The sequence below is a fragment of the Quercus suber genome, unplaced genomic scaffold (genome assembly GCF_002906115.3).
Source record: "Quercus suber isolate HL8 unplaced genomic scaffold, Cork oak 2.0 scaffold_491, whole genome shotgun sequence".
NCBI classification, from domain to species: Eukaryota; Viridiplantae; Streptophyta; class Magnoliopsida; order Fagales; family Fagaceae; genus Quercus; species Quercus suber.
Window position 1 is genome coordinate 162,918 of NW_027069940.1, and position 72,089 is coordinate 235,006.

At 37.6% G+C, this 72,089-nt stretch overlaps 3 protein-coding genes and 1 pseudogene across 3 annotated transcripts in view; 2 read left to right on the top strand and 2 right to left on the bottom strand.

Moving 5' to 3' along the window:
• Positions 1-15,494: 15,494 nt before the first annotated feature.
• On the top strand, positions 15,495-16,100 carry LOC112024730 (disease resistance RPP13-like protein 4). The gene has a single exon (XM_024057364.1). The coding sequence runs from the start codon at positions 15,495-15,497 to the stop codon at positions 16,098-16,100; it is 606 nt and encodes a 201-aa protein (XP_023913132.1).
• Positions 16,101-19,687: 3,587 nt separating this feature from the next.
• LOC112024729 (wall-associated receptor kinase-like 1) lies at positions 19,688-27,616 on the bottom strand (annotated as a pseudogene).
• Positions 27,617-32,852: 5,236 nt separating this feature from the next.
• LOC136063143 (uncharacterized) lies at positions 32,853-35,534 on the top strand. The gene has a single exon (XM_065763080.1). The coding sequence runs from the start codon at positions 32,853-32,855 to the stop codon at positions 35,532-35,534; it is 2,682 nt and encodes an 893-aa protein (XP_065619152.1).
• Positions 35,535-71,555: 36,021 nt separating this feature from the next.
• LOC111994664 (protein neprosin) overlaps positions 71,556-72,089 on the bottom strand; it is a 1,365-nt gene continuing 831 nt past the window's right edge. Inside the window, exon 4 of the mRNA XM_065763081.1 lies at positions 71,556-71,921. Within this exon, the coding sequence (XP_065619153.1) occupies positions 71,556-71,921 (366 nt within the window). The remainder of the gene's footprint in view (positions 71,922-72,089) is intronic.

A 72,089-nucleotide genomic window follows, 5' to 3' on the forward strand; every position in this document is an offset into this window, starting at 1 on the left:
AGGAGTCTGACGCTTTGAATTTCTCAACGGCGTCAGCCCCTGCCGTCTCCAACTGTCCACGAAGGGTCGACAGCTCTCCCTCTAGCTCGTCCTTCTGACGGCTCGCCTCTTCCAACTTCTCCCTTACCTCTTTCAGCTCGAGGTTAAGTGTGCATCGATGAAGGAGTCTGACGCTTTGAATTTCTCAACGGCGTCAGCCCCTGCCGTCTCCAACTGTCCACGAAGGGTCGACAGCTCTCCCTCTAGCTCGTCCTTCTGACGGCTCGCCTCTTCCAACTTCTCCCTTACCTCTTTCAGCTCGAGGTTAAGTGTGCGCACCGCCTCCTTATACTGAGCCTGCTGGTCTCGCATGTTAGCATTATGCTTGCTAACACGAGTGACGACCCCCTCCTTGGCCACGCACCGGTCTTGCAGCGCCTTCACACGAACCAAGGCCTAGAAAAAGATACAACCGTCAGTTATCAAAAAAGAGAGATTAAGCACGTCAGTCAAAAAGGCTGACGGCTTACCTGTGAGAGATCGAACAAAGCGAACGACCCCAGTTCTTCCGTCCTCAGTTGAGCGCAAGGATCTATATCCGTCGATCTTATAAGGGCTTCAATAGTTTCGACGGCAAAATCCTTATGCGTCAGTAGGCTACGGGGTCCCGTCAGGACGGGACTAGAAGAGGTCATAACACCCTTCCCTGCTCCATGGCCCGACTTGGGGGGCAACTTCCCAGTAGTGACGGTTGGCTTTTTCGACGGACGAATGACGCCCCCGTCAGTTTTCCTCTTCTGGGAACCCTTAGTGACAGTTTGGGGGGCGGACGTAGACGACGCCTCCCCCTTTACCTTCCTTTCCTCCTTCTGACGGGCAACGGCAGCCCTGATCCGTTCCTTAGCTATGTCCATTTTTGCAAAAGAAATGCATAAAGGAAGCTGACGACTAAAAGTACAAAGAGTGACGTAACGAATAGGTCAAGAAACTTACGGTGACGGGAAAACTCTTCCAATCTGCGAGCTTCAGGCGTCGGTTCGGGACCTCCGCAGTACGCGTGAAGAGTGTCGAGGGTAATCAAGTCCCGACACGATCGCTCTTCTATGGGTATCTCCAAAACCCGACGAATAAAATCTTCCTGCTCGTCGGTTATTGATGGATGAGTGAAGGCTGAAAAAGAATAAATTGGCTACGTTAATACCTTTTCAAAAATAAATTGTAATACATACCAAACTGACGAGGATAAAAGCTGACGGTTAAAACCTGACTCTCTAACGAACCCCCAAGTATTGTCGAAACAACCAAAGGGTATTGTTTCCCACTCTTCCTGACAGCACACCCAGTTCGTCCCTTCCATAAAAAAGAACCTACTCTTCCAGGCTCTATTAGAATCTGGCATCTCAGACACCAGCCTCAACTCCTTCTCCCTGACGGCAAAATGATACATCCCCTTTGAGGAAGAAAGGTGCCGGGGTCTATAGCAGTAGAAAAATTCATCCAAGGAAAGCTGACGGTGGCCTCCACTTAGGCGACCCTACAGTACCTCAGCACTAATAAAGATTCTCCATGAGTTTGGAGCAATCTGACTGACGGATAATCCAAGGAAATCAGCCAGCTGACGGTGTAAAGCCGTTAGAGGCAGTCTCAACCTAGCAGCAAACATAGCATCGTACATGCCAACATCTGCAGTTCTTCCCGTATAACATCTCTCACCCTTCCTAGGCAGACGGATAGGAATATGGTCGGGGATTTGGAAACGGGTGCGTAATTCCTTAAAAATTTTAAGTGTCATCTTTGGAAGGAACTTGTTCACAGCCCAATCCTTGGGAAGGATGAAGGGACGATTGCCTCCAGGACTTCCAGAAGTCCCTTCACAAGACTCATCATCACCTTTATCCCCGTCACTATTTCTCTCTCCTACTCCAACTTCACCCTCCTCGCCTACTTCTTCCTCCTAGTCGCCGTTTCCCTGACCTCGTACTTCCTCGACAAGAGTATGGGCCGACGTCTCCCTCTCTGACGACCAGGAGAAACTCTCAGACTCACTATCTGAGCCTGAACCAAACACCTCGTCGTAGCTCGCTCCTTCGCGGACCGACGACTGGCCACTCGACGCGTCACTCGACATCTACCTATAAGTGACGGGTGTAAACTAAGCACCAAGGATGACGACCTCACTTTAAAGAAAATAATTGAAATAGTGTGCAAGGAAAGAAAAGAAACTTACAAGTTTTCCAAAAGTAACGGTTGAAGAAGTGACGACAAAAATGTTAGCAGTGCTGACGGAAGAAACCCGACGGATGTGCTCTTCAGAAATCAGTGAAAATGAAATAGGAAAAATGAGGAGAGGTGGACACTATATATACTAAGGAAAACACACGGAAGACGAAGCGACGCCTTCGTCTAGACGCGGAGCCAACCCGAGCACACCACGTGTTCGAGCATTTAATATTGGCTGCTCGAGGTGTCAGCTTTGGAGTATTTTCTCTCTCCTGGCCAAAGTAACAGATAGTGACGAATGAATACTTCATAACCCATCAATTATAACTGATGGAGATATGGAGTAGGGGGCAACTGATAAGGAGAAATCATAGCACACAGCACCATAGGCTTAATCCGTCAGCTTCTACTCAGGCTGAAGGGTTAAGTCATGAAGGATGCTGACTCTAACGCTGACGAACAGGGACAGGCTGACGGGGAAGGGAATCCGCGAAGAGCTTAAGGGGCTGATTTCGTTCAAAGGCTGATGACCCTTCATGGCTGAAGGGAATGAGACAAGCTGACGGGTCAGAGGTCGACGGCTCTAATAAAACCATGACTTGTACTCCGCGCTCAATGATAGAGTCCTATAAGGAAAGGATTCCGCAATCTACGCTCATAAGGATTCCTATATGGAAAAGACTTCTACTCCAAGAAAGAGAGGTCAACCATCTACTACTATAAAAGCCCCAATACTCTCATAAATCGAGGTACGCAGAATTAACCCCTCTCTAGCACTCTAGAGTTGAAAGAAGTTCTAACTTGACCTTCGAAGGGTATTTGGCTGGCTCCACACCGGTGCTCTCTGTTAGGTCCTCTTTTCTTTGTGCAAGTGTCATTTCGAGGGTACGAGCATTGTGTAACTCACTGTTGATATTTTCGACATCATCAGTTCTTACATTTTTCCTTTTGCTTTTATGACTTAATTTGCACATCTGCTAATGCTTCAGGCTTCTGAGACCTTTATGCTTAGGAGGAATTTTTAGTCCTTTCATTTTTTCACTTTAGAAATATTTCTTAGAGATATGGCCTTTGTTTTTTTGGATAAGTAGATATAGGTCCCTTTTTTTTAGTAGGGATGTATGGTCAATTAATGGTACTATTATTATTGTTTGTTACTAGTTTATTTTTTTCTTAAAGACTACCGCACCTACTGGCTGTCCAATATGGAGCCTACAATTTGACCTGGTTTGGCTGAGCTAACACAGTTGCACCTTGCATATGGATCTAAAATCATTGATTTGTTAAGTCAAAAATCGAAAAGAGAAATAACCAATTGAGTTCTACATCAAATTCTTACTCCTATCATTTCATGAGAGAGAGAGAGAGAGAGAGAGAGAGAGAGCTAATTCTTGTTGTTTTCTAACACATTTTTTTCACAACTTCCGAGTTTACAAGTTTTGCTTGGTAAAAGAAAATATAGTGATGAAATTGAAAAATTGGAGGAATGTTTAGTCTTTTTTTTTTTTTTTCATTTTAGAAATATTTCTTAGAGATATGGCCTTTGTTTTTTGGATAAGTAGATACAGGTCCCTTTTTTTTTAGTAGGGATGTATGGTCAATTAATGGTACTACTAGTATTTTTTGTTACTAGTTTATTTTTTGGTGTTAGAACTCTTGTTGGAATTGTGGAAAGAGTTGTCTGATATAACTTGTGGGCTCTTTAGAATATAGAGATGGTGGGCCTTAGTGAAAGAATAAGTTGGCGGCTTATTTGCAATGTGTAGAATGGTATGTTTACCTTGTTTAAGATGGTCAAGTTAAAGTTTGTTGCCGATCAATAGAGAAAAGACTCAGGCATAAATCTATTTCGGAAAAATCCTTTTTGTTTGACTTAAAATGTCAATTATAGTGGAGTGATGATTGGTAGTTGTTTTTTGAGAATATTTCTTAGATTTTTTTTTTTTTTTTCAATCATGTCTATTACGTGCTAATTGCTTATCATTCTTGTGCAGTATGGCTGTTGCAAATGCTGGACGGATTGGCCATACGCAACCTGGCCCTATTGACGCGTTGGTCTTAAAGTTGCAGCCCACCCATCGATTAGAAGCTATTTGGAATGGGCAAGTAAAACATAGCACTAAATATTTAAGGAATGTACACGCATTTAATTCATACAATGTACATGCACTTGTTGTCATATGTTAATACATGGTTCCGTTTTGTGCAGGATTTAGGGTCCTTTACCTGTCGTAGCCGTACTGAAGAGTTCTCCAATCGAGAGCCAATGGTGGATGACTGAGTTGTTGACATCATTAAGCCATTGGGTTTGGAGGGACTCCTGAGGCAACTGGGTAGAGAGATTGACCATGGCCTAATAATGGCCTTAGTAGAGCAATGGTGGCCCAAGACTCACACCTTCCACATGCCACATGGTAAGGTCACCATCACATTGCAGGATGTGGAGGTACTTCATGGGCTTCATGTTGATGGTGATGCTATAACAAGGAGCACGCAGAAAAATTAGGTGAATGTGTGCCAGGAGTTCCTTGGTTTTCAACCTATAAATCAAGAGCAGCATAAGCAACTTACTGGCTAGAGGCTTCTCATCAAATGGCTTTTGGAGCAAGTTGCTAATCCATTGTCGCCTAATGCCGAAGATGATCAGCTACATAAGTATGCATGGTGCTACATCCTAGCGCTACTAGGGGACACAATATTCATGGACAAATCCAGCAATAGGGGAAGTGCTTGCCTTGCATGGTTGTACCGAGAGCTATGCAAGGCAAGCGATAAGGACACCAGTCAGATTGGTGGGTTCTTACTGTTGGTCTAGTATTGGGCATGGGCTAGGTTCCCCTATTTGTGCTCGGCAGTTGAGCATGGCCCACCAGTGGGTGGTTATGGTCCTTTAGCGCGTGGTCCTCTGTACCTGAAGTAAGTCTCTACCTTATAAGGATTTTTTCTTATTCTAGTGATATTATTAATTGAGTAAATATCTATAAGATTATCTTAGTAGTTATATGTGATTACATTATAGTTTTACTCATAACATTATCTTAGTAGGAAAGTTCTAGATATTGAACCCTTGTTCTTGATTGTTGTAGCCTAAACCTTAGGATCGTTTGTGTGTTTTATCCTAGATTTATTGTTTGATTAAGGTTCGTGACTTGCAAGTTGCAACATTATGGGTATTTGATTAAAGTTCGTGGCTATTTTGTGGAAGCATAAAACATCACCTTTAGCAACAATTGTTTCTTTTTCCTTCTTTTCGCGATTCTTTTTAATTATTATTTCGGAAAAAGGCATTGCTTTGTCGAAAACCTCTAGTAGTATTTTTTTTTGGTTAAATAAAAACCTCTATTAGTAATTTATATGCATTGGTTGTCTCAAAAAAAAAAAAATTATAGACGACATTGTTTACATAAACAAACAATTTTATTATTATTATTATTATTTTTTTGTTGAGAAAGTAACAATTTTATGGTCTTGTCGAAATAGCTAGTAGAAATTGGGCTATTGGCTTGAAAGTAACCAGAGTATTAGGAAAATAGAGTAGACCCAAATATCAAACCTAACAATACTCAATGATTTTCATACTCAAGCAAAAAAAAAAAAAAAAAAAAAAAAAAAAAAAAAAAAAAAAAAAAAAAAAAAAAAAAAATACTAAAGACAAATATCAAAACCAAACAACAAAAGTCATGATACAAATATATCTTAACACTATATACACTAACACTAGCAAAATCCACTTACACTATATACACTAAACAATCAATAGACCCTTACCTAACATGAGTGTGCAAATGTGCTGAGATTGTATGAGTGAGAGAGGAGAAGACTACAATGAGTGTTGGGAGTATGACCTATTGAATGTGTGTATGAGACCCAAGAGACCCAGACAAAAAATTAGATCTGATATAGGGACCCAGACATGATTGCCACGTAGAGTAATTTTTCACCACAATTTAAAAATTGAGTTTCTAAGACTCGGTTTCACTTTTAGCAAACAGAGTCTCTAAGACTCAATTTCCATGCGGCGTCTACGTGAAATCTTAGACCACAAAAATCAAGCTTCTAAGAATCGAGTATGAAAATCGAGTCTATAAGGCTCGATTTTCACGTGGAAAAAGAGCCACGTAAGGATGCCTCAGAACATGAAAACCAAGCCTTTGAGGCTCGGTTTATAAGCCCAAAATCGAGCCTTTTAGACTCGAGATGTTAGAAAGTTATATAGTTTGAAAAAGTGGCCTACTAATTATATTGTTTGGAAAAAGAAATTAGTTTCCCATTTTCGCCTGGAGGGAGGTGAGAAACAAGAAGGGAGAAAATACAAAAGAGAAGAAAAGGGGAAGGGAGATAACGCACAATGTAGGCCACTAGCTAGTAGCTAGAAATAACTTAGGGAGTAATTTACAAAATTACCCTTACTTAAATTTTAATGCCAAAACATTTATTTATTTATTTTTGGGGTGTTACAAATAAATATCTTTATTTTTTCCAGACCAACCTTACTCTAGACTCAATTAACCCAAACCAACCTTAATTCAACTCTTTAAATTAGCTTAATCATCCTAATCACGCTAATGGAGGTACGATATATCAACACATAAGGAAAGGTTGTTTAAGTGACGATAAGTCTTGGAATTAAATTAACAATTTTCATATTTTATTATTCTTGATTTCTTTCTTGCAAGCAATTATGGGCGTTGCCTCAAAATATAAAAATTTTTTATTACAAATTTATCCATTAAAATTTTGGGTTCTGAAAAATAAGAGGTAGTTCCCTTAAATCCCCTTCCCCTCAAAAGAGATTTGATGATTTCCATTGACTATAGAGGTAAGCAACCTTTTTTTTTTTTTTTTTTTTAAATATTATTATGGCATTTTTAAAATTTGATAAACACATATGTTGTTGTTTTACTTTGATTCCATTGAAATTTTTTATTTGTTTTTTATAGACAATTTAGTCATCTACAGAGAAAATGACTTGATGGTGTAGTCCATTGACGATAAAGGCAAGGAATTTTTTTTTTTTTTTTTTCATATGTTGAATTTAATTTTCTTTGAAAATTTCATTATTCTATTGAAATTAAATGTTTTATCTGTTTTTGATAAACAATTTGGTCATTTAGAGAGAAAAATAAAAATTTTCAGAAATTTACTATAGAGACAATAATAAAGCAATTTTATTATGAGAAAAATTGTTGTCAAATATAACTGTAGGGACTTGATTTTCGGACTATGCCAAAAAATGAATGGGATCTTGGCCCAGTAGAGCCAGTACAACGAATTTATAGAGAGTGAATTTAAGAACTAGACTTTAGTGAGGGATACAACCACTAAACATGATAGCAAGTTTATTTGAATAACTAGAACACGGGTTGGAAGGTGAAATCTTATCCTCGGCCCTTACCTGAGGAGCTTGCAGTTCTTATTACTTCTTTGGTACTTGGTTACAAGAGTTTCAAAGACCATACAAATGGCTACTGAGTTTTCTCTTTTCTTTTTTCTCTGATCCCCCTTCTTGGAAGATCTCTTCCGTTATATACCCCATTTCAGTTGATCTTGACCCTCCATTTGTTGACAATGCGGGTCATTACTCGAGTGCTTGTCCTATCAGCCGTCTTCCTAAACCTTCTTTGAGTTGCAGCAACCAAGGTAGCACTGTCCAGGGGTCATTTCCTCATTAATGTGGTCATAACGTCAATTGTGGGCATTTAATGCGGATGTGACAGTTTCTTTTTGGAAGGTTCTAGGAGGCTGCATTTGATGGTGTGCCGCTTTTCCCTTCTATGATCTTGGTTAACCGAGGACAGTATTATCCTCAGCTGTGCTCCTCAGCACTTTGGGCTTTCTTTGTTTGTCCTCGGACATTCCTTCCTCCTCGGCGTGGGCCTCGGGCTCATTATGAAATGGGCTGGGGTCGCCAAATTCCCTGACCCCACAATAACATAAATGAAAGATGCTATTTGGATATTTGTTTGTACATGTAAATACTATATAGTAAACTTGTCACTTTGTATACTTCCAAAAATCGGAATACAATTTTTTCTTTAAAACTCATCTTTTATATGCATGAAAAGTTGATAAATTTGGGCCATCTGACTTCTAGTGACTAGTAAAAAAAAGTGTACGAAGAGTTGATGTCTAAAAATTTATATATAAAGTTTTTTTTTATGCCTAAAAATTTATATATAATTTATATATATAAATATAGAGATTGTAAAAAAGTTTTAAAAATTTTGGGAGAGAGAATATTAATATTTTATTAATATTATTATTTTTTTTAATCAAAATCAAGTCCTATAGGGTGGTTTGCTTCCCCTTAGGAATGAAAGTTAATTATTGCAAGGATGACGGCGCACACACAAGTGTCACTTTGACATTTGGTATTGAAGCAAAATCTATAAGAACTACATTTGCTCCTGTGTTCACCGGCAACTCATTCCCTGCACCATGAACACATTTATTAATAATAATATCTATTAATCTATCTAAGACTTCTAAAATATAATTTTTCATATAATTAATCTAAACTTTTATTTATTTATTTTGACATACGAAAATTCTATATAACACCAGTATAAATTTTCAAATTTTCTTTTCTTAAGCGTTTTCTTAATAGAAATTTATTACTCACTAAGGCCAATTACTAAATAATTGAAATATTTCAATATTAGCCAGTAGTAATCAAGAGAAAATTTTAGAAATTAAATATCACATAAAAATGTGTTGATGCCCATTTTTGACAAAGGGCCCAACAATATAGAAAAGGTGGGAAATGGAAAATAGTAAGGGAACAAGGAAGTAAGCCTAGTAGGCTGAAATGACATAATTGAAGGCCAACAAGCCCACAAAAATAAAAAGAGGTAAAGAATGAGTAAATGGGCCAAGGAAGCCCAAGGAATAAAGTAGTAAGCTCTTGGGAATAATAAGAGGTAAATAAGAAGTAAATGAGTCAGGGAAGCCCAGGAAATGAATTAGACAACTCATTGGGTTGGTTTAAAGGCCAATAAGCTCGAAAAATAATAAGAGATAAGGATGTGGTAATTGGGTCGAGAAAACTCAAAGGATCTAGTAAAAAGCCCATAAGAGTAAAAGAGGTAAAAATGAAGTAAACAGACCGAAGAAACCCGAGGGATGAAATAATAAAATGGGCTAGCACAACAAGAATGTTGGCCAATAAAACCCAAAACAGGTAAAGATGTAAAAAGTGGGTCGGGGAAGCCCTGAGCAAAGGATTGGCAAAGAAGTGGGCTGGCACGTTAGCTCACGAGTTCACAGGGTAACACAAAATAAAAGGGAGTGTATAGCTATAGTAGGCAATGAAGTGATGTGGCAAAATCAATGGCCAGAAGGCCAACTGACATAGAAGAGGAAACATGGGCTCAGTAGTAAAATAAGGATCTTTGTCCAAGCAATGCCCAGTCTAGAGAAGGGATAAAAGGTAGAGAACATGAGCCTAAAAGCTCACACATCCTCCACGCCACAAGAGATAAACACCAACTAGAAAGTACGGTAGAATCAAGCAAACACGGAGGTAGTAGAAGTGGTGTGAAGGCCAAAAAGAAACAAATTCAAACGGAGTGGAGCATGCACAAAGGGCCAAGACACCACTTACTTGTACCTAGCCAATACATGAGAGGTGGGCCACGGGTCAAGGTATTTAGAGGGTGTGGTCTGGCGATAAGGAGAAGGAGAGGGTCTATTTTGGGGTTCCTGCTCAAACTTCTTTGGGGAGAAATGTCCTACTGAGATTAGGGATGACAATAGGGTGGGGTAGGTCCGAAGGATGGGGTCTTCGCCCCTGCCCCACATGGTTTTGTCTTACCCCATTTCTGCCTTGCCCCACATGATGGGAGAAATTTTCTTGCCCCATCCCCGTCCTTTGAGGCCCTGCGAAACCCCACCCTACCCGGTAAAACTTTACTTCTTGTTAATTTGCCCACAACTATTACAATTGTTTTTAATAAAACCTGTTTCGTTAATAAAAATATACTTGAAATTACAAATAAATTTATTCTATCAAATCAAACTAATATTTAGCAAAAATTGAATAATATTATTAAAGTGTTTATTAAGACAGTATCACAACAAAAACAAAAATCCCATGATACAAAATCATTTATTCAAATAGTATATAAATTTTTTTATAATTAAAAAAAAAAACATTAAAATTGGTACCTTATTTCTAACCTTGCTAGAGAAAAAAAAAGAAAAAAAAAGAAAAAAAAAAGAAGGCAGAAAACCTTGTTGGGTAAAATAAAATAAGCTGATGATATGTTTATTTAAATAAAAGGGTTTTAGGGTATGAAAAATTTACAATTTAACCCTTATCAATGCGGGGTGGGTCGGGGTTAAAAAGTCTAAACTCATCCCCACCTCGCCCCATGGTGTAGGGCTAAAATCTCGCTACATCCCTACCCACCACCTTTGTGGGGTGGGAAAAACCTATGTGGGGCAAAGCAGGGAAGGGCGGGGTAAAATTGCCATCCTGAGTTGGGATGACATCTCACCCAAAAGAAGTAAATGTGGGTTGGGACCACTTGACGCATGCTATAGAGGTAGGTAATGGATAGACTTGATCCTTATCTAGATGAGAGTAGTGAAAAATAGAGAGAGGTAAGAAATAAGACAAGCAATTTTGTCTAGGAATGGGGAGTGGTGCAACCAGCACATTCAAATTAGGGATTGGTTCCCTTCTTAGATTTCCATCTACTGAGAAGCTAAGCTTACTTTTTTGGCAGACAATTTTTTTTTTTTCTGTTGGGTGATTAGTTTGCTATTCTATTATTGAACTGTCTGCCGTAGCATTGTTTTCACTGTTGTATTATTATGCCATAGCTTTACTAGGCCACTTTCCCTTATTTAGGTATTGATGTTATTTGTTTAGTGTCATAGTTATTTTGTCGTGCTGTATTCCTGCTATAACATTTGTAATAGTTGTTTCTGCTATGGGCATGTCGTACACTCAATACCTCTGTTAGGACGTGTCCATATCAGGATGGCTTGACTTGTGCACAAATTGGCCTAAAGTGAGTTTCATTTAGGCCAGCCCTAACTCTCTAACTTCAGATCTACGGGTCGCAATGCAGCAGGAGAAACCAAAACCCAACAACACAAAAGACCCACCACAAAATTTACAAGTATAAGTGTGTGTGTATGTGTGTATATATGTATACTATTTTATTTTTTATAATTACCCTTCATGTTACATTACCAATTATCAAAAACTTGTACATTGTTTACTAAACAAAGGTTATTGATGATTCAGATATTGGAAATATATATGTATTATGAAGGATAAAAATGATACATTGTGAAAGACATCATACAAAAAAAAAAGTTTATTCTTTGTACTTTCCATACACAAATGTATATATGATAGAGTTTCAACTTATGACAACGTTCATTATGAGAATTACTTATTAGGCTAAGATACAAATCAATTTTGAGCATACAATGTAATTTATGAGTTAACATCATAAAGTGAAAAAGAAACACACACACACACACACACATATATATATATATAACCTGATCATCTAATATAGTCCTAATTTCATAAAATAAAATAAAATAAAAAATCTAATATGGTCCTAATGAATTTAGGCATCTAACTTGGGAAAAATAAAGAAAAAAAAAATACAAGACACATGGAGGATGAAACTCCACACTTCACATGATAGGAGAAAGTGGGAATTTTTGTTTTTTGTTTTTTGTTTTTTGTTTTTTTTTTTTAATAAGAGAAAGTGGGAAATTGAAAAGGCACTTGGAAGGCCAAAATTGGAAATTAATACTATTTGCCAAACAATATAATTAGTAGGCACTATTTTCAAACTATATATATTACTAACATCTTGAGTTTAAAAAACTCGATTTAGGGCCTAAAAATCAAGTCTCAAAGACTCGGTTTCCATGGTCTGATCATGACTGATGTGGCGTTTTTTCTATGTGATGTCCACTTAGAAATCGAGTCTCTAAGACTCAATTTATAAGTCGACCCTTTAAAAAGAACACCATTCTATGTTTAGGAAAAAAAAAAAAATAAAGATAAGATTAAAAACATCTCTCGGCCTCTCTCTCTTCTCTCGTCCCTCTACTTCTCTCACAATAATAACCAATGGTGACCGCAACCACTGCAAAAACACCAACAATCACCGCATCCACACAAAACAAAACAACCATCAATCTCAATGCTACCATAAGCAACCCACAAACTCACTGATCGCAACCCACGAAAACCCATTCACCGCCAAAACATCAACAACCACCATGACAAACGAACCCCAAAATCCAATCCACCATGACCACCGCATATAGCCCAAACACCCATATATACCACCGACCCAAAACACCCAACTCGTAGACGCACAGTCGTGAACCCACGACCGACTAACCAGAAGCCAAAATCAACCACCGCCGCCTCCACAACAACCCCACCACCACCAAACTGGTGAACCAAGTCGACTCAGTGGCTAGGTTTCTGAAGTTCGTAGTTGAAACCACCACCTATCCACATCATCGCCACCACCTAGCAACCCAACATCTTTGGTCTGTGCCCCTGAAAGAAGAGAAAGCAGACATAGTGAAAGAAGGGAGAGAGGACTGAGGTGAGGAGAGATATCTGAATGATTGGGAAAAAAGAGACGTAACTGTGCATTGATTTGTGCTGTACAGCTTGCTAGCACAATTAATGTTTGAATAATATATTTTTTTTTTTGGACAGAAGTGATAGAATTATATTAATATATGAAAAGTACAAAAGGAAGAGACACAAGTGTCAGAGGAGTTTACATCAAACTTGACCTCACCTCCCACTAACTTCGTGGCCCAAGAAAACTCCTTACACACAACAACCAGAAAAGTACTAGTAAAGTGTTTTGTTTTGTTTGCTAGCACATACAAATCAATGCTTAAAGAGTTGCTTATAAATCGAGTCTTAGAGACTTGATTTCTAGGTGGACACCACGTAGAAAAAACACCACATCAGATGTGATCAGACCATGAAAACCGAGTTTTTGAAACTCAATTTATAGGCCTAAATCGAGCCTTTGAGACTCGAGATGTTAGTAATATATATAGTTTGAAAACAGTGCCTACTAATTATATTGTTTAGCAAACAATGTTAATTCTCAATTTTGGCCGCGCTTGGAAGTTAGATGACAATATATATATATATATATATTTTTTTTTTTCTTTTTACCAAAAAAAAAGATCATTTTTATATTAATATATATATATATATATATTTTTTTTTTTCTTTTTACCAAAAAAAAAGATCATTTTTATATTAAAAAAAAAGTCAACAACCGTCTGACTACTAGTGAGTAGTAAAAAAAAAGTGTATGAAGAGGAGGGTCACCAATGGCAACCCGCAACTGAAAGACAATATATGAAGTTTCTTCTTCACAAACTTTGATGCGGACTGAGTCAGAGTGCCAAAATGGCCGAAGAAGAAGATGGGTTTCCTTCCCTTTCTCAGCATAAAGTAAGAATTTCTTGCACTTTAATATTTTGGGCTAAACTTGTGTTTTTTTGTCTGTTGTGATTGATACATATCATTATCAAGCAACGATCAAGCTCTCTGAGTTTTTGTCAAAACATATACTTAGGAAAATATTTGAAGCATACTAACTAGTCCTTACGATTTTTATTTGAAAACAGTTTTGTGATTTTTATCTTACATTACATTGTATTGTCTCCTTTGTTTTCTTATTTGTGGGTTTTGTTTTTTATTGACCAACATCATGGTTTATTAATTTGCATGAAATTTGTTTCTAACAAATGGGTCAATTTTGTTAAATTACTGATTCTTACAAAAGTTTAAGCTATTTTAACCATGTACTTCTAACACCTTTCCATATGTGCATACAGGATGGAAATTAGTACTTCTTGTACTAATACTATGTTACATTATCGATTTTTACAAAAAACTGAAATTTTGTTAGAAAATAATGAATTTAACCATTTAACCATAATTTTAATAGATTTTATTTGCTTTCAATCGAGGTTCATGTTGTCTGATCCATGCGTGCTATGATTGTATACACGTGTGTGTGTGTTAGTGTTTGTGTCTGTGTTGTGAAGTTTGTTTATTAAATGTGCCAGTATATTATTTAGGCATAGTTTTTGCCCTCTCCTTACTTTCTAGTGCATCTTTTCATTTCACTTTGTTCAGTTAGCCATGTCTTCATCTGTGGATCTCTCTCCACAAACTAATTCTAATGAAATCTTGACCATTGAGAACACCATCGCCACCTTATCCACCTTGCTTGCTCGTCTCTCTGAAGCCAAGAACTCTGCCCCTCAATGCAGCAGCAGTAACAATACCACTGGCAAGAGTGGAAGTAGTAATCTCAACAACAACAGTCATTCGCTTAACGATGAATATCTTTTTACGTTAGGCAATTTGATAAGTTACATAAAGATCTCAATCAAATTAAAGAAGATTTCCAAAAACTCAATAAATTTGAACATGATGCTGGTGGACCAATCAAGAAACTTGAATGCAGCCCTGACAACATCTTCAAGGTAGTTCTAGAAGCACCTAATGATTTATATCCACTCAAGCAAGTTCAAGCCAAACTTAGTACACTCAAGAAAGATTCCATGAAGTTGAAGTTGAACTTTCCATCATTGCCACCCAAAATGTCTACTAAAAATTCTGTTGTTCGTCGATTTTCATGGTCAAGGAATGGGTCCCATAGTGTGGTTGATGAATTGCCCAGCTTACACATGAATCATAAGTTTTTATGTAGCTCAATTTTCACTGAATATCAGAAAGTTTTTGAGAACCTTAATACTAGGCTGAAGCTTTGCTTCTTGTCCTTCGCTGTACTTCCGTATGATGTGATTGTAAAGAAGAGGCTTATGATAGATTGGTGGGTCGGAGAGAGTTTAGTGGATCCTCCAACTACTGGAAAAAAGAAATCTGAAGATATTGCTGATGAAATCCTTAAAGAACTTGAGGCAAAGAGCTTTATTGAGCCTTTTAAGGAAAGGCACAAACTGGTTGCAAACAGGTTTAAGATGCAACCTCTGGTGCACTGTGTGGTTATTAATCTTGCCCAGGATGCTGGGTTCTTTGATTACCATTTTAATGGGATTCCAACTGCAAATTCTTCGCGGTGTAACAGGGCATTTTTAATGAAGGATGAGGATGGAACTTTGGAGCAGGTATTAAGAAATAGTCCTAATTTAGATCAGGAGAAAGTGCAAACTATATTCAATGTTAATGAGCCTCTTCCTGATCTCAGATTTGAGTGGTTTGCAAAGATGAAAATGTCAACATTGTGGAGTGGTTTTCAAGGATGAAAAATGTCAATGTTCTATACTTGGGAAGGTGGCAGATCTCAGTTCAGCATCACAATGAAGAGCAAAGCTCAGGTCAGCATCACATTGAAGTACAAAGCACCGAGTTCTTAAAAGGACTGAAGAGTATGAAATGTTTAAGGCTTTTAAGTCTACAAGGAATCTCTAGAATTAATAAGCTTCCTGATTCCATAAGAGAGCTAACAAATTTGAGCATTTTAGATCTCAAAGCCTGCCACAATCTGGAGGCACTCCCAGATGGGATAGCCTCACTAAAGAAGCTGTTACACTTGGATATTTCAGAATGTTACTTGCTAGATGGCATGCCCAAGGGGCTAGCCTCTCTCTCAGAACTGCAAGTCCTTAAGGAGTTTGTAATTGGTAATTTGAAAAGCAGAAGCTCATGCACTCTTGAAGATTTGATAGGATTGAAGAAGCTAAACAAGTTGAACATCAATACAAGCAGCAAGGCTTTCCCTATAGAAAAAGATCTGTATGCTCTAAGAAAATTAGAGGCACTACAGAAGCTAGCAATAGCATGGAGTGTGATAGTACGAAGAAGAAAATGGTGTCCTAAACTCAGTGAACACCATGAACTCAGATGACAGAAGGCAAGACAGTGGAGCAGCAAAACCAACAAGAGCACCAAGCCAACTCAGCAGCAACCTTGTAATCAGGAGAGATCCTGAGACACTGGAGCTTCCTACAAAACTTGAGAAACTTGAGCTTCAATGCTTTCCTCACACAGGAACACCCAGCTGGCTGATACCCGGAAAACTGCGGAGCCTAAAGAAACTCTCCATCTGAGGAGGAAAACTCAATAATTTAAGGCAAATTCAAGAGGGAAATGATACTTCAATAGGTGTCAAAATTATTGAATCCAGCACAAAACTTATAGTCATCTGCGTAACAATTCAATCCAACGTGTCAAACTTATTTTCCACCAAAAAAAGGAAAAAAAAAAAGAAAAAAGAAAAAAAAAACTAGTTTATTGGTAAAAGTTGAATTATGTGAATCCTACCTGCTTTTCATTTAAAAGTAATGTGAATTCTGTTTACATCTTTTTCATTTAAAAGTAATCCTACCTGCTTTCAATTATGTGAATTCTGTTTGATGGTTGACAAAATCTAAAGAATAAAGTAAAGTGCTAATAAATTGTAGGGAAAAATCGAAAGGGAGCAGATGATTAACGTAGTAAAAAGCCTAGGGTTTAGGCTGCTACATCTCTGTTTGTTGAATCTTATAGCTTACAATGAACCCTAAGCAGGTTATATATGGAAGCTTAGTTACAATATACTTAGTATATATAGAAGCATTGGTATATATTACTATCCCTCAATTGACAAAGTGCAACATATGGAGTTTAAGAAAGATCTTAACATGCGAGGAACTCTAAATCAAATGGCACCTTAAACAGCACCTTATACTGTGACAACCAAGCTCCTTTGCAAATTGTTGTTAATCCTGTTTTTCATGAGCACACAGAGTACATTGTTTTATTGCCATATTGTTTGGGAAAAATATTCAGCATGGTCTTTTATGCACTGTATATTCTGCCACCCAACTTGGGCATGTTTTTTACTTTTTACAAAACCATTGGCAAAGTTACTTTCCATGCATTGATTTCCAAGTTGGGCATGAGCAACCTTCACGCTCCACCTTCAGACGGAGTATTGAAATTAGCTTCAGTTCAAGAAAAAGATTACTTCTGTATCAAGTTATTATTTCAAACTGTTAGAAACAATATTATTGTGTAATAGTCCAAGTGGCCCAATTTAGTGTAAATCCCATCTAGGGCTAACCCTAAAATCTACTACTCCTATATAAACCCTACTAGGGTCATTGTAATCTACACTTCATCATACAATAATAATGTAGCCACTAGGTCTAATTCAGTAGCTCATTCTTTAGCTTTTTATGCAAGACATATTTATGATGATGTAATATGGCTTGAACATTCTCCACCTCCTGCTTTGGAGGCCCTGTTTTATGATTCAAGTCATTTATAATAAATGATCTTTGATTCCTACTTCAAAAAATAATAAATAAAAATGTAGCCACTAAGGCTTTATACCATGGACATAGGCCGTCACGCTGAATTATGTAACCCTTGTATGTTCTTGTTCTCTCTCTCTTTTTCTCTCTAGCTTCTTCTCTCTCATCTCTACAATATTTTTCTCTTTCAATTTGTTAAAAGCAAATCAAATAGTTTTATTTTTACCTCATATATTTTGTTTGTTTGTTTGTTTTTATTTTATTTTTTATTTTTTTTTAATTTCTTTTGTTTTAGTTTGATATACTTTAATCTCAGATGATAACTTATAAAAAAATACTTAAAGCTTTTCTACACTTCCAAATTTTATCAAGAGCCGCATCCGAAACGTGTGCTTAGTAAAGAGCCAACTAAAGTTAGGCTGCTTAAGGCCTCCAAGTGAAAGAAGACCCAAGTTTTACTAATAGAGATATCTCTTTACCTGTAGGAATATTAATTAAGTCTCAAAATTAATCAATAGAAGAAAAAATAATTTGTCTATTAAAGAAAAAAAAAAAAGTCTCTTCATGGGTTGGGCTACCTAATTGTTCATTTTTGTGTGTGTGGGAGTTCCGAGTATTAGAACTCATAATCTCCCATTGACAGAAGCTGAAATATCTCCCTTTCTCTCCCCCAACAACTGCAAAAAGAATTAAAATCAAAAGGCCGAAAAATTGAATCTCAAAACCAAATTTTGTGTACTCTTTATTGGAAACTTTGCCTCTCTCTCTCTCTCTCTCCATTTAAAGTAAAAAATTAAGTTATTTTTAAAAAAATCTTTAGTTCCAACTGTGTTACGTTTTTTACCCTTCTTCTCCATTTCCCTTCAGGTTTGGCTCTAAAGATTCTGCTTCAGATTTGTTTCAAGCCTCTGTGATTGTTTTTGTTCGTTTAAGTCTGTAAGCTGTAAAGGGTTTGTTATTTTGTTTTCATTTGTGGAAAAGGGTGTCCTTACTCTACATTACACAGACATATGGACATTATTGCCAATTCTCAATTTAGAGTGGAATGGGTAGTATAGTTTCTATCAAGAAATAAAAACAGTGGTGACGTGATGGTGTTATGGTTCACACTCTATACGGAATATAAACATGAATAATTCCAATTTACATATAGTGCAGCATCTCCTCCTTGGTCCATCTTTCCTGGTTTTGAGGATTGAAGGTTGTGGATGTAGCTTTTTAGCCCCAATCCACACTTGTTTAATTCCTAGCACTTTTATTGCTTTATTTCAATTTTGTAGCATGTCTATTGCTTTATCTACTTCTCTAGCTTTTATTTATTTATTTATTTATTTATTATTATTATTGCTTTGATGATGTTGGCCTAGCTTTTTTGAGCTAGAATATGCCTAAATTTCTTGATTGTGCTTCTTATGTCATAACTACATGTTTGGATGCTATGCTTGAGTGCCTTTAGCTTTAATTAATTTGTCTATGCCTTGTTTTCTTTCTTTGTGTCATAGGTAGGGTGTGAGAAGTTTGAAGAGTTTCTATTTTTAACAAAATACACTCTGATTTTATTCATTCAAGCCAAATAGCTTATATAGAAGCTTAGAACAACCCTCTAAACATAGGAGAACAAAAATAACATCATAAAACATAGTTAACACCCCAAAAGTTTGGACTAATGTCAGCCAAGTCCAAAACATTTTAAAACTAACCAACTTGGTCCCTAATCTCTGTGAGAGAAAGGAGAAAAATGAGTAATGATTTAGGGTCCAAGTTGGATTTACTGATTTAAGGATCAAGTTAGTTAGTTTTGAAAAGTCTTAAACTTGGTTGACATTAGCTCAAACCTCAGCAGTGTTAATTGTATTTTACAAAAAATAACATTTAAGATGTTACATTTTCAAGTCCAAAGTGAGATTATACTAATAGAAATTTAGAAATAAAATAAAACTTTTGTCTGCCTTGATTAACTAATACATAAAAGCCGTAATATTTCCCAAGAAACTCAAATTAAATGTTATTTGACTTCTTGGAAAAAATGACTGAATAATCTCCAAATATCTTCTGAATTTGAGGTAAAATCCATTCAAATAATGGGCCTCATTTGCTGGACTTGAAAACTCATCTTGGCTAGCCTTTTAAGTCAAATTGGTATGGCTGAGACTTTAGTCACTCGTGTGTCAGCGTCGAATGATGAAATTGCACCATTTTAGAAAATTGAAGGTGTTGATGTTGAAACATCATTCCTAGGCTCAATTTCTTCCATTCTAACACTATCAAGTTCCTCATAATTTTCTTGTCCACTAAAAACTTTTCTAACTTCCTCAAGCTCTTTTGTGACGTTGCCCATTGTAGGGCGTCTCCTCCCATTCAAATCTAGACATCTTTTTGCAAGATTAGCAACTACCTTGATATCTTTTTCATCACCATTCTTCTTTACTTGATCATCAAGAATATCAAATAGAGAGTTCTTTTCCATCGAAAGAATGAAATATGTGGCGAGACTCTTACCTTCGCCTGTTCTCTTTGAAGAAATGGGCTTTTCTCTAGTTAAGAGCTCTGCAAGAATTACTCCAAAACTGTAAACATCACTCTTTTTTGTAAGTTGGCTCGTTTGGAAATATTCGGGGTCTAAATACCCAAAAGTGCCATATACGTTAGTTGTCAAATGAGTTTTTTCAATGGCCACAGACCTTGAAGTCCCAAAATCTGCAATTTTTGCTCTGTACTTATCATCAAGGAGTATGTTTGTAGATTTTATATCTCGATGGTAAATAGGTAATGAAGCTGCTAAGTGTAGATAAGAAAGAGCTCCCACAACTTCTGAGGCTATCCTTAATCACTGATCCCATGTTAATGGGAAATCTTCACATTCTTCATGGAGATATTGTAAAAGTGTTCCATTGGAGATGAAGTCATAAACTAACAGAGGAACTTCTGTCTCTAAACAACATCCAAGTAGCTTAACCACATTTCTATGGTTGATTTGGGAAAGAATGATAATTTCATTAATGAATTGTTCAAGATTACCCTGATGCACTTTTTAATTGCAACAATTCTTCCATTAATTAACATTCCTTTGTAGACTGTACCTTGTCCACCTTTGCCAAGTATTCTGCTTTCATTAAATTGGTCTGTTGCCTTTTCCAATTCTTCCGTAGTGAACAATTTTGTAATTTGAAAATTATTTTCACTTGAATGCAATTGTTGTTGTAACAATAAACCACCATTTTTTTTGAAGAATTTATTTTTTAAATTGATTTCATTCCTTTTCTTTATTGCTTTGTATGACCACCACGTGAAAATGAGAAGTGACAGTCCTCCAATGCTTGTACAGATACCTACTCATGTTATGAAAATAAAAACAAAATATCTTAGCAATGAAAATATATGCAATTATTTTTGAGGAAAAAATATATGCTATTTAAATTCATAATAAGTGTTAAACTCAACACACACACAGATATATATATATATATATATATAGACACACATATATTGGGGAAAATGCAATGAATCCAAGCTAAGGAAACAATGCACAACGCGACCATATAAAAGAGTGAAGCTTTTTATTTCTTTATTTTCATTTTTTTTTTTTTTAAGCATACCACCACATTACCGTACATAAATATATGCATAATTTTTATCAGTGATGGAACTACAAAAGGAGCAGAGCCAGATTTTTTTTTTTTTTTTTTTGGGTTTGCTTGATGTTATTGCTGTAATGTTAAATTATTGTAATCCTTGATCAATGGAATTACATTACAACAATATAAGATTAAGGTGTTTGGTTCTTTAATTACATTATCATCATAATCCAAGAATGTAACATTCTTAAACTTGATTTATATACATTCTTAGAAACAATTGAAATTATTATAATAATAGATTGATTGAAAATAGCCTCAACACCTAAAAATTCCATAATTACCCTTGAACCACAAAATACTCTTGGAAAACCCAAAACAACCAAATTACCTCTAAAACTTCAAAAACACAATTGAAACCTCTAAAATGTCAAAATATTCCTGAAATGGCTAGAATGTCCAAAATACCATTTGAGTCTCTAACATGGTCAAAACACCCTTAAAAGCTCAAAATGACCAAAAATACTACAAAACCTCTAAAATGGACAAAATAGTCTCGAGACCTCTAGAATGACTAAAATACCCCCAAAATTCCTAATGTCCAAAATACCATCGAAATCACAAAAATGATCAAAATAACCGTGAAACTTTAAAATGACCAAATATACCCATGAAATCTCTCAAATGAAAAAAAAAAAAATAGTTCCGAAACCTCTAAAATGACCAAAATACACCCTAAAACCTTTGATGTGGCCAAAATATTCATAAAACCTCTAAAACGATAAATAAAAAAAAAAAAAAAAATCCCAAAACCTCAAAATGACCAAAAATACCCCTGAAATCTCTAAAGTAACCCAAACCTCACCAAATCTCCAAAATGACCAAAATATCCCCTAAAACGTTAACAGATGTTTGACTAGTAGATGAAAAAAGTAGAGTTGATGTAGTAAAATTGTATAAAAATACTATTTATTTTTTCAAATGCATGTATCTCTAACAGAATTTAATTAACAATACAGCTTACAATTACTTCTATAGATAAATTTTTTTTTAAACATTGACTATCAAGTTAGGCTTAAAACAATTTGAGGTCTAAGAAGATAATTTAAATAGGATTTTTTTATTTTTANTTGAGCTAAAGTATGAAAATACATATCACTTTCATTTGTATTCTTTTGTAATTTCTAAATATACATATCACTTTTATTTGTATTCTTTTATCATTTCTTACCGGGGAAAAAGTTCTTTTCCCCTTCTATGTTTCGGATAATTCACAATTCCTCATCTTATCTTTGAAATCCACCAATTCTCTCCTCTATAATTGGAAAATGATCAAATACCCCTCAATTTATTACTTTTTTAGTTAAATTCAATGAAATCACAATAACTACAAATAAATTCAATAAAGAAAAATGAAATTCTCAACTTTTCCTCTTTTCCATGGTGTATGACTAATAACTTCTTCAAAAGATTTTGTGTATTTAACTAATAAGAAAATAACATGTTGGTAGTATCATGCTTATTTCCCAAATATAAAAGAGGAAATTGGTTAGTTTCAAATATAAATGGGAAATTGTGAACAACTCCAAACATAAAGGGGAAAGTGTTTTTCCCCTTTCTAATATCTACAAGTTCTTTATCAATTTGGAAACATTCTAAATGATAAATGTTTGCTTGGTATTGACATAGGTAGTATTGCTTTAATTGCTATACTTATGCAATAAGGTGTTTTAAGTTTTAACCGCAAAAAGTTTTAGCGGTTAAAATATTTGAAAGACTACAGTGAATAGTGAATTTTTAATTAAAGCTCTAGATTTATTATATATGAATAAAAAAAATTGAGGATTTTTTATTATCATTTATTAAATTATAGATTTCAACCTCCGAAATTCTTGAAGTTAAAAAATCCTTTCAATTGAAACTATTTATCTCAAGAGCTCTACAACTAAAGTTTTGTAGCTAAAACTCAACTTCTTATAGCAATACCAAACTAATCCGACATGCATACAAATATTTCAAATTTAAAAACAAGATTCTTATTGGAATATTTATGTGAAAATACCAAAATCCAAAATATGTAACACTATTTTTAAGAAAATTATTAGTTTATATCCACTGTTCATGTAAGATTTATATTATAAACTAAACGTACAATATTATATACATTTATGCTAAGTGTGGGTTTGGATTCACGTTGCGTTTACTACATTTTGGACTTTTTTCTTACGCGTTTCAAGGGGGACAATGGCTACTGTTCATGAATAGTAGCCGTATATTTTTACTTTTCAACCATTTTCATCAGTTTGTGGGTCCCGTGTACAGTTGATAAGAGCCACACAATTCACTTTTCAACAACTTTTTCATTAAAAATGAGTCACACAGTACTATTCACATATTATAAAAATTATTTTGCTACAGTGTTTTTAGTTTTCAGTTTCAGCAAAATAAGTTCTATCCAAACGGACCTTATCAGTAAATATTGTCCAAACAAATATTTGTCTTTGTTTTTAATTGACTTAATTTTGTGATATGGCAAGCAACCCTTGATAATCCATGAACTAAAACTAACTAGCTTATAACAACTCTTGCAAATGAAATTAATAAAGAATAACCATATACATATATTGAACCAAAATAAAAATAAGGTAAGGGCATGTAATTAATAAATGAAGCTTTACAAGTAATAAAAATTTACCTTCACATCCCGTGGAAAGATAAGATTTCCTTCGTATCCCCGTAGGCAGACACAGGAAAAGCTCAAAAAGTCATCTGGTATGAAATGGTCGCAGCCAGAAATCATGTAAGGGAGCCTGAACTTCTCAGTAGGGTAAATTTTACATTCGTAATCCGATATATTGTTGAAGCTGTCAAGCATCTCCTTCGAATTGTTGGTCCAGTTATATATCCTCCAAGCCAACACCACAGGCACGAAATCCGTAGGAAAGGGACCAGTACTTTTAATTGAAAGGACTCACCTATTGTCTTCTAAGAGGGCATACCGGCATCTCTCTTGGATTTCTTTATTGTCCATAGTTACTTGTATAGTACACATATTTACTTGTACTGCACACATATGTCTTCTATATAAAAGCACATATGTACATTTTTTTATTATGAAATACAATATAATTACATTCAATATTTCTAACATACGCGTTAAATAGTTGAAGCCCTGACATAGGGAGTTTGGTGTTGCAGCAATCGAAGCCTGAGCAGAAACCATCTTCTTCGTTCATCAAGCTTCTGTCACAATGCAATTTGCACCCAACCACGTCATAACTATTCAGATAGCAACACACCACATAATGAATCGACTTGTAAGGTTCCGAAGATGAAAAGTCATATTTAATCGCAAGACGCAAGCCATATGGTGAGAGAGTGATGAATTGTTTATATGATGATAAATAAAACTCCTAAGGAGGGGTTTTACAAAGCCGACCCAGGTTTGAAAAGTAATATCCAACCTTTGAATCTTGCATAGCCTGTGAGAGATATGAATTGCTCATACGGTGATAAAACTCTTAAGGAGGGGTTTGATAAAGCTGACCCAGATTGGAAAAGTAATAGCCCAACCTTTGAATCTTGCATACCATGCATGAGAGAAATATGAATTGTTCATATGATGATAAAACTCTTAAGGAGGGGTTTATCAAAGCCGACCAAGTTTGAAAAGTAATAGCCCAACCTTTGAATCTTGCATAGCCTGAGAGAGATGAACTATTCATATAGAGATAAAACTCGTGAAGGAGGGATTTGTCAAAGCCGACCCAGATTTGAAAAGTAATAGCCCAACCTTTGATTCTTGCATAACCTAAATGGTTTAGGATATTTTTAGACGAATAGGTGGTTTAGCTTGCATTTACTCTTTAACACATTAAAAATGTGTCAATTTATAGATGTCAAAACTTGAACAGTATCTTAAATCGATTTTTTATTTTAATATATCGTGTATCATAAGATGCATAAATACTTAATAAAATTTATAAAAAAAATTATAAATATACATGTATAAATGGCATATCTAATCTAATACTATATATAATAGTAGAAGCCTTTAAGGAGGTGCTGCAACGTTAGGAAAAAATGCTATCTAAAAATTAGACATGTATATAACTTAAAAAGCGATACATTATAACATTTCAGCGCATTTAAACACCTTTTGAGAGCCTCTCTGTGTGTATATATATATATATATATATATATAAAGCTAACCGCTTAATAAATTAGAACATTACATTCAAAAGGCTTGTCCCTATGCGGAGAAAGAGAAAAGAGAAGTGCCAATTTTTTTTTCTCTAACCCGATAATACATAAAACCCTAGAATACAACAAACTAAATTCTGATTTTCTATTTCGGATTTTTTTTTAAATGACTATAAAATCCAAACTATATTATTAGTTAGGCAACGTTTCAAACATATTTGGTTTCTAACAATTCGAGTCTAGAAGACTCGATTTTCGGGTTATTAGTTTCCTAATTTGCCAGCAGTTGAGGTGGACAAAGTGTCCACATAAGACCAAAAATTGAGTTCATTGGACTCGGTTTTTGTACATAGAAATCGAGTCCTCTGGACTCGATTTTTGTTCATAGAAGTCTACTGGACTCGATTTTTGTTCATAGAAATTGAGTCTACTGGACTCTATTTACTAGTCTTATCGCACAGCATCTGGTCACGTGGTATTGAGCTGGAAATCGAGCCTACTGGACTCGATTTCTATGAATGGTCCCCAGCTCTCCATGTGTTGCCATGGGTCCCAGCTGGGACCTATTTTCCTCCTTACCCATCTCTTCAGTTTTCACACCTTCAGCTCTCAGTATATTCTCCCCTTCAGTCACAACTTTCCTGTCTCACACAACACTCATCTCAGGTAATGTTTGTACAATATTGTGATTATTTGCTAGTTTTTTTTTTTTAGAAAAATTTAGAACATATTAGGAAAAGTTATGTTTTTTTTTTGGTTAGTGTAAATATTGTGATTAATTTATTTTTTGTAGTGATTAATTTATTTGTTAGTATATTGTGATTATTTGCTATTTTTTTTTTTTTTAAGAAAAATTTAGAACATATTAGGAAAAGTTTTTTTTTTTTTAATTATTAGTGTAAATATTGTGATTAATTTATTTGTTGTAGTGATTAATTTATTTGCTAGTACATTGTGATTAGTTTATTTGTTAGTATATTGTGATTATTTGCTTTTTTTTTTTTTTTTTGAAATTAATATGATGAATTGATGATGCCTCTACCTGTATGCATAGTCAAAATTAAGAGGGTTCTAAATATTGCATAGTTAATTGTTTTGATCAACTTGTTTATAATTATATATAGTGATCTAGTTGCTATGAACATTTTTTATTGTTATTGAAAGGTCCAAATGCTAGAGAAAGCTTTCTGATGGAAATAGTATAGGTACTGACTAAGTATAAGGCAAGTTCATCATCATTCTTTGCTGGCATATCGTTTTTGGGGTTCATTAAGAGTGATAAGATAAATATTTTTATTAGTGCATAGTAACTATAAGCTAGTCCTCCACAACCATTGACGCTTTGCATACACATAATACAATCGATTTTTTTTCATTCCCAAGGAAGTACTATACTAGGTTATACCAAAATTCAATGGGTGGGCATTGCTCAAAACCATAAATATTGAACTTTTTACTTTATATGTAAAAATTTTGTTCCAGGAAATTTTTTTGAGTTATCTGTACATCTTTGTTCAGTGATTGGCTTGTAGCTTATATAGAGTTTAGATCAATATGCAGGTGATTACACTTTTTATAATTAACCATCTACTTCAAGAATATCCTAAGTGTTAGACAGAACCAAGGCCTTCCATGGTCCTCGGACTCAAGCCTATAGGGAAACTAGCTACTTCAAGAATATCCTAAGTGTTAGACAGATCCAAGGCCTTGCATGGCCCTCGGACTCAAGCCTACGGGGAAACTAACCACTGCAAAAAAGAAGGGGGTCCCAAGTGTCAGATATAACCGAGACCTTTCATGGGGCTCGGACCAAAGCCCACGGAATAACAACTACCCTGCGGGGGACCTATGTTAGGAAGGACCAAAACCCTGCCTAGCCCTTGAGACATAAAAGGACTGCCCGAGCATACATTCCCTCCCATTATCGTTGTTACTGACGTGATTGGCCAAGATACAATTTAAGTTAAAATTATGCAAGTAAAAAGAAAAAAGAGGAAACGAGTAGCATACAAGCAAATAAATAGCCAGAACAGATAAAAAGGGAAATTAAACTCGTATTACAATAATAAGTCCAATAGAAATTGCTTGGCAAGAGCCACATTACATAAAAAGAAAAAAAAAAAAAAAACCAACAGCAAACGAGAAAAAAAAAAAAAAAAAAAAAAAAAAAAAAAAAACAAATGGTAAAGGCAGATTGGACCGAGACGCCAAAGGATCTATTCCTTCTGCTCAGTCTCACCCCTAGTAGATGGCTGGACAGAAGCAACCTCAGGGTCCTCTGAGCTCTGGCCTAAGGGGATAGCCTGCAGATGTATGGCAAATATGGCTGCTTCCTCGATGGCGGGCATCTGGGCATCAGAAGGGACGTTCTCTACCCCTTGGCACCTCCTAGCTCAGGTCTTCCCTTGGTTCAGCAGCCGAAGCCTCCTCACTTGGAGTAGCCCCTAGCTCCTCAACAACCTCCCCAACCTCAGCGCCATCAAGGGCGGCCTCGCAGATGGTAGGGGGGTAGTATACGCTCTTTGCCTTCCACAGGTCGGACGAGGCCTCCCCCCCGGCTTGTTTGAGGGCCTCAGCCCAGACCTGGGAGCAATAGCGCCTACATACTCCCGGAACTTGAGCTTTATAAGCAGCCTCTATCTCGGCCACCCCCTCAGCATAGGCTGCAGCCTCGGCTTCCTCCTTGGCAACCAGGGCCTCCTCCCTGCCAAAATCCGCCTCGGCCTTAGCTCACAGGGCCTCGTCTTTGGCCCACTCCGCCTCCCTCTCGACCCCCTCGGCAGCAGCCACCTTAACTTGTAGATCTGCGATCAGCTCTTTCGCGATCCTTAGTTGCTCTTCCGCCTCGCCCAGACGCCTCGTCTGCTCCCTGGCCTGGTTCTGGGCACCAGTAAGACCTGACTCCGCGTTGTCCCAAACGTGGGGAGCACAGAGTTGCCTGAATTTAATGAAGGGCACGTTACGCGCTCTGAAACGTCAGTAATACGCCTTGGGCAAATGAATAGACCCTAGTACTGACGGGGGATAAGGCTCGACTGGACACGGAGCAGGCCTGAGGATGTCAAAATCCTTCTCCCCACCCGAGGATGCGTGCAGCAAGATTTTGAGGGGCTATTGTGGGGCCAGAAAATCAAGCAACCTCAGCCCGCCTCAAACCAGGCCCAGAGGCCCATGCCGAGGATGCATATGGGGTCCAAGGATAAAAGTATGGCGTCCGGCCCCCAACGAACATATTCGAGGGCGACCCCGTCCTCGGACATCCGAGACCATAGAAGTACACGAGCACCACTCCACTAAAGAGGGGCCTTCTTGTATATCTGAGGAGGAAAGGGCAAGCGCCACGCGTCGGCGACGGAAGCACGGTGAAGGAGCAAGTCTAAGGCGAGCTGTCACCTTCACATTAAATGCCCTCAACTAACGTCCTGGCCGTATTAATGAGGATGGAACTCCTGAACAGAGCTGTCTCGGGTGCCGCAACCCACAGGAGAAATGGGAATGCAGCTGATAGGACAGGCTCTCAAGTGGTGGCCTGGCTGATCAACGAATGTAGGGTTAGGATCACTTGAGAGAGGTGTATATAATGTAAGGAGTATCTCTTGAAAGAGGACAGAAAATCTGAATAAAGAAGTACAGTAGCAACTTGTATTCTCTCAATCCTTGTAATCAACCTTCAAGGAAATAATAAGAACTCTAAGCTTCGGAAGGCAAGTCCGAGGAGCATTATTGTGCATCCCATATTCGTGTTTAGGTCGTTAAACCCACACGCAACCATGCATGGCAGTTGCATTCCTTACTAGGGCCTAGTTCTTGAGCCCGCTCTCTATAAATTCATTGAAGGGCAAGCTGGGCTTGGGTCCACTCTATCAACCATGCGGATTTTCCCACCCATAAATGCGAGGCAACCCTCCACCGTTAGATTGGTAATGCCTCATTGAACGTGGGGAGCACAGAGCCACCTGAATTTAATGAAGGGCACGTTACGCGCTCCGAAACATCAGTAACGCGCCTTGGGTAGATGAATAGACCCTAGTACTGACGGGGGATAAGGCTCGACTGGACACGGAACAGGCCCGAGGATGCGTGCAACAAGAATTTGAGGGGCTATTGTGGGGCCAGAAAATCAGGCAACCTCGGTCCGCCTCAAACCAGGCCCAGAGGCCCATGCTGAGGATGCATATGGGGTCCGAGGATAAAAGTACGGCGTCCGGCCCCCAACGAACATATCCAAGGACGACCTCGTCCTCGGACATCCGAGACCTTAGAAGTACACGAGCACCACTCCACCAAAGAGGGGTCTTCTTGTATATCCGAGGAGGAAAGGGCAAGCGCCACGCATCGGCGACGGGAGCACGATGAAGGAGCAAGTCTAAGGCGAGCTGTCACCTCCACATTAAATGCCCTCAACTAATGTCCTGGCTGCATTAATGAAGATAGGACTCCTGAATAGAGCAGTCTCGGGTGTCGCAACCCACAGGAGGAATGAGAATGCGGCTGATAGGACAGGCTCTCAAGTGGTGGCCTGACTGGTCAACGAATGTAGGGTTAGGATCACTTAAGAGAGGTGTATATAATGTAAGGAGTATCTCTTGAAAGAGGACGGAAAATCTGAATAAAGAAGTACAGTAGCAACTTGTATTCTCTCAATCCTTGTAATCAGCCTTCAAGGAAATAATAAGAACTCCAAACTCCGGAAGGCAAGTCCGAGGAGCATTATTGTGCATCCCAAATTCGTGTTTAGGTCGTTAAACCCACACGCAACCATGCATGGCAGTTGCATTCCTTACTAGGGCCTAGTTCTTGAGCCCGCTCTCTATAAATTCATTGAAGGGCAAGCTGGGCTTGGGTCCATTCTCTCAACCCGTAGAAGTGCTCAAACCTGGTCCCTACAAGTAACATTAAAAATCAAGGTTATAATTCAAAATCAAGGTTTTACAAGTCATAGCATTAAAAATTATATAAAATTCACAAGCATAATAAACGAATGTCATAAGATTGCAACAAATTTTTTGCTAAGTAAAATTTATTACTTGTCTTTAAATTCAGCATATTAAAAAAAAAAAAAAAGACAAATCTCAAAATACATAAAAAATAAAATAAAATAAAATAAAATAAAAGAAGAAGAAGAGAAAAAAAAATGTCAAAGACTTAAACTTAAAGCATTAAAAGAAAAAAACAAACGTAAACAAAAGAAGAAGAAATATGGTTTAGGCAATCAACTATATAACATATACTGATATACTCATTATTATATGCTAACTAATTACGTGAAACTAAAAAGTGATAAGTTCTGATAAGGAAGAATCATAGCAAGTAACAGGGGCTTAACTCGTCAGCTTTCTCCTCAGGCTGACGGTCCAGCCACGACGGACGTTAAGGACTAATACGCTAACGGAAAAAGACACGCTGACAGCAAGGAAAATTCTAGAAAGGCTTAAGGGCTAATTATGTTCAGAAATACTGACGTCCCTTTATCAACGTAGGGAACGAGACAAGCCGACGGGTAGGAGGCCGACGGTTCGAATAAAACCTTTACTTGGCCACCACGCTCAATGATAGATTCCTATAAGGAAATGACTCCGCAATCTACGCTCATAAGGATTCCTATATGGAAAAGACTTCTGCTCCAAGAAAGAAAGGTCAACCCCCTACTACTATAAAAGCCCCAATACCCTTACAAATCGAGGTACGCATAATTAACCCCTCTCTAGCACTCTAGAGTTGAAAGAAGTTCTAACTTGACCTTCGGAGGGTATTTGGCCGACACCACACCGGTGCTCTCTGTTAGGTCCTCTTTTCTTTATGCAGGTGTCGCTTCAAGGGTACGAGCATTGTGCAACTCACTATTGATATTTTCGGCATCATCAGTTGGCGCCGTCTGTGGGAAAAAGAGCGAAGCAATTAAGCCATACTATCGTTTCCCGGACTAAAGGGTTGCATGGTACTCACCCGCTCAATGGCGACTACTAATGACGCGCAAGGAGAGGAACCGCCCACGACTACCCTCGAGAGACAAGTTCGGACCCTCAGTGCCGCCATGGAGCGTTTCACCAAACAGAACCTCGACTTGGAGGAACAGCTACGCTAGAAGAATGCGACACTAAATGACCAACCAGAAGATCAGGAAGGGACTAGCGCTCCAGACAGGAATCAGGAGAGACCTGAGGGCAGCCATGCCCCAAGCAGGCCGGAGAGGCAGCACGTGAACATGCCATCCCTCACCGATGCGACTCCACCACATATTGCCGCCGAGATGCAGGCAATGAGGGAACAGATGGAGGTCATGATGAACGCCCTCAAGGGGCGAGTCTCTAGTGATCTTGACGATCTGGTCAATCGTACCGACTCACCCTTCATTGTGGCCGTGAACTCCTTCCCCCTACCCCACAAGTTTCGCATGCCGAATATAGATAGCTATGACGGGGTGAAGGATCCTCTGGATCACCTGGAAACTTTCAAAACCCTGATGCACCTTCAGGGGGTAGCCGATGAGATTATGTGCAGGGCCTTCCCCACAACACTCAAAGGCCCCGCAAGGGTATGGTTCAGCCGGCTGACGCCCAACTCTATCGGCACCTTCAAGGAATTAAGCGCCCAATTCACAACACACTTCATTGGGGGACATAGGTATAAGAAGTCCACGGCATGCCTGATGAGTATCAAGCAAAGAGAAGATGAGACGTTACGATCTTACATAACACGCTAGGAAGCGCTATCGGTTGACGAAGCCGACGACAAAATACTTGTAGCGGCCTTCACAAATGGGTTGCGGAAGGGCAAGTTTTTGTTCTCCCTATACAAAAACGACCCAAAGACCATGTCGGAAGTACTCTACAGGGCTACTAAGTATATGAATGCTGAGGACACGTTGCAGGCCCGAGAAGAGAAGCCGAGAAAAAGGGAGAGGCAGGAAGATGCACGACCAAACCAAGGGAGAAAGAGGCCCAGAACGGGAGACCGAAGAGACGAAAGGCATTCTAAACCTCCGGGAGGGAGATTCACAAGCTTCACCCGCTGACCGCCCCAATAGATCAAGTCCTAATGCAAATTAAGGACGAAGGGGCTCTGACCTTCCCCGGAAAGCTGAAAGGGGATCCTAACAGGCGTTCCAGAGACAAGTACTACCGCTTTCATTGAGATCACGGCCATGACACAGCCGACTGTTACGACTTGAAGCAGCAAATCGAGGCCCTTATAAGGCAAGGGAAATTGCAGAAATTTGTAAGCAAGGAAAGAGCAGATCCAGCACCTCTAGAGCACCCTCCCCGACGAGACAATGACCGTCCAAGACCTCCCGTTGGTGACATACGAATGATTGTAGGAGGGATTGCTGCCAGGCCGTCCAAAAGGGCTCGAAAGACGTACCTCCGGATGGTCCAAAACGTCCAGTTGACGGGTCCAGGGCAAAATGTAGCCCGAAGGGAAAGCCCCGTTATCGAGTTCTCGGAAGAAGACGCGTAACGCCTTCACCACCCGCACAACGACGCGCTTGTCGTCAGCCTACAGGTTGCGGACTACAACTTGCATCGGGTGTTGGTCGACAATGGCAGCTCGGCAGACATCTTGTACTACCCGGCATACCAGCAAATGAAAATCAGCAGGGAACAACTGGTTCCAACGGACGCCCCATTTGTCGGTTTTGGAGGGGCAAAGGTGTTTCCACTGGGCGCGGTCACGTTGGCTGTGACAGCAGGCGACTACCCCCAGCAAATCACAAAGGATGTAACGTTCCTCGTGGTTGACCATTCGTCCGCCTATAATGCTATCCTAGGGCGACCCACCCTCAATGCGTGGAGGGCGGCAACTTCAACTTATCATTTAATGATCAAGTTCCCAACAGAATACGGAGTCGGAGAACTACATGGGAATCAGATTGCCGCACGCGAATGCTACGTAGCCATGATGGAAATGGATGACCACCTCCAAACCACGAGCATAGAAGAGCACCGGAGCGCGACGGAGCCAGTCGAGAAGCTTGAAGAGATACCCCTGGACGACTCCATGCCTAATCAGACAACAAGGATTGGAACCCTTGCAAGTCCTGCAATCCGGCAAACACTTACAACATTCCTCAAAGAAAATCAGGACGTATTCGCCTGGAGTCACGAGGACATGCCAGGAATAGACCCTTCCGTCATGGTGCATAGGCTGAATGTATCACCATCCTTTCCGCCCATCCGGCAGAAGAAGCGGGTCTTCGCCCCAGAACGGGATCAAGCCATAGCCGAAGAAGTCCGCAAGCTACGAGAGGCAAATTTCATTAGAGAAGTCTACTACCCCGACTGGCTAGCAAACGTAGTGATGGTCAAGAAAGCTTCCGGGAAATGGAGGATGTGTGTAGACTTCACCGATCTAAACAAGGCATGCCCCAAAGACAGCTACCCTCTCCCGAGAGTCGACACTCTAATAGACTCTACGGCTCAACACCAGCTGTTAAGCTTCATGGACGCTTTCTCTGGCTACAACCAAATCAAGATGCACGATGATGATCAAGAAAAAACTTCCTTCGTAACCAGCCAAGGCCTATTCTGCTACAAGGTAATGCCGTTCGGTCTAAAAAATGCGGGCGCAACATATCAAAGGCTTATGAACAAGATGTTCGCACGGCAGATCGGGAGAAACGTCCAGGTGTATGTAGATGATATGCTGGTTAAAAGTCGAAGGGAAGAAGATCATTTAGAAGACCTCAGGGAAACGTTCAACACCCTTCGCTCTTACAACATGAAGCTTAATCCAGGGAAGTGTGCCTTTGGGGTGACGGCAGGAAAATTCTTAGGATTCATGGTTTCCCAGAGAGGCATCGAGGCCAATCCAGACAAGATCCGGGCTATAATGGAGATGGCACCACCAAAGAATGTGAAGGAAGTACAAAGCCTCAACGGCAAGATAGCAGCGCTAAACAGGTTCGTCTCCAGGGCAACAGACAAATGCTTACCCTTCTTTCGCACGCTAAAAAGGTCTTTCGAGTGGACCACTGAATGCCAACAAGCGTTTGAGGAGTTGAAAGCTTACCTCTCTTCCCCACCACTGCTGAGTCCCTCGCAACCAGGAGAAGAACTCTTTCTCTATCTCGCTGTCTCCCCAGCCGCCGTCAGTGCCGCCTTGATCAGAGAAGAAGAGAAAGTACAGAAACCTGTGTATTACACTAGCCGGGCATTACGCGGAGCTGAAGAAAGATATCCACCCATGGAAAAACTTGCTTTCGCGCTGGTTACGGCAGCACGCAAACTGAAGCCGTACTTTCAAGCCCACACGATGATTGTCTTAACTGATAAGCCTTTGCGACGGGCAATGAGCAACCCAGAAGCTGCTGGGCGCTTGGCACTTTGGGCCATAGAATTAAGCGAGTTTGACATCCAATATCGCCCGCGGACCGCTGTTAAGGGGCAGGTCGTTGCAGATTTCATAGCAGAATTCACGAATGGTGAGGACAGGGGGGCAGAAGAATCCCCGCAATGGAGCATACATGTAGATGGATCCTCCAACAGGCAGGCCGGCGGAGCCGGCGTCGTACTACAGTCACCCGAAGGAGATACGGTAGAGTGTATGGTCCGCCTTGAATTCCCTACCACCAATAACGAGGCGGAGTACGAAGCTCTGATAGCAGGGCTTGACCTCGTAAAAGCAGCGGGAGCCGAAAAAGTGATCGTTTACTGTGACTCCCAAGTCATAGTCAACCAGATAAGTGGGGAGTATGAATGCAAAGGCGAAAGAATGAAGAAGTATCTGGACCAAGCAAGAAGGAGGATGAACGAGCTGAAGGTCAAAATTATACAGATCCCCCGGGGAGAAAACGAACAAGCCGACCGCTTGGCCAAAGCCGCCTCAGCCGAACACATGGCCACCATTAGTAATATACTCTCCTTCACACAGCTCTCTCCACTCATAAATGCTGTCGACGTACAGGAGCTCGGTCCCCAAAACGATTGGACCACGCCGTTAACCTCTTTCTTGAAGAACGGCATATTGCCGAATGAGAAGGAGGCGGCAAGAAAACTGAAGGTTCAAGCAGCAAGGTTCGTGCTGATAAGAGATGTTTTGTATAAGAGAGGTTTCTCCCGCCCCTACCTACGATGCTTAGGTCCTGAAGAAGCAGATTACGTCATGAGAGAAGTGCACGAAGGAATCTGCGGAAACCACTCAGGATCAAGATCGCTAGTACACAAGCTAGTACGAACTGGGTACTTTTGGCCAACAATGCAGAAGGATGCCGAGGCTTATGTGAAGGCCTGCGACAAATGCCAAAGGTTCAGCAACGTCATCAGATAACCACCCGAAGAACTCACCCCGATGACGGCACCGTGGCCGTTCGCTCAGTGGGGGTTGGACATCATGGGGCCGTTCCCTACGGCAATACGACAACTGAAGTTTCTAATTGTCGGCATTGACTACTTTACGAAGTGGGTGGAAGCTGAAGCCTTGGCCACCATTACAGAAAAAAACGTACGGAGCTTCGTTTGGCGATGCATCATATGCAGGTTTGGCATTCCAAGAATCTTAGTCTCGGACAACGGGAAGCAATTCGACAATGACTCCTTCAGGGACTTCTGCTCGCAGTTGGGGGTACGGAACCACTACTCCTCCCCCGCCCACCCCCAAGCCAATGGACAGGTCGAAGTCACAAACCGGTCCTTGCTAAAAATTATCAAGACCCGGCTCGAGGGGGCAAAGGGCATATGGGCTGAAGAGTTGCCGAGCATACTATGGGCCTACAGGACAACAGCAAGGACACCAACAGGAGAGACACCATTCCGACTAACGTACGGGAACGAAGCAGTCATCCCAGCCGAAGTCGGCCTTACAAGCTACAGGGTGCACAACCATGACGAAAAGAGGAATGACGAGGCCATACGTCTGCAACTTGATCTGGTGGACGAAGTTAGGATGGCAGCAGAACAAAGGCTTGCACGGTACCAGGACCGCATGGCCAAGCATTACAACTCCCGGGTCAGACACAGAGACTTCCAGGTGGGAGACCTCGTTCTAAGAAAGGTTATGGGCGCAGCAAGGGACCCCACCCAAGGAAAGCTCGGCCCAAATTGGGAAGGACCCTACCGAGTTACGGCATGGCAAAGGAAGGGCACCTACCATCTAGAGACACTGGACGGACGGAAGCTACCACATCCATGGAATGCTGAACACTTACGGAAGTACTACCAGTAGGGGCGGCGACACGAAAAGCAACAACACCTTTTTTGGGTACACTAAGACTTATCGATTACCTTTTTAAGTATTTGCTACAATAAGCCCAAAGGGCAGTTTTTCTTTTCCTACTTAAGTATTTGCTACAATAAGCCCAACGGGCAGTTTCCTCTACTCATGTTTTTGCTACAATAAGCCCAAAATGGGCTGATTTTGTTTTCGAATTACTTTTTATATAGATGCATGGCAATAAGAGGAATTTACTTAGAACTACTGAAGTTTCTACTTACAAATATGAGGTCATTAAAGATTGACAAATTGACCATCCACAAAGTGGACAGGCTCAAAAAGCTGACGGTCCAAACAATGGCCTGATCCGCAAAGCGGAAGAGCCAAAAAGCCGACGGTCTAAAAGATGACCGAGTCCGCAAAGCGGACGAGCCAAATAACTGGCAGTCTGAGAAATGAGTCCATAAAATGGACGAGACAAACAAACTGACGGTCTAAAATGGACTTCAAATTAAAAAAGTGGTTGTCCACAATCGTCTCGGCTCTCAAGCTGACGGTTTAACCAAAAGACCGAAAAAAGGGGTTAAGTCCACAGTTGTTTCAGCTCTCAAGCTGACGGTCTAAAAGACTGGTCCAAGTCCACAATCATTTCAGCTCTCAAGCTGACGGTCTAAAAGACTAAATATGGTAAAGACCACAATCATCTCAGCACTCAAACTTACAATCAAAATTAAAGGACTGAGAAAGAAGTGATTAAACCGACGGTATAAAAATAATCAAGATGGACAAAACGACGAAATTGACGGTCTAAGTAAAGACTGACGGAGTCCGTAAACCAATAACGTCAGCCATTAGACTGATGGTCCAAAAAAAGGCTGAATCTATCAGTCCACAAATGGACAAGTCTATAAGGCAGACGACCTTGTCACGAGGTAACAGGATTTTGCCAAAAATTTCTACAATCACTAAAAGCGAAACGATCAAAAAACTGACGGATTTATTAAGCAGACGAGAAAAGTTTAAAACCGACGGTTTAGAGAAACTGACGGTACACTAAAAGGCCCACAATCCTGATTTCATGCTTTCAAATCGAGACACACGAGTTAAACAAGCCAAGCAAAAGTAACTACATACCAATAATCAGAAGTGACGGCGTTATAAATAAATCGAAGCCCAAAAAGGCATTTAAAAAGCTGTCAAAATATTACATATTGGGGCCCAAGGGGCATTTAATAAAACTTTTTGCTACATAAATTAAAAAAAAAATGAAAATGAAGCTACAAAAATGAAAAACCGTCACTTAAAAAATTTATTACACAGCAGAAGGGTCCTCTCCGTCAAGTAGCACCACAGGAGGAGTCGCGGCAGCTGTTGGAGGGTTCGCAGCAGGTTGGGCCAGGACAACTCCACTACCTCCATGGGGGGGAGAATCAACCAAGTCCTCAGCGCCAGCAGTGACGGCATCAGTAGCAGGCGTCATGGGCTGAGCGTCGTCTAGGGTAATCCCAGATAGGTCCAGTTCAGGGAAAGCTGACGCAACCTATTTGAGACAATCATCGAATCCCGTGCCATAATAGGCACCACAAGAATCGATGAAGGAGTCTAACGCTTTAAATTTCTCAACGGCGTCAACCCCTGCCGTCTCCAACTGACCACGAAGGGTCGTCAGCTCTCCCTCTAGCTCGCCACTTCCAGTTTCTCCTTTACCTCTTTCAGCTTGAGGTTAAGTGTGTGCACCGCCTCCTTATATTGAGCCTGCTGGTCTCGCATGTTGGCGTTATGCTTGTTAACGCGAGTGACGACCCCCTCCTTGGTCACACACCGGTCTTGCAGCACTTTCACACGAACCAAGGCCTAGAAAAAGATACAACCGTCAGTTATCAAGAAAGGAAAAGATTAAGCACGTCAGTCCAAAAAAAAAAAAAAAGAGAAGAAGCTGACGGTTTACCCGCGAGAGATCGAACAAAGCTGAAGACCCTAGTTCCTCCGTCCCCAGCTGAGCACAAGGATCTATGTCCGTCGGCCTTATGAGGGCTTCAATGGTCTCGACGGCAAAATCCTTATGCGTCAGCAGGCTGTGGGGTCCCTGCAGGACAGGACTAGAAGAGGTCATAACACCTTTCCCTGCTCCAAAACTCGACTTGGGAGGCGACTTCCCAGGAGTGACGTTTGGCTTTTTTGACGGACGAATGACTACCTCGTCAGTTTTTCTCTTTTGAGAACCCTTAGCGACGGTTTTGGGGGCAGACGTAGACGTCGCCTCCCCCTTTGCCTTCCTTTCCTCCTTCTGGCGAGCAGCGGCAGCCCTGATCCGTTCCTTAGCTATGTCCATTTCTGCAAAAAATGCATAAGGGAAGTTGACGACTAGAAATACAAAGAGTGATGTAACGAATAGGTCAAGGAACTTACGATGACGGGAAAACTATTCCAATCTGCGGGCTTCAGGCGTCGGTTCGGGACCCCCGCAGTACGTATGAAGAGTGTCGAGGGTAATCAAGTCCCGGCACGATCGCTCTTCTATAGGTATCGCCAAAAGCTGACGGATAAAATCTTCCTGCTCGTCGGTTATTGATGGACGAGTGAAAGCTGAAAAAGAATAAATTGGCTACGTTAGTACCTTTTCAAAAATAAACTGAAATAAGTAGCAAACTGACGAGGAAAACAGCTGACGGTTAAAACCTGACTCCCTAGTGAACCCCCAAGTGTTGTCAAAACAACCAAAGGGTATCGTTTCCCATTCTTCCTGACGGCACACCCAGTCCGTCCCTTCCACAAAAAAGAACCTACTCTTCCAGGCTCTATTGGAATCTGGCATCTCAGACACCAGCCTCAACTTCTTTTCCCTGACGGCAAAATGATACATCCCCTTTGAAGAAGAAAGGTGCCGGGGTCTATAGCAGTAGAAAAATTCATCCAAGGAAAGCTGACGGTGGCCTCCACTTAGACGACCCTACGGTACCTCAGCACTAATAAAGATTCTCCACGAGTTTGGAGCAATCTAACTGACGGATATACCAAGGAAATCAGCCAACTGACGGTGTAAAGTCGTCAGAGGCAGTCTCAACCCGGCGGCAAACATGGCATCATACATACCAACATCTATAGTTCTTCCCGTATAACACTTCTCACCCTCCCTAGGTAGACAGATAGGAATATGGTCGGGGATTTGGAAACGGACGCGTAATTCGTTAAAAATTTTAAGTGTCATCTTTGGAAGGAACTTATTCACAGCCCAGTCCTTGGGAAGGATGAAGGGACGACTGCCTCCAGGACTTCCAGAAGCCCCTTCATAAGACTCCTCGTCACCTTCATCCCCGTCACTATTTCCCTCTCCTACCCCAACTTCACCCTCCTCGCCTACTCCTTCCTCCTGGCCGCCGTTTCCCTGACTTCCTACTTCCTCGACGGGGGTATAGGCTGACATCTCCCTCTCTGACGACCAAGAGGAACTCTCAGACTCACTACCTAAGCCTGAACCAAACACCTCGTCGTAGCCCGCTCCTTCGCGGACCGACGACTGGTCACTCGACGCGTCACTCGACATCTACCTACAAGTGACGGGTGTAAACTAAGCACCTAGGATGACGACCTCACTTTAAAGAAAATAATTGAAGTAGTGCAAGGAAAGGAAACTTACAAGTTTTCCAAGAGTGACGGTTGGAGAAGTGACGACAGAAATATTGGCAGTGCTGACGGAATGTAGGCGACGGATGTGCTCTCCAGGAATCAGTGAAAGTGAAATAGTGAAAATGGGGAGAGGTGGGCCATACATATATATAAGGAAAATGCACGGAAGACGAAGCGACGCCCTCATCCAGACGCGGAGCCAACCCGAGGACGCCACGTGTCCTAGCATTTAACACTGGCGTGTCAGCTTTTAATTATTCTCTCCCCTGGCCAAAGCAGCAGGTAATGATGAGTGAAAACTCCATAACCCGTCAGTTAGAGCTGACGGAGATATGGAGTAGGGGGCAACTGATAAAGATGAATCATAGTAAGTACCAGGGGCTTAACCCGTCAGCTTTCTCCTCAGGCTGACCGTCCAGCCACGACGGACGTTAAGGACTAATACGCTGACGGAAAAAGACACGCTGACAGCAAGGAAAATTCTAGAAAGGCTTAAGGGCTAATTATGTTCAGAAATACTGACGTCCCTTTATCAACGTAGGGAACGAGACAAGCCGATGGGTAGGAGGCCGACGGCTCGAATAAAACCTTTACTTGGCCACCACGCTCAATGATAGATTCCTATAAGGAAATGACTCCGCAATCCACGCTCATAAGGATTCCTATATGGAAAAGACTTCTGCTCCAAGAAAGAAAGGTCAACCCCCTACTACTATAAAAACCCCAATACCCTTACAAATCGAGGTACGCATAATTAACCCCTCTCTAGCACTCTAGAGTTGAAAGAAGTTCTAACTTGACCTTCGGAGGGTATTTGGCCGGCACCACACCGGTGCTCTCTGTTAGGTCCTCTTTGCTTTGTGCAGGTGTCGCTTCAAGGGTACGAGCATTGTGCAACTCACTGTTGATATTTTCGGTATCATCAAGTTCATAGTAGAAAATTGATGCACAAGTGCAAGTTTGGAGAACTGAAAACTGAAAATTGATACTATGGTGAAAAGTGATTGGTAGAATAGTGTGAATCAGTAGAGAAGTGAGAGAACGGTGCATTTTTTTATATTTCTTTAGGTTTTTTCTTATTTAAATTACCATATTATCCCATTAAATAATTAAAAGGTCAATGGGATGGACCTATTAATGTAATTTTGCACAATTTACAAACTTAGCCGGGTCATTAAAACCCAGCTGGGTTACACGGTTTGCTTAAAACCCGTCGGGTTTTACCAGTTTTGACTGGGTCTTGTGCACATTCAATCTAATTGATGACCTAGACCGATCTATGTGTTGGGTCACTAGGTTATTGGTTCGACCGGCCGAACTAGGTTTAATAGCCTATTTAATAGGCATCTTTTCAATCAATAGACATTTTTTCATTCAACAAGTACCTTTTCGATCAATAAGCACATTTTCATTCAATTGACACTTTTTGGTATATTAATTTGAATGGTTATGACCTTTCAATAAATATTTTTTGGTATTTATGTTACAACCTATCTTGTATATACCTACATATATATTACAAACTAAACTAAAGATGCAATATTATGTCTTTTATTCTTTTCCACAAAAAACTAATAAATAAAATAACATTGCTTTTCCCATTAAAAAAAATAATATTGCTTTTGTTTTTTTCTTGAAACTCATCTAATGACTATTCTGTACATCGCATGGGTTAGCGACTAGTATATATATAATACCGAAGCCTTTGAGTTAAGAAAACTGATGCGTCAAACATAACAATAAAAAATTATTTTTCATGCCACATCAACTATTATCTACACTGCCATATCAGCATAACTTCTAAAAAAAAAAATTGTGACTATCCTCACGTCCAAAATATAATGATAATTAAAATTTTATTTAAAATTTTAATATGTCACATCAGTATTTAAATGAAAAAATTCAAATAACCAAAACTTTTCTTCTTCTTTATACTTTCGTTTAATTTTTCCTGCACTTTCCCTCTAATCAAACATACCTACGCTAAAAAAAAAAAAAATCCGAAAAGAAAAACTATAATTTTTTCTTTGATGATATGTAGAACCTTTAATGAATCGGAGAACTTAAAAAAAAAAAAATACTATTCTTCAAAGATCGCCTAGCGACATATGAGGAGATTTATTAACTTCCTATACAAATCCAAATGAAAATACATACACCGAAAGCCTCTGCTAGATTACAAACTATATAGCTCCAGCTTGAACTCCTCAATGGACAACTTTAACTCAGCCCCTGTGTAGCCTCTGTGCAAGCTTTAGAATCACTTTCAATATTTTTTTTTTTTTAAGAATTACTTTCAACAATTACTTTCTCTAAGTTTTGGGCTAGATCTTTGATCAAATCAACCCAAACCCAAATCACTCTTTTTCTCTCTGACTCTCATATCAACCTAAACCCAGATTGGTTCCCACCGCCTTCTGAGAAGCTTTTAGATCTTCCATGGTGGACTCATGGGAGACCGGCATATATGGAATGCTTGATTTCGGCTTGGACTATGATTGAGTTGTAACTTGCTTTTTTTGGATTTAAAAAAAAAAAAAAAAAAAAAAAAGAATCTGAAGCTTCCTTGAGACTTGCTGGGTTTTGGGGTTTCAACTTTCAACCACCGTATATGGTACACTGGTGCTCCAAAGTGGGATGTAGTTGGCTTGAGGAGACTGGGTTGGCTATATGGATTTGATTGGGTTTCAACCACTTAAATTGGTGTTTTCATTTCAAATGAAACTAAGATCTTTGGTTTTTCTTTTTTCTTTTAGGGTTGTGGGTTTGATTATGAATGTGAATGTTTGAATATGTTTTTATTTTATTATGTGAAGGTTACATTTACATCAACTCAATCCAAATTTGAAAGGGTTTATTTTTGTAGGATTTGATTTCGAAGTGTGTTTGGATGCCAAGAAATTGAAAGGAAAAAAATGTAGATTAAGAATTTATTTTAATTCTTTTTTTTTTCTTTAAAAATTGAGGAAGGAAGATTAATATTTAATTTAATTATGATGCTGATATGGCAATCCAAATGGAAGTCTATGTGGCAAAAAATTATTTTTATTTTGGCGGTTAGCCATGTCATTATTTTCCATCAATCGCTTAAGGGTAGAGACTATTTTTACGTAGTACCAAAAGGTTAGGGACCAAATTAATATAATTGAAAGATTAATGACCAAATTGAAATATAGTGTAAAGAATAAGGACCAATTTTGTAATTTAACCTTAAATATATACCTAACCTGTTGGGACTCATTTTTTACGATTGCTCATCTCTCTCAAACGCGATTCTTTGCCCCTCTTCACTATAAGTTCTCTCCACAACCTAAACCCACCATCAGTCCTTATCTCCTGCAACTCTAAAGAGAAGACCTCATGACATATTGGATAGAAGAGAAGACCCTAACCACATCTCTAAAAACACCCAAAACTAAAACCCACACACTTTTCGTTCTTCCTTCTCTTTCCTTTCGATCAACTTGATGGAATTGGCTTTTCTTCAATCAAATACAGATTGGGACAGTGGAGTCAATCCCTCCAACTAGCAAATCCTAAGTTTTAGTTGTCATTGTTGGCCTCACCAGGTCTATCTCTATCTCTCTTGTTCTAATTTTTAGATTCTCTCTATTTTGTAATTTTTTTTTTCTCCTTTACAAGATATGTTTTTTATGGTAGAATCCTTGAAACCCTTAGGTGGCGTTTGGTACAAGGGAATCCATATTACTCATAGCATCCATATTTTTGGGAATGTGATGCCTTACAATCTGGATGCCTAGGAATGTAACTATTCTTATATTTGGTTTAATTGGGAATCTAATAAGATTCCTAGGAATGTGAGATTATTATGTTTGATTTATTCTTAAGAATCTTAACTGAATTATTTATGGGTAAATTACAAAGTTAATCCCTATCCTTTACATCATATCTCAATTTGATCCCTAACCTTTCAATTGTGTCAATTTGGTCCCTAACCTTTTAGTGCTATGCCAATTTGGTTCCTGTTGTTGAGTGTTGAATAGAAATTGCTGATATGTCTAACAGACTTGATTAAATTATTATTTCCATGCCATGTAGGTAGACACCTGGAATGCCACATAATATTACATAAAAAAAGGGGGCTGATTCACTAACTCACGTTTGCACGTGAGTGTGTCTATTTGGGATTAAAATCCCTAAAATCTGAGGAGCAGCTAGCACTTGGTCTTGAAAGAAAAGGTTGAGGCTGTGAGGTTTCGGCGGCGAGGTCCAGCTCTGTTCCAGTCAGTTTTTGCTCTCTCTATCTCGTGATTTCTCTCTTGCAATCTCTCTCTGTCTCAGCTGAACTAAAATGGATCAGAGACTTTAATTTCATGGTTTAATTTCCTGGATTTTTCTTGCTTTGGATGTTGGGATTTGTTGTGGGATTACTCGTTCAAGTGCTTATTTTGTGTTTTGCATATTTCAGGAATGGGACTGACAGAGAAAACATAGAAAATACATTTGCGGTGGAAACTGGAAAGTAACAAAGTTCTCAAAGATCCAGTTTTTTCTTAATCTATTATTCTAGTCCTACCAACTTTCTTCATCCTAGGACCATGTATAAGCACCAAATCTCCCAAAAGAACATGTCAATACAAAATCAAACTTCAGTTTAATTTTATTAAAATAGCAATGTTACATCGTCAGAAAGCCACAAAAATAAATTTGTATGAATTAATACACCAAAATAAGCAAAACCCATGAAATTAAAATCATGATTTATTTGGAAATCTGGAATTTGATCCCAAATAGACACTGACATGCAAGAACTAAATCAGCCACTCACATTTAAAAAAAAAAAAAAAAGTAATATGACATGGCATTCCAGGTGTCCATCGACATGGCATGGAAATAATAGTTTATATAATTTATTAGACACATCAACAATTTCCGTTCAACATTTAACAGCAAGAATCAAATTGACATAGCACTGAAAGGTCAGGGACCAAATTGACACAATTGAAAGGTTAAAGACCAAATTGAGATATGATGTAAATGATAGGGACTAACTTTGTAATTTACCCATTATTTATTTTTCCCATTCTATCCTTAGATTTTTAAATCTAATATAAGTATTTAAAAAATAATAATCTTCCTATTAATAAATAATGAAAAACAAAATATAAACTATAAGTTATGAAAATTTCATTAAAACTATAGTCTAAAAGAAGAAAAGATAAATATATCAACAGAGTTGTCTATCCTATTTATATTGTTTTGGCGGGAGGAGATAAAGACAAAGGGAAAAATAGTGATGATTTGTTTTATATTTTATCTCAATTGATTAAATGATAAGGAAAAGAGTTAAAATTGTCAATTTATAAAAAATACAATTTTCATTAAGTTTGGGAATCTGGACACCCACTTGTTTTAAAGAGAATCCACATTCCTATTGAAAGGGGGTTAAAGAGAATCCACATTCCTAAGGAAAATTGATACTACGGCTTGAAGGAAAAATGGCTTTCTATGATATCAAAAGCGGAGCTATTGATGCTGGTGAAGAAGTGGGTGCTCTTGATCTGAGCACCCATGATGTTCATCTCATGCTTATTGCTTTTGAAGATAGCTTGACCCTTATATGTAGAAGCTAATCCGCAATGGGTATGAATCATATTCTCAAGTGGAAACACTAAACTGTTTTTTCTGTTTAGTTATATCTAAACCAGGTCGAATGTTCAATTTCGAGAATTCAAATTCATTAATGGAGAAGTGATAACATATTTTGATTTTTTTTTTTTTTTTTTTTAATGAGACATGTTTCTGATTTTGATTCTCAAATATACGAGTTTCTTGCTTATTGTCTTACATAATTGTGTAATTCTATTAACCTTGTATGATGCCTTGGATTGATTTTATTTGATATTAAAGCAATATTTGTAGTTTGTGGACAAGGAGAAAGATTGAAATTTCATCAACACATTTTTAATTCCCTATTTCTCTATTACTGATTTTTTTTTTTTTTAAGCTCAGTTTCTCTGTTACTTTCTTTACGGCTTGATTTAATTTTTGTTTGATTTAAAGTTTGGTTGGGTGGGATGTGGAGATTTGAGTTGCATTACATCATAATCCATACCAATTTAAACTCTGCTCTTGCAATATGCCTTAATGGCTCTCTTCATGAATCTCATTCAAAGTAATTTGCTGACTGATTGACATTTAACCAAAATTGTAGCTATGGTGTTTCAGTGAGGCCTTCACTCTTAACCACAAGTTTCTGTTTGAGAGGTTCTTAGAAGTAGAAGTTCTCAAATCAATGATCCCATAAGAAGTTCATTCTCTTGGGGTAAGTTTCTGTGTCTAAGCCTTTTTAAAGTGGTAGTATATTGTTCTATCCCCGTACACATCCTTGACTTAGATTTGCCACCAGAAGAAGAAAAATGTTTTAAGTGGATAAGCATAGGATGAGTGAAGAAAAAAATTATTTGTTATTGTTTAAGACAATAATAACATGAAGAAGTCTATTTAGTATTTCTTTTTGCCAGTACAATTTTCATTTTTATTACAATAGTTGGTTTCTTAATTCTAAGAAACTCCTTTTTTTTTCCCCCTTTGGTTTCCCAACTCCGCTGAAAGTGTTTGAAGAAATACTTGAACAGAACTTTCCATCACCATATTTGATTTGATTGGCGTTGATTGCTTGCTATCTATTTTTTTGGGGTGCATGTACTTTAAATTTGTAGAATTTTAGTGGTTTGACTGTTTTTAGTTTACCTAAACTGAGGATGTTGTAATTAGATTATAATATATAATTTAGCAAATATTCATTAGGTTAGTTGTAATTAGATATAATATATAATTAAGCAACTAAGAGATAAGTTTTGTCCAGCATTAAAAGATTAAACGCAAATCATATTTATTTTAAAGCATAATGTCATAGTGGCAATATTACTCATGCATTACAAGGGTTGTCACATTTTACACTTAGAAAAAGTAATGAAGCAAATGGTTCAAATCATGATCAATCTAGTCAGATTTCAAATTTATTAAGATGTTAGTAAGGACTCTACAAATATTCACAAATTCAATGGCCCACCACTACAACCAACGGATGAAATAGATAAATCAATTGCTAGGTATGATATTGATGCTACATCTTGTGTTGCACTATCTATAGAGGTTTGCTTTGGTATTTCAGGTTTTGCAGCCGAATTGAGGCATTTACAGTCATTCGTTTACAGGTTTTCAAAAATAATGATTAGTATGTGCAAGTACGGGTATGGTGGAAGATATGAAGCATTTATTTTTGACAATTTTTTTCCTAATTCTTCTTTATGATTTTCTTGAATAAAAGGCAATAGAACAACTTATTTTTATTGTGGTGCCAGAAAATTAGGCAGCCTCGGCCCACTTCAAACCAGGCCCAGAGGCTCATGCCAAGGATGCATGTTGGGTTCGAGGATAAAAGTACGATGTTCAGCCCCCAAGGAACAGGTCCGAGGACGACCCTGTCCTCGGACGTTCGAGACCTCAGAAATGCACGAGCACCCCACCACCAAAGAGGAGTCTTCTTAACTATCCGAGGAAGAAAGGGCAAGTGCCATGCGTCGACGACGGGAGCACGGTGAAGGAGCAAGTCTAAAGCGAGCTGTCACCTCCATATTAAATGCCCCCAACTAATGTCCTGGCCGCATTAATGAGGAGGGGATTACAGAACAATGTTGCCTTGGTTACTGCAACCCACTGGAAGAACGAGAAGGTGGCTGATGGGACAGGTACTCAAGTGGTGGCTTGATTACTCAACAAGTGTAGGGCCGTGATCAATGGGGAAAGGAGTATATAATGTAAGGGATCCCTCTTAAGGGAGGGAGGTTCTTTTCTTTTGGAAGAAAGGAAAAAAGGGAGGAAGTCATAAGAACAGGAAGCTCGCCGGAGAAAGGTCGAGGAGCATCATTATTCACATCCACCTGAGAACTACCACGCGTGGTCGTTGCACCCCTTATTAGGGCCTAGTTCTTGACCCGACTCTCTACAAATTAATTGCAGGGCTAGCTGGGCTTAGGTCCATTCCCGTAATACACAGGGAGGCCTGAACCTGGTCCCTACATTTATATACACAATCTGTTTAAGAAAATTTCTAAGTAATCTTTTTTGTTTTTTATTTTTATTCTTGAATCCTTATACATGAAGATCTTTCAGGTGGAAGGGAAATAAGGTGGGTGGTAATGGTAGTGGTAAAGTCTTGGTCCCTGTTGCGATGGAGTTTGAGGCCTTTCTTGAATCTCAGGTAACAAGTATGAAGCTTTGATTGGTTACAGAAGAAATATATTTCTTTTAGAAGCACATAAACTCTTTAGGTATTTTTTTTGAACAATTATTTGAGATTTGTTTCTGTATTGATTTTGTTATTTTTTTGAGAATGCTTCAGATCTTCCTTATTTGGATTGGTTTCAAAATTTGAAAATACAAGTTGTCTCAAGTAAAATTTTGACCAATCACTCCATATTTTGATTGATTTATAGAAAATATGCTATCAGATAGAGCAATCTGCTCTAATGAATTTAATTATCTATATATATATATATATATATTTGATAGGTAAGAAAGTAATATTATTAAAAAATAAGTAGAAGAAAGAATACATGGAAAAAAAAAAAAAAAAAAAAAAAAAAAAAGGAAGAAGAGAAACAAAGGACTCAAAATGCTATGCTAAAAGACAATAGAAAATCATTAAGAGAAGATTGCCTGGTTATTATTAGGATGGACCACGGCTTGGTTGTTATTTGGAGACTTTTCAACATCATTAGATATCCTTGTGAGAGGCTTGGTTGTGACTCTTTCAGCCCAACCATGTTTGCTATTTTGGCTTTTATAAAGAATAATTTCCTAGTGGATTTAACATTAGATAGGGCTTCTTTCACTTGGTTTAGGAATTCTAAACCGAAGTCTATGTCCCGTATTGACAGGACCTTGGTCTTTGCAGATTGGGAGGACCATTTTGGAAATGTTTTCTCAAAGGGTGCTTCCTTGTGTTATTTCTGATCATTGTCCGGCTTTGGTGGAAGCTGGTGGTGTTGGTAGGGGCGCTGTGCTTTTAAGTTTGAGAATATGTGGCTAAAAGTTGAGGGTTTTGTTGAGAAGATTCGACAATGGTGGAATGGTTATTGCTTATGGGCTCTCCAAGTTTTGTTTTGGCTTAAAAATTACAAGCTCTTAAAGAAGACCTAAAGAAGTGGAATAAGGAGGTCTTTGGAGATTTGGCTTTTAAGAAGAAGAGGTTGTTGTCTGAATTATTAAGTTTGGATGCTAAAGATGAAGTATTGGGCCTTTCGCATGAGGAACAATCTCACAGAACACGGGTTAAAGGTGATATTGAAGTTTTATCTTCTTTGGAAGAGACTTTCTGGAGATAGAAGTCCCGTGCTTTATATGTGAAGGAGGGAGATAACAACACACGTTTCTTTCATAAATTAACGAATTCTCAAAGAAGAGCTGATATATTAGCAGTGCAGAGGTAGATGGTGTTTTATATGAGGATGAATTTGTTGTATGTTTTTAGGTGGTCCAATTTTATTAGGAGCTTTATTCAGAGACTGATATTTGGCGTCCAACTGTGTATGGGTTGGATTTTGCTTGTATTGGGGATGTTGTCCCTTAAGAGGGAATTCTCAAAAGAAGAAGTTACCCAGGTTCTGACAGAGATGGTGAGGGATAAAGCCCTTGGTCCAGATGGTTTCATCATGGCATTTTTTTCACAAATGTTGGAGGGTTATGGAGGATGATGTTATGGTTGTATTTAAGCATTTTCACAGGTACTCAGTATTTGAACAGTCTCTAAATGCTTCTTTTCTCTCTTTAATTCCCAAGAAAACTAATGTTGTCAATATTAAAGATTTTCAACCTATTAACTTGGTGGGAAGTGTTTACAAGTTGCTATCTAAGGTGTTGGTGAATAGGTTGAGGGTGGTGTTAGACAGTCTGATCTCAAAGTCTCAAAATTCCTTGGTTGGTGGGACAAAGTTTGGACTCAATGCTTATTGTAAATGAGTGCCTAGACAGCAGATTGAAGTGTCGTTCACTGGGTGTAGTTTATAAGTTGGACATAGAAAAATCCTACGATCATGTAAATTGGGATGCCTTACTCTATTTGTTGAATAAGATAGGCTTTAGGTTGAAGTGGAGGGGGTGGATTAAGGCTTGCATATCTATTGTTCGCTTTTGTGTTCTTGTGAATGGATCTCTGGCAAGTTTTTTTTGGAAGTTCTCGTGGTTTGAGACAAGGTCATCCTTTGTCCCCTCTTCTTTTCCTTTTGATTATGGAAGTATTAAGTCAGATTTTGAAGAAAACTGAGGATAGAGGTCTACTTCGTGGTTTTCATGTGGGACCAGTTAACTCTATTGGGGTATGCATATCACATTTGTTGTTTACAGATGATACCATTTTGTTTTGTGATGCTTCTAGAGAATAGTTTTTGTCCATTAGGTTGGCTTTGTCTTGCTTCCAAGCTCTTACTGGTTTGAAAGTAAATGTGGGGGAGAGTGAGATTGTCCTGGTCGGGGAGGTTCATAATATAGGTGCTTTGGCTAACATTCTTTGTTGTAGGGTGGGTAGCCTGCCTATGAAATATTTGGGAATGCCGTTGGGTACTCCATATAAGATTGCATCCATTTGGAATCCTATTTTGGAGAAGATGGAGAAGAAACTATTTGGTTGGAAGCATTTGTATTTGTCTAAGGGTGGTAGACTTACTTTTTTGAAGGGTACCCTTTCTAGCCTTCCTACATTCTACCTATGGGTGTGGTCTTTGGCGTGGTATTAATGACAGTTGAGAGAGGTTCTCTAAAAATTAGGCCCTTCTCGCATTCTTTTTTGGCATGATAGGTGGACTAGGGATACCTCACTTAAAATGCTCTATTCTCAGTTATATGCATGTTCAAATTATAAGGAAGCTTGCATTTCTAATGTATTGTGTCATCAGGAGGGTGGAAGTGATAGATTTTGGAACTTGAGATTTTATAGGGATTTTCATGAGAGGGAATTAGAAGTTGCCTTCTCTTTCCTTGATTTCATTCAGTCTCAGATTCCAAGAGGCATTAGGTGTGATAGTCCCCATTGGTGTCTTAATAGGAATGGTAAGTTCGCTATTCGGTCCTTTTACAATAAGATCAGGGTACTTCTATCCCTAGCTTCCCTTGGAAGGGTATTTGGAAAGTCAAGTTTCCTAAAAGAGTGCCTTTCTTCATGAGGACTGTAGCTTATGATTGGATACTTACCTTGGATAATTTGATGCTCCAAGGTCTCCTTTGGCGAATCAGTGCTGTATGTACTACTGTATTGAGGAATTTGTGGATCATATTCTCTTACTCTATCCTGTAGCTCACTCTTTGTGGGTGCAAATGTTACAAGTTTTCAGGATCCAATGGATCATGCCAGGTTCAATGAAGAGTTTGGTGTTTTGTTGGAGTAATTGGCTGAGGAAATTTTCTTTGGATATATGGAATATGGTTCCTGGCTATTTGGTGTAGGTTGTTTGGAAATCAACGATTTTTTGAGGATAAAGAGAAATCGCTTGTTCAGTTACAAGCTCTATGCCAGAGTACTCTTTTTGATTGGGCTAGGTGCTGGGGTTCTTCAAATTGTTCTTGAATGTTCAAATAGCATGTAAAACACTATGAACGTTTAGACCCCCAAATACAAATTACTAATTCAAGCTTATTATCAAACAATAAATGTGCAGAACATGAACATAAGCTAATAACAGAATTGATAAACAATCTAAACCAATTAAAATCACATCCACAGTAGAAATAAAATGGCAAAGATTATGTGAAGAGAGATGCAAACACAAAGACAACATAGCGATATGTTATCGAAGAGGAAATTGAAGCTTTCGGTGTAAAACCTCTCCACCGCCTTCCAAGCGGTCAATAATCCACTAAAGAATGAAGTTGGGATACATGAACAGCAGAAGACCCTCCAAGCCTAATCTACCTAGTGTATCTAAGCCCTCTAAGCTTCTTGCTCTAACGAGGTTGCGCCGAACCTTTGTCTTCTTTAGCTTACCAGATTCCGTTATAGCCCATACCATTAACTAATAACCATTGGTCCCTTCCTAACTACTTCCCTAGGGCCAATAGTCTTCTCACAGATGTAGGTATGGTGAGAAAAGGATTTGGGTAAGAACCTCTCAAGAATGTAACAATGGAGAGGGTGTGAGTAGAGAAATTTGAAGAGTATTTATGAAAAGATTGTGGATGAGTCAATCTTGTTTTTCTCTAAGGTTTCTCTCTCAAAATTCTCTCTGGAAGCTCTTTACATTTCGTGGGTATAAGGGTCTATATATAGTGGTGTGTGTTTGGAATGTAAAGAGTCATTTTTCCAAAACAGAGTTGGCTGGTGACTTGGCCTCACGACTTGACTGAGTCGCGAGTTCAAGCCACGAGCTAATTGAATGGCTAGTCTGGACTTTTTGTCCTATAGTGTTACAGCTGGCATGACAGTTCAACTTCTTTGCATACTTCACTCATGTACATCTTCTGGCGGCTTGCCAGTCGCGAGTCACCCGCAAGTCCCTACTTCATTGCACAATCTTGAGCAATTCTTCACTCTCTCACACACAACCCTTACATGATTCCCACATAAATACAGGGTTTCTAAATGCTGAATTACAAGCAAATTTGGCATGAAATAAAGCCAATAGAATGGTTGATTAAATTCAACCTTAAAATCTCCCCCTTTGGCTATTTCGTGACAAAACCCTATAACAAACTCTAGACTTAACGTGTGAATTGGGAACAGTTGAACAAAACTCACTCACACCTAACTCTAGAATCTGTGAAGCTCTTGAACCATAAGAACAAGTATATCTTGAAACACAACAACACAATATGATCATTGTATGCAGAAAACTCGTAATGCATATGAAGCAAGCACAATGCGATCAAGTAAAATGGAAATAAGTAATAGACCATGGCTTGACCAAAAACGAACAATCACTATAAATAATGATCACAATGCTCATTCACACATGGAATGAACATTCGAACATGCAAGCTAATAAGTTCAATTGCAAAGTATCATTTGCATGTCCAACACTTAACCAATGCATAAACACTAGGTAAATGCATCAAGGATATAAAATCTAACAAAATGCACAAGAGTGATGTACTTAAAGAAAATGCATGACATTTAACAGCAAGTACAAAAGCTACAAAGTATGGGTACAAAAACCTTAAAAGCTTACAAAAGCAAAAGGTACAAGCGAAACTTAAACTGAATATATCATCATATATATAAAACCAATGTACCAAGACTTTTAACCAAAGTATTAGCCATATCCACACAAGAGTAGAGTTTATAAAAAAAACAAGCAAATAGCTATAAACAAGACAACTCCCCCTTTCAGTATTCACACTTCTCTTTCTTGTGTTGCTCTCCCCTTTACCATGCTATCTCTCTCTCCCTATTTGTCATGAATAGCTAAAGACTATCTTCTAGCTTTTGCTGAATAGCATCTAACTGTGTCTCAATGGTTGTGAGACGCATTTGAACTTAGTTGTTGGTGGAGGTGAAGAGTCGTTCTAAACCAGAAATCCTCTAAGATACACTCTCAATCAAAGTGCTTAACCGGTCAGCTTGAGAGCTAGATGCAGATGGAGTGCCAGTTGTTTGCACTTCAGAAGGAATGGGAGAAACAGTCTCAATATGCATAGGTGTAGCTGAATCATGACCAGATGGAGTGGCATGAGTGAATGGTTCACTTTTAGGTGCTTTAGAGGAGTGACTCTTGCTTGCTTGGAGAGTTGTCATGGATATTGGTCGATGACATGTCACAATTTTTCCATTTGTTGGTGAACGGACACCTTCACGAAGCATGATCTTCATGATGAGACTACAAAAAGGAATACATGTTCAGGCTGCCGATCGAGTCGCTTCTTTCCCAATTGTCTGAAAGATGTGGACACATATGTCAATCGGAACGCTGATAATGAGATCACATAGAAATTGTGCTCTTCCTAGATTGATGAAAGCTGTGTTAGACAATTGGTAGAGATTGGAGAACATGATCAATTTTAGAGTCGTCAGTTCAAGTGAAAATTGTGCAATGCCTATGGATGAGCCCTTGCTTTTAACTTCATGATCAAGCCTAAGAACTTGAAGAATGTCTTATGCCTGAAGTAGTTTGTCATCATACGGAGTGAGGTCCACATTTGCTGGTCTAGTGATGTGAAGAACCTTTACGATGTAGTCTAGATCGATTGAGAATTCTGTTCCTCTTACCCAACATTTTAATTCTACTCCGGTGTATCTGGCATTAGAGTAGAATTCCTTAACCAATTCTTCAATCGGGTCTTCAAATTTTCGGAACAGATCAGCCCAATCTCTTGATTAAAAAATCCTAGGGATAAATGTTGTTCCCAAGGTATCAAATCGAACTACATGTTCCACAATAGTAGGAGCATCTACAAAAATGCTTGAGTAAGTCTATGAATCAAGAGGAGTCCTAAATCTCTCACTGTTAGAGTCTTTAGATGACTGAGATTAGAGTCGAGTCCGTTTAGCAATAGGGGATGATGGAACATCAGTTTCAATTTCTTTTCCTTTCGAGGATCGGTGAGACATCTGCAAAAGAACAGACACACAACAAAGAACCAAGTGCAACACCACAAGACACAAACATCAACTTGATTAGATTCGAAAAAAAATGAAATTCAGAGGGAGATCTCACTCAATCAAGTAACATGAACCAAGTCAATACCAATTAATCAAAAGCAATCCTGATGCATTGTATATTCAAGAATGAAACAGGTGATAAAAAATGATGATTGTTCAGATACAACTCAGTACAAAGTAATCATTGAATATCACACAGTCACAAATAACTGTCATTGTGACACTCTACCATGAACATGATATGCACACAGCAACACAGTTATGAAACACAATATAGAATAGAAACACCAACAGGAATAAACATTGAGATAAGCAACTAACAAACAATATCACCAATACTTAAACAAACTCATCTAATCAAAATAAACCAAACCCATGTTCGAGCACTATAAATATCACAAATCAGAACCACAACTCACAAAATCAAGAAAATAAAGCTCAAAACATGAAATATGTAGTGAGAAAGAGAAAGCCCATACCTTTTCCTTGAAGATTTGTGGTTGAAATGATGCAAAAATGGAGGTTTTTCGAGAGTGACACGGTGAGTTTGAGAGAGAGTTGAAATGGGAAAGACACTGAATAGTCATAAAAGTTTGAGGGAAAACTGAAAAGTTTTAAAAACTGTCCTTAAAACACAAAACACGCGATTTTCGCGACTGAGTCAAGCCGCCAGAAAACTTTAAAAAAATTTGAAAAATTTTCTAAGTATTTTTTGCGACTGGAAAGTCTACCCGCAAGAAAGTTGCGAGGTAAGCCGTGAAAATCTCTGTGTACCCCTCGCGACTGGACCTTCCACCCGCGAACAAGTCGCCACAGTGAGCTGCGAGAAACATAAAAACCCAAATTTTGAAAAATATTCTAAGTATTTTTCACGACTAGGACATTGACCCGCTAGTGAGTCGTGAATACCTTCTGAGTAATGTTCGCAACTGTGAGCATCTCTGTGTACCCCTCGCGACTGGACCTTCCACCCGTGAACAAGTCGCCACAGTGAGCTGCGAGAAACATAAAAACCCAAATTTTGAAAAATATTCTAAGTATTTTTCACGACTGGGACATTGACCTGCCAGTGAGTCGTGAATACCTTCTGAGTAATGTTCACGACTATGAGCATGCGACTGGCCAACCCGTGACTAAGTCGCCAGAATAGGGCAATAATGTTTTTGAAATTTTGATAATTTTTTGTAAAACAAAATACTTTCCAAAAACAACTAAAACACTCAAAAATCTTTTTGTGTATAATCAACAAAGATTGAACATGTGAAAACACATTTAATCAAGTATAATCACATAAATGAATATGGCATTTGTTGAACATAGACATATGTGATGTGTGTGGATATCAGAAATGAGATAGTCCTTAGTCTAATGTGAAGGTTCAATGATCAATTCAACCAAGACATACACAATAAGCACTAGATAATGTGACCCATCTCAATTATAGAAATATGCATATATGACCTCCCACATACAACTTGATAATCATAACTTTGAAGCTTTTCATTTGGCTTCATATACATCACATCATTTGATCTTTTTGAAACAATACATCTCATTGAGAGATCGATACCTGAAATTTTTGATATTTCAATTTGATGAGTTAGCCTTTGGCTTTTTGGGCATCATACATTTTATTTTTGGTCGCTTTCCCTTTTTTCTAGTCAAATACTAGTATGTGCAACAGACTTTTGCAGCTCAATATCTCTTTTCATTTGGTGAGCTCTTTAGGTAAAAGCAATAAAATAAAATAGTGGGAAGATATATAGGCATAAGTATATGCATGTCTCAGGATCAACAAAACCATTCACTAATCATTCATAACAAGGTTGAAGATCTATTTACAATAGTCACATAAATTTCAAGATTTCTTCCACAATGATATGAGTGCATAGGGAACAAGCTAAACTCGTAGATGCACAAAGCCATTAGTATAAAGGTACAAGGCAAAAAATATTTTGAGACAAAAACTCAACAAAGTCGATCAAATTTTTTTGGATTTTTGACACAAAAGCAAGAAAAGATTGATAAAAAACACTAATGTAAAAACATTTAAAAAGAAATAAATAAACAAACAAACAATTTTCAACTCAAACTAGTAAACTGCATACAACCAAGCATAGTCACAAAGCATAGGAAGAATTAATGCATGGACATGTTGTAATTCTTATGCATGAGTACCCCTCTTCTTCCACACGTCATGTACGTTTAGGGTGATATCCCTATAGGATTGGGTACGAGAGTTAGGACTTTCAAACCTTCTAGTGAATCTTTCCAAGCAAATGGTGAATGCACCGATCATCTTCATCACATCCATCACACCAGGATCACCATTTCGACCTCTTGATGACTCAACAACCCAAGTCCTCTTGTCATTTCTTGGTCCTCTTGACCTTTGATCAGTTGCATTCTTTAATGCTCAAGCTTATGACAATTTGGTTTGGTGTGTCCTTGAAGTCCACAATGATGGAAAAAATGGTTCGTTCTCAGACCTCTTTGTGATCTTGGAAGAGATTTCCCTCTAGCTTCAAGTTTGATCACTAATTAGTTACAGGGCTTGTTCAACACCCTTTGGTTAGCCAGGTTCTTCTTCTTTTCATCCCCTACTTTCTTAGGTGTAGAGACAGCTACTACAAGTTCTTTGGCTTACACAAACTTCACTTCTTTAGTGATTTTGACAACTGAACTGCTTTCTCTGGTATATCCCAACCCGGATTTGTCTGAGAATTGTTTTTGAGAGAAAATGACATCATCTAGTTTCTTGGTGGAGACCCTCTTTACCTTGGCATTTGCTTGAACTAACTCAAACTCAAGAAATTTTATCTTTGAGTAGGTTTTGGTTAGCTTTCCATTCAGCGTCTCTATCTCACACTTGGCCTCCTTATGTCACACTAGAAGACTTCTATAGTCCTCCTCTGCCTTCTTCATCTTTTTCACGACTGCCTTGGCCACACGTGCATATTCTCCTGATTTCTCTAGGAGTGAATTGAAGTTTTCTTGAAGGCCCTTTGTACTCTCATCTACTTCAACATCCGATTCTTTTACAATTCCCATTGATTCCTCATCACTATGCTCCCCAAGCTCTTGTACAAGCAAATTCAAGTCCTCCTAAGACTCAATATAAGCAATAGTCATAAAAGTGGAGTAATTCCCTTCTCCGTCACAGCTTTCCTCAGAATCAAAATTGGATGAATCCAAGTCACTAAGAGTTGTGGCATATGCCTTGCCCTTCGATTTCAAATAATTGGGACACTCTTTCTTGAAATGTCCGTGTCCGTTACACTCGAAGCAAGTGATTCCTTGTGTAGATTGGGATTCCTTTCCATCTTTCCTTTTGAATTCCTTTTTCTCCTTTCTGGAACTTTAGAATTTCTCTTTACCAGCAAATTTTCCATTTTTCTTGAATTTCAAGAACTTTCGAAAATTCTTCACCAAATATGGCACATCTTTATCGACAACATCCTCATCCGATGAGTTATGAACTTCAACCCTTTCATCAACCGTCTTGAGAGTAAGAGATTTGCTCTTCCTTTATGTGGGCAATGACAATTCATAAGTCTGAAGTGAGCCAATCAGTTCTTGGACTTTGATATCATCAAGGTCCTTACTCTTTTCAATCACTATCACCTTGGCATGGAAGCTCTCTGATAACGAACAAAGGATTTTTCTCATAACTTTGGAGTGCTCTGTTTTCTCCCCCAAGTTGAACTTGCTGACGACTACTTCATTTAACTTGCTATGGAAAGAGTCAAAAGACTCATCCTCACTCATTTTCAGCCCTTCGAAATGAGTGATCAGCATCTGCAGCTTAGTATCCTTCACTTTCTTCATTCCTTCATACGTGGTCTCCAATATTTGTCATGCCTCCTTAGCAATAGAAATGTGAGATATCCTGTGGAACTTTTTTGGAGACACACTGCAAAAAATAGCATTAAGTGTTTTGCCATTTGCATTAGACACTGCAAGGGTTGCTTTATCCCACGTGGATTTGGTAGCCTCTGGCTCAGTCCATCTAATATCCACAACATCCCAAACGGTTTCATCCATTGAACACAAAAATGCCCTCATCTTGACTTTCCAAAAGGCATAGTTGCTACCATCAAAATATGGTGGTGCATTTAAAGATTGAGACCGGTCCATCTCAATACGGGGTCAAGGATTGCACTAAGGTGTTTAAACCACAAAGAGTGCACCTACTTTGATACCAAATGAATGTTCAAATAGCGTGTAAAACACAATGAACTTTTAGACCCCCAAATACAAATTACCAATTCAAGCTTATTATCAAACAATAAATGTGCGGAACATGAACATAAGCTAATAACAGAATTGATAAACAATCTAAACCAATTAAAATCACATCCACAGCAAAAACTAAATGGTAAAGATTAAGGGAAGAGAGATGCAAGCACAAAGACAACACAATGATGTGTTATCGAAGATGAAACCGAAGCCTTTGGCGTAAAACCTCTCTGCCGCTCTCCAAGCGGTCAATAATCCACTAAAGAATGAAGTTGGGATACATGAATAGCAGAAGACCCTCCAAGCCTAATCTACTCAATGTACTTAAGCCTTCCAAGCTTCTGGCTCCAACGAGGTTGTGCCAAACTTTTTCTTCTTTAGCTTACCGGATTTCGCTATAGCCCATTGCATTAACTAATAACCATTGGTCCCTTCCTAACTGCTTCCCAAAGCACCAAATAGCCTTCTCATAGATGTGAGTATGGTGAGAAAAAGATTTGGGTAAGACCCTCTCAAGGATGTAATAATGGAGAGGGTGAAAGTAGAGGAATTTGAAGAGTCTCTATGAAAAGATTGTGAATAAGTCAATCTTGTTTTTCTCTAGGGTTTCTTTCTCAAAATTCTCTCTGGAAGCTTTTTACATTTTGTGAGAATAAAGGTCTATATATAGTGGTGGGTGTTTGGAATGCGAAAAGTCATTTTTCCAAAACAGAGCTAGCTGGTAACTTGGCCTTATGACTTGACTGAGTCGCGAGTTCAAGCTGCGAGCTAACTAAATGGCCAGTCTGGACTTTTTGTGCTGTAGTGCTATAGCTGGCATGACGGTTCAGCTTCTCTGCATGCTTCACTCGTGTGCATCTTTTGGCAACTTGCTAGTTGCGAGCCACCCACAAGTTCTAGTTGCGAGTCCCTGCTTCACTGCACAATCTTAAGCAATTCTTCACACTCTCTCACACACTACCCTTACATGATTCCCACCTAAATACAAGGTTTCTAAATGTTGAATTACAAGCAAATTTTGCACAAAATAAAGCCAACAAAATGGTTGATTAAATTCAACCTTACAGTTCTTCTATTTTGGAGTTTCTTACTTTCCTTAGAATTGTCCCTTAAGTTGTTTTTTTATATCTTTGTTGTTTTTTGTTTCTGTTTCTTGTGTTCACCATCATGAACACCTTGTATTTGTTGTTTTCGCTTTTTCTTCATAATTAATATGATTCTTATTACTTATTAAAAAAAAAAAATCATTATGAGAAGAATAGTCTAAGAGACCCCAATATTGAGACCAATCTAAGAGAGTCCGCAAGCACAAATCTATTAACTGAGCCAAATATTTCTCAGCATCCTTGAAAGAATGCCAATTACGTTCTGTCCAAATAATCCACATCAAACAACCTAAAACCAAATTCCAAATATTTGAATGATCTATATACTCTCAGAGTGCTAAAGCTAAAACTTAATGAACAATAAGAGGATTGTGGAATTCCAAGTTGTTTGTTATTATTACAATATTTATGAAAATTCATTAATTACTTGTCATTGTGTGTTTGTTGTTAAAGACTTAAAGCTATTAGATGAAATTATATATTTATGGTCAGGATAGTTTTTATTTATAAGACATTACAATTCTCTAGCTAATATACACCAAATTAGGTTCCAAACTATGACTAATGCGCATATGCAAAAATAGGTATAATGTACAAAAGTCTCCTTTTTATTATTAATTTATTAGAACTCAAAGTTGGTTGCTAATATTGATTTTTTATTTTTTTATTTTCCTTCTAACAAGCACTTGAAATAATGTTAACTGTGTTGATGTCTCGGTAGTTGAGGACATTGAATACTCTGATATAGCTGATATTATTATTGAAAGGTCTTGTGTATTTCTAGCAACTCAAATATGTAAATGATTTTAACACTTTCAACACTATCAAATTTGCAACTTAGTGGTTCACTAAGTAATATTTCTACAATAATTAGATGCCTATTAAGATTTAAATTTTAAAAGATACAACTGAAAAAATCTTCTAAAAATATCATAACTTTTTCATCTCTGTTGGTTCTCTTCTTTATTTTTAAGGACTGTGGAAACCAAAACTAGATTAGTATTTTAACTTTGTGCCTCCTTTAAGACTTTCGCAAATATAGATTGAATGTTATTGCTTTATAATCAATCTTTTGGTCTCTTTTGTGGTAAAACCATGATGTCTTCTTGGAATCAATTTCGTTAATTAGTAGATAATATTCCTAGAGCTTAAATTACCACTTAAAGATCCAACTTTTTAAATATACTTTTAGGTTATGAAATGATGGATGCATAATGGCTTGATGTCCATGCTTCCTACATGGAGTTAATGTAAAATTACTGTTAGAGCCTTAAGTTGCAAATTGCTATGTTCCTGATATGTTAGCTACTGTTGGCTTGCCTGTTGCGTTAAGGATGCATCAATTAAGTGCTGCTGTATTTAGTGATACAATACTCATTGAACTATTGTAATAGTTAGTCAGTAGTTGTTAGTAAATATTAAGGTAATTAGCATTGTAATAAGATTATTGTTTTTCCTGGATGAAAGTTTTTGTTTTAGCTGAGTGAATGTATTTTTGTAATGCTGATTTTTATTTTCCTTAAAATCGTAATATTGCTACAATAATTTGATGATTTTATGGCTATTAATACAAAGAACTGATGTGATTTATATTTTGTTTTGTTGAACTAAGGTTTGCATGGATTGGTAGATAAAGGGCTATAAACGAGCCAAGCTTTGCCGAGTAGTGTGTGTTTGAGCTTGGCTCGTCAATAAAAATCAAATGCTCAAGTTTGGCTTGAGCTTGAGATAAGCCTAAAAACAATGTTTGAACTTGAACTTGTGAGAATGCCAAAAAGTTTGAGCTCAGCTTGGCTTGGCTTGATTAATTACTCAAGCCAAGCTCGAGCTTAATATCAAGCTCAAACTCGAGCTCAAGTCAAGTTTTTTAGCTCGGGATCCAAAAAAATTGCATCATCAAATGTTTATATCACCAAAAATCAAGTAAACAAATACACACACACACACACACACACACACACACACACATATATATAATATACTCATTTTATCATGCTTCTAACACCCATGATTAGAATTTGTTCACATTACAACTTTACATAATTAAATCCATCCATCATCATTTATTGTCTATATCTTAAGTAACTGTTCAAAATACAATTTTTACATCCACATTTGTCATTTGTACAACTATAATCTTCACAAATCTAAATAAATTAACATTCCAAAACATATATGAATAAACAAGCTATAAATTAATATTCCAAAACATATGTGTAATGCAGTGGAGTCAATTACATACCGTATCGGCCGGTACGGCTGAAATTTATGGTACTAGCAGGTGAACCGGTACAAAAACACCCATGACTCGTACCGTTTAAAATACCTGTCCTTACTGGACTATATCGAACATACTGCCGAATATCGAACATCTCGGCCGAAAAATGGAAACCGGGCGGTACTAAAAACTTGAAGAAAATGGAAAAAGTTTGTAGCAGATGCCATCCTCACTAGTTGTTCCCATGTTGTTGGCCATTCCCTCAGCCTTCCTCCTTCTGTTTTATCTAGCCGCTTCTCTTTCTTCTTCTTCTTCTGCTTTTTCTTCTTCTTCTTCTTCTTCAGTTTTGACCGAGACTGAACCTCCCTTCTTGTGCCTTCTGTTTTAGTTGTTTGTGTGTGGCTCTTGTTTAGTTGTTTTGTGTGAGTTTTAGTTGTGTGTGTGGCTCTTGTTTAATTGTTTTGTATGAGTTCTGAGTCTTCTGACACCCCACGTGAACTCTAATGAGTTCAAATTTCAAATATACTTGACTTATAGGCTGGCTGCCACTCAAATATCATTTCTCTTCTTCTTCCTTCTTCTTCTTCTTCTTCTTCTTCTTCTTTTTTTTTTTTTTTAATTCTTCTTCTTCTTCTTCTTTTTTTTTTTTTTTTAAATTAATAGCATCTTTTTAGCTTTTTATTATTATTACAATCTAGTATGTCAGGTTATATTAATGGGTTGGTATTTAAGCAAGAAATAATCATATTAAAATAAGCAATTAATTTAGAGAAATATGCTATTATAAATTTAAGGATTCTTATATAGATTTATAAATAATTCTAAATAAATAATAAGTATGTCTATATATATATATATATAAAATAAAAGCGATAAACTCGAAACGGTACACCGGTATTGACCGGTATCTGAAATATATCGTATCGCTGGCCAAACCGGTACAGCCTCCGGTATGGTATTGGCTCCCTTGGTGTAATGGCATAATAATAAGTTTATTTAGTAAGCATATATCAATACCTATAAACAAGGTTAAGCTCGGCATGTTTTGTATTGAGCCCTATTGTTCACGAGCTTGTTCATGAACAATTTTTTTTCCTTAAGCTCGACTTGTTTATCAAACAAGCCTAAAACTAAGGCTTAAGCTTGGCTTATTTGTAAACAAACGAACATGAACTCGCTTTTTGTCGAGCCAAGCCCGAGTTGTTCATGAACGGCTTGGTTCGTTTACAGTTTTTAGATTGGTGGAGTCATGCATTCCATTTTTGAATAAAAAAAAAAATTGAGATCTCAAAATTTCATCATGCCTTTCTTTTCACTTCTTTTAGAGAATGGTATATTACTCGGCTCTTTTCTTTGTTTGGTTAATGGAAAATTGTGAGAAAAGAAAAAGAGAATATTGGATTTTGGGGATTTTAATGTTATTCAAAATTTGAGTCAATTATTTTTGAAATTTGCACTTAATTTGGCTAGATGATCCATACTCCTAAATTTCAAGTGCCTCTCTCTCTCTCTCTCTCTCTCTCTCTCTCTCTTTTCTTTTGCTTGGTTAGTGTGGAAGTTCAAGAAGGTAAAGGAATTAAGGAATATGATTTTGGCAATATTCTTTTGTTCAGTAATCAGTATTTGACAAATAGATGTTAAAGTTGAATTTGGCAAAATTATTTTTATTTTGGGTTAGCTATCATACTCATTTGATTGGAATAGTCTTTGACTTATAGCAACATCTTAAATGGCAAATGGAAAAGACATTTAACAAAAGAAGTAAAAGAAATCGAGATTATTGTGCATATATTATATATGTTTCACATTTATGATAAGTATTTTTGCGATATTGTCAAATTTACATCTTGAGAATTTTGAAATCTGTGTGAACATGTAATTTTTTTGTTCTGCCTTCCTATACATGGCTGTGGCTTGTTCTTTTAGATTTTAGGGTAAGGATTCTACATATTTCTTAGAGCAATGTATGTTGCACCATATTTGTCACAGATAAAAGATATATGTTTCAACTAAGAATGGCAAAATAGCTGACTGATGTGCAAACATTAAAATGTTGAATTTTGGTTAAAAGGTTGATATCAACATAATTACTAGCGTCTTTCACAATTTTAAGTGAATACATGAAAATTTGTTCAAATGTTAATTTTTTTGCTCTACAGGGCTGCGAGGAGTACATGAATTTGATTCTAGATGATGTTGAAGAAGTCAACATCAAGAAGAAGAGCAAGAAATCTTTAGGTGGGCTCATTTTCTCATTTTTCTTTACCTTTAATCTCCCAAATGTGCATACTCTGAAAAGTGGTACATTTATTTTGTTCTGGGCTAATTACTTATCAAAAGGAAAAATGTACAGGGCAAAACCATCTTAAGAGATGCAACACAACAACCACTTCTCTCTCTTAGTGGAAAGTGATGATTACAACAATTATGTAAACTGGCATTGTGTTGCCTTTTCAATCCCATTGTGGAGTAGCATTTTTTTTTTTGGCAATGTTAGAATTTAGATACATCTTGGACATCAAGAATGATTAATGTAATGTATGAATTATAGTTGAATCAGTATGGAATGATGGGGCTAAGGGAGGGAGGGAGGGAGATTACATTAAAATTTTATTGTGTAGGTATATAATTTATACCTTGATATTGAATTTTAATTTTCATATTAGGAAAGTTATGTGTCAATTGATTGACCTAACAGCTTTCTCGTGCATTGCATAGGATAGTAACTAGTTTTTCTAATATCCAAGCCTCTTGGCTTACTATAACTATGGACATTTTTCCAACCATATTAAAAAACATGAATTCAAAGTTGTTGAAAGTACAAAATCATGATTGTTCAATAGATGTATAGATAGTTTGGATTTGTGGAAAAATTTGAATTCGTTGAATGTATGAAATCATAAAAATTCAATGGAAAATTATATGCATTTGATGAACAAATAGTCTGGATACATAGAAAAATTTGAATTTGTTGAATGTACGAAATCATAAAAATTCAATGGAAAGTTGTGCACAACATTATATGTACAATCCTTCCAAATTTGTGGAAAATTTTGAATTCGTTGAATGTAGGTAATCATGACTATTCAATGGAAAATTTTGTACATTAGCTATACAGAAAATCCAAATTTGTGAAAAAATATAAATTCGTTGAATGTAAGAAATAGTGAAAATTCAATAGAAAATTGTGTACAATAGATGTACCGATAGATAGGACTCGAGGAAAAATTCAAATTCGTAGAATGTACTAAATTGTGAAAATTCAATGAAAAATTGTGTACATTAGGTGTACAGAGAGTCCAAATTTGTGGAAAAATTATGTACATATAGTCCCGATTTGTGGAAAAATTTGAATTCGTTGAATTTCCTAAATCGTGAAATTTCAATTGGAAATTTGTGTACAATAGATATACAAATAGTTCAATTCATGGAAAAATTCAAATTCGTTGAGTGTACAAAATAATGAAAATTCAATGGAAAATATAGTACATTAGGTGGATAGATAGTTGTTGTGAAATTTTAAAGTACTCGCAAGTGTACGAACCGTACCGAAGTATAGTTTGACAAGAACGAGGTCGAACCCACAGGAACTTGAATGAACGTAGGAAAATTAATTAAATCTTAACCAAATTAATCCTAATCTAGTTTAATAAAAATTGGTTGTTTTGAAATTAAATAAACTAAGCAAATAATAAAATTAAGCAAATAGATAAACTAAGCAAAATATATAAAGCAATAAAAAGATGTAAACAATCAAGGGAAAGGAATTAAGGTTTTGGAATCTGCCTTGTAAATCATACCAGCATATATTTATGATCATTAATTTTTCCCAACTCACTACATGATAATCTAGAAATCAATCTTACTATCATGGAAAATATCCTCATTAAAATCAAATCATCAAATTGTATCCATAGCCAAACAAATCACAAGATATATCCAATTCTAAAAATCAAATCATAAATTGTATCCATTGACAGACAAATCAAAAATCACAAGATATATCCAATTCTAAAAATCAAATCATAAATTGTATCCATTGACAGACAAATCACAAACGATATCCAATTTTATAATCAAGAATTAGTAAACCAAGCATTCAATTAAATAAAACAAATCCTAAATCATGAGAAAAACATGATTGAACTCATATCTAGAATCCCATCTTAGTCAATTGACATGAAGTAAGAACAATTTAAATCATTAAAGAACAACTATTGTGGGAAAAATTAAATCACATAAATATTACTAATAATCCTTAACAAGGTTTCATCCTCAACCCTAATTATAAATTTAGCTACTCATAATAATTGAAATAAAACAAAAGAATAAAATACTAAACATTAAACTAGACAAATAAAATAGAGAAAGAAATAGTCACAATGCTATCATGGAGAAAAGCTACAGAGAAACCACATGCGGCACTGCCTCTTGCTCCAATTTTCTGTTTTGCATCTCAGCCCTAGCACTAGCCTCCGTCCCCCCTGAATTTTGCCCTAAAAAGCCTTTAAATAGGTCAATGAATCCTATTACAAGTTGAATTCCCGTTTGGAGAAAATCCCAGACTTTTAGGCTTTACTTAACCGACTATTTAGGCCCACTTAACGTCAGAGTTAGAGCTTCTGGTAAACTACAAAATTGTAGCCCTTTAAGTTAACTTTCCAACCCAACTTGAATCATCTGAATTGGACATCTGAGCCAAAAGTTATGCTGAAAATACTAACTGATGTGCAGGCTGGAATCCTAATCCGAATTGGACTTGGATTTGGTGCAAATTTCCTTTGATTCCTTACTCCAATTGGACTTAAATTTAATATTCATGCCTGGCCGGATGTAAATTGGCTTGATTCAATTGGCCTAGCCCTACTTTGCATATAAAGCCCTTGTTACCTGCAACACAAAGATATTATATAATCAGTCACAAATGACATAAAAGTAAGGTCAAATATGTAGATATATGAGTACTTTATCGTATATATTTCATGCACATCACTTTGTATAAAGGAAAACTCCTCAAAGATCTCACAAGAGATTTACACAAAACAGCAATGTATGATCAATAATACAATTGGAGCAACCCTCAAAAACGTGACTAGGGTTTTGTTTATATGCCTAGGGTAAAAACATAAAACCCTAAACGTTTAATGAAGTAGGGCTAAGTTGGAAATTCTGCAGAAAAATCAACCTGTGCGATTTTCGATCGATCGAGCAGGCCAAAAGTCCCAAGTACTTCTGCAGCCACTCGATTCCAACTTTATAATAATAAACCAACTTTGAGCAAGCCTAAACAAGACTAAATACATTGTTTTGATCATGGTTTGCCAACATTACAAATTAGAGTTCTAAATACATAAAATCCTAAGACCTTAGAACCTAACAACTTGGTATGCATCTTAAGTGATTCATTTTCATATTTAAGATCATCAACAAGTTTGTTAAACAAAATAAGTTTAGCATCTAAGTCCAAACATTCAAACTCTTTTAATTTTTCAAGAGAATGTTCAATAAGTTTCTTATACATATCAACCAATTTGTTGGATTCATTGAGCTTAGCAATCAAATCATCATTTTTGCAAACAACTTGCTGAATTTCTCTTCAAATTTCAAAGCATTTTTCTTCAGGAGTTTGACATTAACAATTTTAACACCACCCAAGGAGTCATGCAACGTATCACAATAAACATGAGGATAAACGCTCATAGAGGCATTTTCACAAACATATGGCATGTTACATTCAACATCATCAACAACATGAAAAGAAGCATTATCCATGGCAATTAACACAAAAGGTCAAGGATCACACTTAGGTAATTAAACAAAAACAAGTGTATCCACTCTGATACCTATTAAAATCTCACTAGTATAAATACTAAAGCTAGTTTAGCCCCCAAAATTTTAATTTTGGCTTAATTATTTTTAATCTAAACACACTTAATGTGGAATATATGTGATTAGCAAATTAATTAATCAAAGCACTCAAAAATTGAATGGATGAACATAAATGTGCAAGGAAAATATGTAAAGGGCAGTAGGGAAAAGAATAACAATCCTTTGATAACACGCAATGTGTTATCAAAGAGGAAAACCAAAGCACTCGGCGTAAAAACCTCTTTGCGACCCACCAAGCCGAAATGATCTACTAGTGAATAAGTTGTACAAGGTTACCAAAAGTACCATCCAAGCCTAATTTACCTAAAGTACTTGAGCTCTTCAAGCTCCAGCTACCAACAGACTTTTCAAAGTTTTGTCTTGACTAGCTTCTCAGATCCCACAATAAAGCCCGATTTCACCACCAAGCCTCATTGGCTTATTTTGACACAGACCGAATGCTTCCCAAGTTCTAAAATATTCTCTACACTTTGAATGGGTGTGGGTTATGTTTGGGTGAAATCTCTTTTCAAGGCATAACAATAGGAGAGGGGAGGAGAAGAAACTACTAAGCAATTCTCACTAAAGGATAAGTATTGCTTTCTAAAAGGTGGGTGTTGTGAAAACCTTAATTTCTAGGGTTTTCTATCTGATAGTCTCCATACAATTTTATAGGTAATGAGAGTATAGATAATATAGGTGAAGAGTACGAGAGTCACACTTAAAATCCCAATTGTCATAGTTTATCACCAGTCACTCACGAGTTGGCCAAGTTGCGAGTTACTAGCGAGACATCTTGACTCTTGAACTTCCACATGTGTTCCGCACATGGCCTTGCGCAGGTTTTGCAATCCCAAACCAATCGCTAATTCAACTATCTTGATCAAATTTTCTCCACTTAAAACTAAACCCATTATAATTAAATCCCATAAATATAAGAAAATAAATTAATGAAATTACAACACTTTGTTATGGAATACAACTAACATAAATATTATGTAAAAAGCATAACCTAACAAAATTATCTTCTTTCAAATAAGGATGCAATGCCAAGGTTGATTAGATGGATTCTTCTAATATAAGAATTTAATATCACCATCAAAGATAAAAAGGGAGTGGAAAATGTGGTGGTAGACCATTTGTCTCGCCTTAATTTTAATAAATCTATGGATGCATTTCCCATTAGGGATTTATTCCTTGATGAACAATTGTTTCCCGTCTCTACTTTGCCTTGGAATGCTAATATTGTCAATTTTCTTGTCACATGCAAAACACCATCTCACTAGAGTGCTCATGATAAGAAACGCTTTGTTGTTGAGGAACACAATTTTTCTATGATGATCCTTATTTATTTAAGTACCGTCCGCACCAAATAATTAGGAGATGTGTCCCAAATAACAAAATATTTAGTGTCATCTCCTTTTGTCATAATGAAGCCTATGTAGGCCCTTTTTTTTTCAAGGAAAGTTGTTGCAAAGATTTTGCAATGTGGTTTTTATTGGCCTAACATGTTTAAAGACACTCATTAGTTTTGCAAATCTTGTGAGTCTAGGCAAAATTTAGGAAGAAACACTCATAAAAATATGATATTTTTAAACCCAATTATTAAATTTGAGTCCAATTGGAATAAGGAATCAAAGGAAATTGGGTTGGTCTTCTTTAACTTCATTATGGCCTTGTAAAAGCAAAGTCCATTTGCCTTCTTCTTTGCACAAATCCATTCATTTAATTCCATTCTCCTAAAAAAACTATTTCATGCATTAGAATTCAATTGAGCATGAAATCAATTATTCAACATTATTCAAAAATCAAATATAAAATGCATGAATCAACTCAAAATATATATGATAGTGCTTTCTAATAATGATATAAATATGCAAAATTAAGCTATTATAAGCGGGTGCAAATTTGTCTCAGGAAAGAAATTTATTGTGCCTCCAAGTTATCAAACTTTATGTTGGTTTTCCATATTATTGTGTTCTTTCATTGTAAAGCCATTTAATTTCCAACAGGGGAGACTCCAATTGAGGGGTCAATATAACATATAAGGACACCACTTAACCAAGAATTTTAACCCAATGAGTTTTTGTCCAATTATACTATATTAAGCACTCATTCTCATTGGTATCCAATCTAGGATTTCACTACTCAACTAACAACACTAGTCACACATGAAAATTCCAACATAACTTCTTGTAGCAATGAATTTTGAAAAGAAAGACTAAAGTGAAGGTACAAATAAACGTCTAGTAACCTTTTATAATATATTTTTAGCATTTTTCCATTTCAAATCTTGCACAAATTTTTAGAGAGAGAGAGAGAGAGAGATCATCTATATTCTCCATTGACTAGAATCTCAATTTCCTTGAAAAATCTCAATTTCCATGAAAATTCTCAGTTTCCTTAGTCTTTCACTGGATTCCTTATAGTGATGATTTTGAAAATGAACTTTCATAAATAGGGGATGCTAGTAATGAAGGTGGAGTGGAAGCTCATCTAGAACTTCATTCATCTGCTCATCTTCATTAAATAAAGGGAAACAAATGATATTTTTATTCTTTTTCAGTGCACCAATTCCGTATGCATTCTTCATCAAATTCCACACCACAATTGATTTCTGGTGCTTGTATTTCACAACTTATAACCCTTAGAGCTTGGATCATACCAATAAACACATACTTCTCACTATAATTATCAAGCTTGGACCTTTCTTGATTTGGTACATGCACATACGCAATGCTTCTAAACAAACATAAGTGAGAAATTGCAGGATTTTTTTTACTCCAAGCTAGCTATGTGGGGTTCTTCTTCGTACAATCCTTATGCAAGACGAAAATTGGAGAAATAGACTACCTGAGCTGATTCAACCCAAACTTCTTGGGACATTCTCATGCTCTTTAACATTCTTTTGGTCATGTTACCACTTACCATTATCTACCACATTTTGGGATTTGAGAAACACCTTTAGATAATCCAATTATCAAAAAAAAAAGAAAAAAAAAAAGGAAACTCATGAAAATTAAAATGACTCCATCTAGTTGGAAAATGTCATTCTCACCACAAATCTACTAGCTCTAATACCATGTTTTTGAAGTTGGGGGGCCTTTACATAATCACATTGCCAAATACTAATAGACCACATATAATGGAAGAGACACAAAATTTCAAAGCACACCAAGGAAGCTAGAATGAATGGAGAAGAGGATGGGAACTCTTTGTTTGGAATGGAGGAAAGCATGAGTATATATACTATACCATACAATTTTAAATTCAACTTTATTAAATTAGATTGTTCTCTAAAATTTTACTACTCCATAGAATAACCTTTTTTTATATTAATGAAAGAGAGTTTCATATGACATACGGCTTTTAGGTACATTTGGTGTGACATGAAGCAAACCGGAAAATGGTTCCCCTCTTCATATTTTTCCCTCTTTCTTCTTATTTTGAAACAATAATCTAAATGATCATGGACAATTGGGGTTTCTTCCAGGACCACCATAATAAAAGAAGTCTTCAGAATTTACAATGAGATTATAGCAATTGGGATTCGTTATCACTGTATGACTATTCCAGGGAGGCCTCTGAACTGTTTTACCATCAATAACATTGAGTGTATTGAAGAAACTAGCCTTGCCAGGCCCTTCTTCAGGGAAATGGCCACTGCCCATTTGTGTTGTGGTGTGCTTGTCACCTAGCATTATGTTCGTCACCTCTCCTCCCCATTGAACCGATGAAGCGCTATTAGACAGGAGCGAGAATAAGGAAGATGGCCAATATCCGAAGTCTCTTTCCGCAATTCTCAACCACCAGTCTCCATTTCCATCAATGTCCTACTTCATTGTACATGTCATGCAAATCAGTTTGTAATATTTTGAATGACAAATGAAGGTGTAAAGACTAATGAAAGAGAAAAAAAAAATATGAATCTTTTTGTGCAAAACAACATGGACATTTAAATTCACTGTTTTATAAAATAAGTTAGGTAAAAATAAATTTTT

Excerpts from the sequence above, each read along its gene's own strand:
- LOC136063143 (XM_065763080.1), top strand. The coding sequence starts at position 32,853 with ATGAAAATCAGCAGGGAACAACTGGTTCCAACGGACGCCCCATTTGTC.
- LOC112024730 (XM_024057364.1), top strand. The coding sequence starts at position 15,495 with ATGAAAAATGTCAATGTTCTATACTTGGGAAGGTGGCAGATCTCAGTT.